General features: G+C 49.1%; 1 protein-coding gene across 1 annotated transcript; it reads left to right on the forward strand.

Moving 5' to 3' along the window:
* Positions 1-26890: 26890 nt before the first annotated feature.
* Positions 26891-59398, forward strand: Adgra1 (adhesion G protein-coupled receptor A1). The gene is made up of 6 exons (XM_038318364.1): positions 26891-26902; positions 31929-32056; positions 33756-33879; positions 37972-38117; positions 56996-57094; positions 58174-59398. Exons 1-6 carry the CDS (start codon positions 26891-26893, stop codon positions 59396-59398), a joined length of 1734 nt encoding a protein of 577 aa, XP_038174292.1.
* Positions 59399-72089: the final 12691 nt, after the last annotated feature.

Raw genomic sequence — 72089 nt, forward strand, 5'->3', positions numbered from 1 at the left:
TGGCAGTGTGGACTGGAACGCCTCAGGGCCAGGGGACTCTCCAGCTCCCGTGCCTATTCCTGGAATCTGGAGACACCTCCACAATGCTCTGCACTCTGGGGTGTGCATCTGTATATGAACCAACATCCCGTCCAAGCATGGTCACAGCTGGACTAGGGAATCTCAACAAACAGGCCGTGGGCCCTCGAGCTTAGCGATCTACCTGCCCACCCACCTGAGTGGCCCCACCTGTTTCGGACAGTAGTTAAATGGCTTTTGCCAAAGTTGGTTCTTTCCCACATCTCCATATTTCTTGTTCTCTACCCGTCTCATTGGCACCTCCCTACTCTTGAGTGCCCTCTTTTCTTGTTGTTTTGGGTTTTTCTTTATCATTTGTTTTATTTTGTTTTGTTTCAAGACAGGCTTTCTCTGTGTAGCCCTAGATGTCCTGGAACTCACTCTATAGACCAGGCTGGCCTTTAACTCAGAGATCTGCCTGCCTCTTCCTCCCGATTGCTGGGATTAAAGGCGTGCGCCACCATGCCCAGCTTGGCATCTTCTTTTTCTAGGGTTCTGTGACCCACTCTGAAGCCAGAGCCCTGCCCTTTGGCTAGACCCAGACTGTATGAAATTGTTACCTGAGGTCAGGGAGGGAAAACAAAGGCAAAGCATCCCCTGCACCCATCCACTGCATGAACATACCCCACGCACCTCACCCCTGACCTTCAGCACAAGGCTGCTGAGACCAACGGTCACCTCCAGCCCCTAGCTCTGGCCCAGACTTAAGTGGAAAGGATAAAAAAATCTGAGGTGTCTGCAGGATTCTTTCAGAAAAGGTCATGGACCTGAGTAGCCTGAGCTTGAGGAGGAGAGCAACAGTCACTTGGGGGTGTGACTAATGTATTCATCAGTCATTTCAGAGGAAAGGAAGCCAAAGGGCTTTACAGTACCTGGGACTCAGGGAAAACCTCTACTTGGAATGGAACCTTCTAGCTGGTACTGCAATCCAGTGATGGGGACTGACTCACGTAAAGCCTTGAAGAAGCTACAGAGAGGAGACCTGCCAGAAAAACCCAAACCCCTGCAGGTGGCTCATCCCCCTCCCCCCAGGTGGCATACGCTTTCCGTGTAGCAAACAGCAATTAGAAGTGACAAGGAGCAAACACGTGACAGAGGCCTCAGTTTAAAATTGATCTCCGGCAGGAAGCCATATGCTATAGAGATCCCACACCACTGCAAGCCTGCAGAAGCTGGCTGGGTGCAGAATGTGTGGAAGAGAAGATATGCCGAAGTGTGGCTCAGGTCCTCTCTGGTCGCCTTGTGGGTCCTGCATGACCTTAGGTGTATGATCTTTGGATGCTAGGGTCCTTACAGGAGAACAATTACAGGACCAGCCTTCAGCACTCCAGACTCCAGCCCATTGGGGATGGTTCTCTCCCCAAAGACCCAGAGATGAGACTTTTCCTGGATCATCAGGGGCCTTAGCTCCATGATGTGTACCCCCCTGCTTGGTACCTCAGTGACACACTATGAGCAACACACTGTAGATTGGAAGGCCATTAGATTTGGACATATCAAAGCTAAACCTGATATTGAGAGGTCACTGTGAAGAGCTAGATCATGTGACCAGAGGGCTGACTGACAGCCCAGAGGTCATGGCAGCTCTGTTCATGGCATCCAAGGACAAAATTTCTTTAGACTCCTGTAGCAGGGAAGGAGGAACAGGAAGGGACTGAAGCCGGTCACAGGTCATGTGGGCCACCAGACTTGGGAAAACCCAGCTGAATCTGGGACAGGCAGGTTCAGGGGCCTCTAGAAGGTATGTGTGTCACTGCTGACCCCAAGCCCAGATGAGGCTGCCTCCATGGCAGTAGGGTATCATGGCCCAGAACTCTGCTTACATGGAGTTGAGCAAGTGGAATACCATGCCAATGACAAGGTCTGAGAAAGGCTGCAGCTCTCCTTCATCCTCACAGGCAGAAGACCTAACTGGCCTCACATGAGTGCAGTTCTCACTGTTTCCCTGGGAACAGCCAATGAGGAGTTTTGATTTGCGTCATGTTAAAGATTGTCAGCCAGGTGATGCTCTGTGTAGACCACAGGGTGACAGGCGGTTCCTGACCTGATCCTCCCCTGGGCACTAGAGATGTTGTCTAGGGACCACTCCAGTGTGACCTAACAGGAAACCCTGGATCCCACTGCACTGTGTAGCCATTGCTACATTCTCCACCCCAGACAACTCCTTCCGATCAGAATGCAGCAGAGCCTCCTCTTTCTGGGCATGGGAGCAAATAACAGCCCTGCGCAGCCCAAGCCTGGGCCTGCATTTCACACCTGCCACTTGCCCGGGTTCTCTGAGGCTCCTGGGAATTCTGGCGCTTTATCCTTTTAATTAACACATGGCTACTATGCCCTTCTGTCACTTAGTGAAGCTGAACGGGTGTTCCCTCAGGAGGCACATGAGAGTGGCTCACCGCTGGCTCGCCACTCCACAGCACTGCAGCCGGGTGGCTGGTTTTCATTATCATAAAACCCTTCAGTGACTTTTCATCATTTCAGACCAAAACCAATAAACAAGTCCACATACATCTAAGGGGCACAATCCAGGGTACAGCACTTTCAGACACAGAAAACCCTAGAGGAGCTCAGCCTTGTCCTTCGTTGCCCTGATCTAGCAATCTGGACTCCATTCCAATCCCTAACCCTGAAGTCTACGACTGAGACATAGTGACATAGTGACCTATGGTTTGTCCTGGGCAGGCCAAGCAGGGCTCACACTAACCATGCTTGACCTAGGCAAGTGAGTAGCGTATTCATTATTTTTCTCATTGGTATGATAAGATACAGAATAGCAATGATTTAGAGTAAGAACGGTTTGTTTGGGTTCACATTTGAAGGGGCTGGTCCTCAAGGAGTGTAAAGCATGGTGGAAGAAACAGCTGCCGGATGTGGTTGCAGGAACATGGGGTTGCTTTCTCACAGTTCAAGGAACTGGGAAGCCGAGAGAAGGGGCTGCTGGTGCTCTCAGCGGGCCTTTTTCCTTTTCCCTCCTTGCTTAGTCTGGACTCCAAGTTCACCGACAACCAAATAGGTCTTCTCATCTAACCCTCCCTGGAACACAGACACACCCAGGAGTGTGTCTCCTAGGTGATTCTCAGTCCAGTCAAGTCGACAGTGACGATTGATTCATCAAAGATGGCTCAAAACATAAAGAAAGGAAACATGTTGGAAGTTTGCTCAAATCACCGAGAGATTATAATGCTTCTAGGTGCCCACTGCAGAGCAGAGAATCTCACTGGTCCTACCAGTGAAGAACCAGGTATTGAAAGGCCAGGCAACTGCCGGTGCAGAGGTCTGGAGATGAGACAGAGTCTGCTTTTCTGGGTCCTTTTTTCGCAGTGGCTGTGTAGTGTAAACAAATATATCCAGCTCGCTTCTTCAAATAGCGCTGGTTGGTGGGAGCAAAGCCCCTCTTAGACTGGACCAGACTGAGGGAGGCCAGGAAGGAAAGACAAAGGAAGATGGAAGAGGGTAGAGGAAAGAGAGAAGGAACAGGGGGGCAAGCAGGATGGAAGGAAGGAAAGAAGAGGGGGGGGATGGGAAGCTGAAAAGGAAAGAGAAGGTAGGGGAAGAAGGAGGAGGAGGAGGAGGAGAAGGAAGAGGAGGAGGAGGAAGGAGAGGAGGAAGAGAAATAGGATGAGGAAGGAAATGGGGAGAGAAGGGAGGAAAAAGAGGGGAAGTGGGAAGGAGGGAGGGAAAAGGAGAAAGAGGGAGAGGAAGAAGAAACAGAGAGAAGAGGACAGGAAGGGGGGGGAGAAGGAGAAGGAAAGGAGAAAATGGAGAGGAAGATGAGGAAGATGAAAAGGATGAGTGGGGGGGGGTGTGGAAGAGGGGGAGAAAAATCAGGTCCTTGATTCATTCTGCACTCTCCAGGTCTAGGCAGAGCCCCTGTATTCATTAGTTCCCTGCCTGCTCCAGAAGGCAGCACTTGCCACAAATGTATCAGCATGGACACCAGTCAAGGGAAAACCCAGGTATATTGACTTTGGTTGTATCTCTCACTGCCCAGGAGTGCGCATCACCAATTCACCCGACCAGCACACACAATGGAGTCACTTGGGAACAGGTAGATTTCTTTTTGCATTTGCAAAAGTACAATATGTTTTTTCTTTTCCTCTCTCTCTCTCTGTCTCTCTCTCTCTGCCTTCCTTCCTGCCTCTCTCTCTTTCCCTCCCTCCCCCTCCTTTCATATTTTATTTATTTATTTATTTATTCATTCATTCATTCATTCCCTTTACATCAGGACTGCAGCTCCCTTCCCTCCTCTTCTCCTGGTCCTTGTCCTCCACCTCCCCTCTGCCCCACCCCCACGCACTCCTCCCATTTCTAGTCAGAAAAGGGCAAGCCTCCTGTGGAAATCAACAAAACACGGCATATCAAGTTGCTGTATCATTAAGCACCTCCCTAGGCTGGGCAAGGAGACCCAGAATGAGAAAAAGGGTTCTAACAGCTGGCCAAAGAGTCAGAGACAGCCCCTGCTCCTACTGCTAGAAGTCCCACAAGAAGACCAAGAGACACAACTGTGACATATATGCAGAGGGCTTATGTCAGTCCCATGCAGGCTCCCTGGTTGTCAGTTGTCTCTGCAGACCCCTGTGAGCCCAGGTTAGTTGGTTCTGGGGGTTTTCGTGTGTCGTCTTTGACCTCTCTGGCCCCTACTATCCTTTCTCCCTCTTGGGAACAGATAGATTTAAGTCCCACCCAAGGACTACAACCACATTTTCTCTCTCTCTTCCAATAGATAAACCACAGGATTTCCATTCTGTGTCTACTTTTCAGGTCCCCTAGGACTTTCAAGCCTGGTTAGCTCCTGCCTCAGGCCTGCAAGCCTAGAGGGACATCATTGAATTAGGTTGTCCAGGCCAGGGCGTATATCTGCTGAGAGAAGACCTCAGCTTTACAGGCCAACTACAGGAAGGTCGTTGATATGATAAACACCACAAGCAAAGCAGTTCGGGGGGGGGGGGGTAAGGTGTTATTTCTCCTCGTTGGTTGCTGTCCATTACTCAGGGAAGTCAGGGCAGGAAGTCAAGACAGGAACCTGGAGGCAGGAACTGAAGCAAAGACCTTAGAGGAACACTCCTAACTAGCTTGCTCCCCATGACTTGCTCAGCTACCATTTTTTTATAATCCATAGGATGTATTTTTTTCTTTTACCTGCCCAGGGGTGGCACCAACTACAGTTGGTGGGTCCTCCCACATCAATCATTAATCAAGAAAATGCCTCATAAGCTTGCCTACCAGCCAATCTGATAGGGACATTTTCTCAGCTGAGAGTCCCTTTTCCCATGTTAAGCTGACCGAAAGCCACAGCAACAGTGGCAAACGTATGGTCCAGGCACTGGTGAGAGCTTCACAAGGGCCATCCAAAGACTAAGGATAGCACATCCTGGTAGCCAAGGACACATCTGAGCCTTCTCCTGGGAGTAAATACAGAGTAGAGTCACTGGGGGAAAAGGGGCCAAAAGGTAGAGGCAGGGCCAGTTTGCTGACTCGGAAGATAACTGGATCTTCACAGTTGTGGCCTTGAGGCAGTGTGGGAATTCCTGCATAGACCTGCCAGGAGCCAAGGCAGAGAGAGGCTGAAGCCTAGAGGGGCTCAGGATTGCCCACAAAGGTGCCCCATTGGCTGCTTCTACCACCTCTTCAACATCTTTAACACCAAGTGCCAGATCTCTGTGTGTTTGTTACACCTGGTTGAGAATGTAAGAATCATCATATCACATTTACAGAGCTGCATGTCTTGCCTTTCACGTTTGTTTCCAGTTGAATACCGTCTACCTGAAAGCACTCTCTCTCACAGTCTGACGTTAAGCAGGGGAGATGGAGAACTCTTTCAGACTTCCTTCCCCTAGTACGCACTGTGCCCATGCTCCGCAGCTACCTGCCCAGACTACAGGGCCCAAGAAGACTGCTCAGAAATGGGCATCTCTACCACCAGAGGCCACAAGCTCACCTGGAGAAATTGCTCCTGGGAACAGCGTCTTTTTAATTGCATCCCGTACTCATTACACACACTCCTACACTCCTCATCCCACCAGTTGGTGACAAATCCTTAAGAAAATGATTCCATGCCAGTCCAGGGCCACTGGGTAGCCAGTGAGCCTCCAAGAGGCAGGCCAAGGGTTTGGTCAGTAAGCTCTCTATGTTAACTCTGGCTGGCAGGATATGGGAGCCACGGTGTTGAAGGTTCCCACAGAGACCAGAGTTCAGGCTGCAGAGCTGGGCCAGTGGCCAGTGGGGACAGCTCTGTCACCTCAGCAAGAGGCCAAGCTACCTCAGGGACGAGAGAGCAACAGCCTATGACACATGCTCAGTTTTGTCATGACATTTTCAGGGATGATGCTCATTGGCAGAGTAAGTAGCACAGGAAACATAGACCCACAGCCACCACAGCGACCCAAATCTCAGTCAAGCCTCCTTCTCTTCACAGGCTATTTTGAAACAAACCCCAGACATTTCCTCACTATCTATAAATACTCTGCATGATAGCAGAAAGGTAATGGCTATTTTGTAAACACAGCCGTGATAGCACTACCCAACACTCAGCCAAGGAAGATCTTTGATAATCAAGCATGAAGCTTGCTAAGGGCTGTCTAGACTGCCATAACCTTTGCCCTTCCACCTGGAGATGGACAGGCTGCCCAATACTCTCTGGCCAAGCCTCTTCAGCTTTCCCTTTCTGCTAGAGATAGGGTAAGCGGTCTTGCCAGTGCCCCATCCTGGCATCGTAGCGGCCTCTCCATCCTGCCCTCCGATCCTGGCTTCACCGTGCCCTTCCATTCCTCTACACCGGTTACAGTTTCTTGAATGCTTTTTTTCCCCCCTGGAAGCATGAGACCTCAAGCACTGGACACTGCAGTGGGGACAAGGAAGGAAGGGATTCAAGGACCTCAGGCAGGGACTCATCAGATTCAGGGATACTTGATGTCTCCTGGGAACACAGCTACTGCAGACCATAAAGTAAGCAGTGGTGAATGCATCCTGGTGCGGTCCTGTTGGAGAAAGACACAGAAGGGTGAGCCCAGGATCGAGAAACTGAGTCCTAGAAGTTAACAGCAATAGGCCCTGAGCTGTCCCATCTAAATTCTTTGCAAACTCTGCGTGAGCTTGGGGCTGAGCTGTCACCCTGGAGCAGGGAACTCCACCAGACATTGAGAGCTTCAGGCTATGGGGGTAGTCATTCATTCATATCAAGCCTTCAAACTTAAAAGTTGTTCAGGGGCTGGTTGGTGGTGGCGCACGCCTTTAATCCCAGCACTCAGGAAGCAGACCCAGGTGGATCTGTAAGTTCAAGGTCAGCCTGATCTAGGTCCAGGACAGCTAAGGCTGTTACACAGAGAAACCCTGTCTGAGAAGTGGGGAGGGGGAGTTGATTAGGGGCATTTTTCCAGTAAGAGACCTTTGTAACGCATTGCTCTATGGCAGAGGAGAGCTCCAGGGTGGGGTGGGCTTGGGCGGAGTGGATCTTCAGAGACCTGTTTGCTACACAGTCAGATCAGGTCAGCTTAAATATACGCGTCAGTCTTCAAATATCTCCACGGCTCCCGGAACTCACCAAATATGCAAGAGTTCCCTTGATTTTCCACCTCTCCCAAGCATGGGATGGGTCTTCAGAACTCTGATTCTGCACTCACCTGGAGGAATGTGGTCAGGGACCTGCTCTTCTTGGAGTCATAGAAGGCCTGCAGCAATAATAGCAGGGAGCAGGCTGGGACCCCTGCCCCCGCCAAGCCTCTCAGCAGAGGCTTCTAGCAGCTGTCCTCTGTGACCAAAGCTTTGTCAAAAGCACTGTGCACTGCCTTGCCCAAACGAGCCAGCTTCATATGTCCTCTTCAGCTAAGGGTAGGGAGCTGGCAGGAGCCATCCACCACAGCATGGCCCTTTGGGATGATGATACCTTAGGTGCTGCAGGAGGAGAGGAAAGGGAAACCCCTTCCCTCCCGCTGCCAATAGCTGGGATGATGACGGTGCGGGACACAGGAGTGCCTGTGACTGTCTTGCCTCTGACTCCTCATCCCCCACCCCTGCCTGTTCATCCCCCACTTCTACTGCCAGCTTCCCTCCCTCCAGCACAACAGTTGCTTCTGGTGTCTGGGTTTCTGGGGATCCTGCTCCTGGGGCACCAGCTCACCAAGCCCTAGGAGGAAAAGAGTACAAGGAGACAGTACCTGCACTGTCTCTCCCAGCAGCTCTGCCACTCACCAAGGTTTCTCGGCGCTCACTGGAAAAACTGCTGAACACATGACCTGACCGGTCAAATATTTGGAGTGTGTGAAACATATTTTTAAATTAATGAGGATTTTAACTTTTATAAACTTCTAAAATTCAAACTATACCACCTTAGGAAAAAAGAGTTCACAGTCACATGAAGCCAGCTTGGACTGACCTGCTTTCTGTCCTGTAGTCCTTGGAATTTCACTGTGCTGCTGTCCGTCGCTGTGATGAGACAGCCTAAGAAATCAGCTGAAAGGAGGAAGAGGCCATTGGGCTCTTGGCTGCAGAGGTGTCGGTTCTTGGCCACTTGATGCCATTGCTTCAGGGACTGTGTGAGATAGATAACAGCAAAGAGAGCATAGGGAAACAGCCCCATAGCAAGGAAGCAGGAGCAGAAGAAAGAGGGAAGGGAGAGAGAAGAATGGAGGAATGGGGGGACTGAGAATAAGTCACAACCACAGGTACCTTCCCTTTTTAATAAAATCCAACCCCAAGTTTCTACTGCCTCCAATGTACCAGTCAAGGATGACCCTATCAATGGATCTGCCCATTAGTACAGTGCCCACCCTTTGACCATGTCCCACCTTTGACCATGGCTGCACACTAGGACTCATGCCCATACACAAGCCCGTGGGGATATTTCATACCCTAATCCTTGCACACACTGTAACTGAAACTAAACTGGTTTAGTTTCATTAGTGCGTTCTACCAGTCCAGTCTCTAGGGTGGGAGTGCCAATGGTTATCCTGATAGCGTGGCCAACAGCAGGGCTCCTAAGAAGGCTGGATCTCTTTGGGAGAGTTTGCTGTTACTCTACCCCACAGGGTGTCCCCATCCAGTGGTACATCCCCCCTCAGTCCTACCTTGCCACCTTCAAGGTTTTTGGGTGCCATCTGTAGACACAGAGGGTGGCAGGTCCCACCATTCTGTCCCCAGAGTCCCACTTCTGGCCACTCCTACTTTCAGGAGCACTAGGAAGCAGTGAGAATGTATATCCCTCTACTGTTAGCACATCCTGCACAAGTCAGGAGCGATGCTTCTGCTTCCATTATGTTCGCTTTCCTCTTACTTCTTGACTTTTTGTCTGAAATTAGTTTAATTTTTTTTCTGTCCCATTTCGTAGCATGGGCAAATACTGGACTGAAACAAGCAACCACAATAAGAAATTAACTGGAGAAAAAATAAACCTAAATGTCTCCACTATACGTTTTGTATTTTTATTGTTTCAACTACTTTTAGTGGATTTTTAACCTGACAGTGAACAGGAAGAAAGTAATGTCTGAAAATACTGCAGTGAGACATGCAGTGACCTTCCACCAGCTGACCAGCCATGGCTGCATGGACATAGTCAGTGCAGAGGACTCCCATGCTGCACAGTTACACACACGTGTGTGTGCACACACACATACACACAAGTACACACATGTGCACACGCATACCTTCAAACCCAAAAGTTCATTTGCATTCACACTCACACACATTCACACCTGTATGCTCGCACATTCATGTACATTAACACCCATATTCATGCACACTCATACACATTCATACCTGTATGCTTGCACACTCATGTACATTAACATCCACATCCATACACACTCACACACATTCACACACACACACACTCATGAATATTAATGTCCACACTCATACCCACATGACTTACACCCACACATGCACACTCACTTATGTTAACACTAACCACACACATTAACACTTGATGACACACACATATGAGCATACTCTCACACCCACATACATTCACATACCCCTATAACACCCAACCACACACAATCTGACCAGCATTTTTATGAATGTTCACACCCATATAATGGTGCACACTCACATTCATGCACTCACACTCACATGTACACATGACTCACATATACACACTCAGATCTGCACTCTTAAGCACATTCACACACACACACACACAAGTATACTCCTGCCCTCACAACCACCCATTTTCACACCTGTGCGTGCAAACACACATAGACACTCAAATCTGCCCTCTTAAGCACATTCACACACACACACACACACACAGTATACTTCTGTCCTCACAACCATCCATATTCATACCTGTGTGTGCAAACACACAAACACACTCACTGTGATGACTAGTTTTATGTCAACTTGGCACAACCTAGGGTCGTTTTGAAAAAAGGAACCTCAATTGAGAAAATGTCCCCACCAGACTGGCCTGTGGACGAGCCTCTGCTGCACTTCCCTGAATGACGATTGATGTGGAAGTTCCCAGGTCACTGTGGGCAGTGCTATCCCTGGGCTGGTGGTATGGAGTGCTGTAAGAAAGCAGACTGAACTAACCACAAAGAGCAAGCCAATAATCGGCACACTTACAGGGCTTCTGCTCAGTTCCTGCCTTTAGGTTCCTGCCCTGAGTTTTTGCCCTGACTTTACTCAGTGATGGACCCATAAGCTATAGATGAAATAAACTCTTTTCTTCCCAATATGCTTTTGGCCATAGTGTTTTATCACAGTCATAGAAGCCTTAATTAAGAAATGAGTACCAGGAGCAGGGTATTGGTGTGACAATATGTTTGGGAGAAGATTGTGGTAGCATCTGAACTTCGAGCTGTAAAAACCATTGAGTCCTGAGCACTCAGTGGGATTTTCTGTGGCATCCTGGAAGAGAAGATTATTGAGACACATGCAGACAGTGGGACCTGGCTTGTGTCATTTCAGAGGGAAGATTTGAGAGCCTCTTAAAGATTCCACAAGGGTCAGTCTTGTATTAAGAATCTGAGTGTCTGGTCAGCAGGAGCTGAAGAATCTGCTGTGATTACCAAGAGACCAGCACTATGGGAGTAAAACCTTAACTTTTCTAGAACAATTGATACTGATTTGCTGAGACATGGGAATTACTATAATTAAGAAGAGATCAGCTTCGTTGAGGTAAAACCTTCTGAAAGTATGTCCTCAGGCTCAGCACACTGAACCTGAGGTAGTGAAAGCAGCATTTCATGCTGGCAGCTGAACGTGGTAGTCACTTGGTACTGGTTTTGAAGGCATGAAGGGCTCATGGAGAAGAGCTGAGGGTTGGCACTGTGTGGCTGGGATAGAGACCCTGGAGACAGCCCAGGAGACATTATTAGTGAAAGTGTATCCCAGTTGCAGTAGGAGACCCCAACACTTTGAAGTTGTCTATAGTACAGAATGACTGCCCAGGACAGAAGCAGCGGCTATGGAGTGGAGCCAGCCTGAGCCTTCAGGGCAAGCTGTGTGTGATCCAGTAGCAGGCTTGAGTAGTGAAGCTAACTGTCCAGACCACTGGAGCCTGGAAGATTCTGAGTGAATCCCAGACACTGGACAGTGGGTTATTTACACTGTCAGGGTCTGGTTTGCTTTGTTCAGATTGAGACTGTTTCCGGGTTCTTCCTTCTTGGAATAAGAATGACTTGTTTTTAATTTGCAGGGGCCCACAGTTGAGAGAACTAGGATGTTTGAAGAGATTTTTGTAGTTTTAGAGACTATGGGTGGTTTATAGTCTTGGGATATCCTGGAGAGGCTTTGAACATCAAAAGTATCTGGTTATTTTAAAGAAACTGGACTTTAAAGAAGGACTTTCACAATCAATTGTGTTTTTTATTGTGATAGTAATATTGGCATGCCATCTTGGAGACAAATGAGAAAGGAAAAGTTCTAGCTGAATAGTGACTTCTCAACTTGACACAACCTACAGTCATTTTGAAAAAGGGAACTTCAACTGAGAATATGACCCCACCAGCCTGAACTGTGGACAAGCCTGTGGTACATTTTCTTGGCTAATGATTGATGTGGAAGGTCCTAGGTCACTGTGGGTAAGGCTACCTCAGGGCTGGTAGTTCTAGGTGCCATAATAAAACAGAGAGAGAAAGCCACAAAGAACAAGCCAATAAGCAGCAGTCCTACAGGCCTTGTGCTTCAGTTCCTGCCTCCACATTCCTGCCCTGAGTTCTTGCCCTGGCTTCACTCGGTGACCAACCCATAGTGATAAGGTGGAATAAGGCCTTTCCTCGCCAAGTTGCTTTTTGACATTGTGTTTTATCACATTCATAGAAACTCTAGCCAAGATACTCACATTCATACTAACGTGTACACGCACGCCAATACACGTTCATATTTACACGTTTGTACACACTGATATCCATTTACACTCCCACTCACACATCATCCACTCCTCTCTGCTCATACACATTCACACCCAGACACTCATACTCACCCTTGTGCTGTTCACACTCTCACTCACACCTTTATTCACATTTGCATGACCGCATGCATTCACACACACACACACACACACACACACTCTCACGCACATTCAAACACATATTTGCGCATGTTCATACTCCCACAACCACACAATTCAAGCTAACATGTTTGAAAAATCCACATTTGCATGTTTACATACATTTACAGTTGCCTCTTCACCCACATTCACACTCTTTTGCAAACGAAGACTGCTTTTTGGTTTCCCGGCCACCCTGACCTGATCAATCACACAGAAACTACATTAATCACAGCACTGCTTAGCCAATGACTTAGGTGTATTCTTAGCTAGCTCTTATATCTTAAATTAACCCATTTCTATTAGTCTATGTATTACCACAAGGCTGTGGTCTACTGGTAAGGTTCCGGCGTCTTTCTCCTTTGGCAGCTACATGGTGTTTCTTTGACTCTGCCTACTCTCAATATGTCTCTGTTCAGATTTCCCACCTGGCTTTACTCTGCTAAGCTGCTGGTCAAAACAGCTTTATTCATCAACCAATAAAAGAAACACGTATACAGAAGGACATCCCATATCACTCATTCATTTGCATACATCCATGTTTACACACATGGTCATACACATTCACACTTATACTCACCTATTCACAACTATATACATCCACATACTCGCACAATCTACCTGAGCTTGCACACTGACACACTCACCTGCTTGTGCATGGTAGCATCTTGACACACCCATATACTGGCTTGTATCCAGGTGCATTTGTACACACTTGGACTCTGAGACTCATTTGCACACACTTTCACACTCAATCATTTGAGCAGGCATTTTCTTAAACGCTTTTACACAGTCTGCCCATACATGCTGTCTTGTACATTTTCTCATGTACTAGCACACATATTCATGCTCACAACACTCATGGTGTCCATGATGAGGGTTTACAGAGCAGCAGTACTGCCCTCCATAGTGTGATTTGCTGCGGCTCCCCAGAGTGGGCATTCAGGTAGCTCCAACCCATCCCTGAGTTGGAGATTTAAAATCTTCCAACTTCTTCTCCCACCAAGAGCTCCAAGCACGAATGACTGGCTGGAAAATTATTAGAAATTTAAAAATATAATGGTATTTTTAGGCTTAAAGATATTTTTGAAACAGAGAAAGAATTATTTCGCAATGTAAAGAAGTAGAAGACTGCCCTGGGTTGTGCCAAAATTGCTAATGCTAGAAAAACCAGTGACTCAGAAACATTAATTTTTAAATAAATAATTACTTTAACAAAATTGCCAGGTGGAGCAACTTGCTTTCCACCACATCTAATTTAGTTAAATCGCTCTGGCCCAACTGCCAGAGGATACAGCAAGAGCCAGACCCCCCCGGGAGGGCAAGAAGCTAGCAAACACATGTCACACTGATGAACAGTCTAGGCAGGGTTTGGTTAGCAGCACCCAGAATACTTAGAGGGTGGAGGCTCCAGGCTGTAGCTATAATCTAGCTGGTAGATGGAAAGTCTCCAACAGGAAGAGGAGCTTGTACATCATAGCATCTGGGCAGCACCATGGACAGTTCTCGAGCAGCCTGGCTCCTAGGGGGAACTATCCACTCACTGCCCCCCAGGCCAGGTGCCCCGTGGACTGCAACTAGACCCGACCTTCATGTTCCTCTCCATGTATGACAATAGTCAGGGAAGAGGATGAATGAACTGGGGAGTCAGGAGGGAGCAGGTGGATGAACTATGCAGGAGAAAGAGGAAGACTGGGAGGAAGGTCCACTGAGATGGTTGGGGAGGCACAAAAAGCCTTCGAGCCACATCCACTCCTGATAGAAGGCTCGCAAAGGTGACTGCTGCCCACGTCACACTACCCCCCAACACCTTCACCCTATGAGGTGGCATCGTCTCATGAAAGCCAGGCTGTTGGTTCATTACTGGGGTCTAGAGACCAGAGCGGTCCCTGAAACTTAAAGCCGTCTGGGTAACTGGATATCTCTGTTGCATCTTTAACTCGCATTTGAGATGAAGACAGCAGTAGGGAGTGTGATTTTGTTGCAGAAAGTCCAAGCCTGTCTGGCTAGAAATGCTGTTTATCAATGTTTCTGAGGAGCAGGTTAACCCCTGAAAATGGAAGATATTAGAGAGTCCCACCTACCGTGCTGCAAATGCCAGGTGTCTGTGTGCCTTGCTAGCTGCCACAGCAGTCACTGCTATCTGTCTAGCCTGTGAGGGAGGGCATTGTGTGCTGCTTATCTCCCCTGTGATTTGCTCTTATTGAAACTCTATGCAGTGCCAGAGGCCTCCGTGGCTCCCGGGAAGCGTCCTCACCCTGTGTGTGGCTACGTGTCTGGGCCACACCTCAGTCCTAGGAAATGAGAGATGCTGGTCCCAGCATGTTTTGATGACCAGTGAGGCTGGTGTTCTCCAACAGGCACCATTGGGTCTCCCCTTAACTTTGGAGACCCAAGTCCATGGACAGGGATGAGGTTTTACCTAGGCCACCCAGGTGCATCAGGGGTCAGCACAAGCAGCTAGGGATCAGACTACAGGTCTGTTTGTGCCTCAAGATCGGGCTGGCAGGTGTGTCTCTATATCAGCAGAGGCAGCTCCATTAACCTCTTACCTTCCTGAAGGAGCTGGGTATGTCACCAGGGGGAAGGGATGCATGGACCCTGGAAAAGGCTGTGGACTCACTCCGTGGTGTGGCCACTTTTGTTCCCTTACTCCGTACTTCTCCAGTGCTGAAGACGTGGGTCATCAGTGTGCCAAGTCATGGCAACGTGTCCCATCAGTGAGGATTTTAGAAGGATATGTTTGAAGCTTATGAGGCCTCGGGGGGATAAAATGAGGGAGCAGAGAGCCACAAAGTTGTATCATATCACCCATCGCCATGACAACTAAGAACAAACCTGCTTCTTACTCTCTCCCTCAGACACATCATTCCATGACTCCCTAGTGCCTGCAGAATAAGCAAAATTTCCATACATGCCCAAGACTCTGCTCCTGGGCCCCGTGTACCAGGCTCTCTGTCTGGAGTGTGGGTGGGCTTGGTGGGCAAAGAAGCCATGTAGCTCTGCTGGAATCTACCATGGTGCTAACAGGAGCAGAGAGAAGCTGTATGTGTTCTGGGATATCCTGCTGCCCCTCTGATCTTGGTAGAATGGCACAGGTTCTCCACAGGGCAGCCTTGTTAGTGGTCCCCTCTCCCTACCAAACCAAACCTCTCCAAAAACCAAAGGGCTCCACAGAGAGACAGTGGCCTTCTGAAGAAAGAAGATGGGTCTGGAGCGTGGGAGGCGGAGCTCAGTGAGGCACCAGTCACTTGGGATCGAGGACCAGATGATAAATAACTCCAAAACCTGCAGTCTCCACGGCTCCAAGACCAACGGGGCCTGAGCTCTCTTCACTGCAACCTGGACAAGCCAGGGCCCCGTGTCTACCCGGGAGGCCTTCTAGGTTCATGTGGAATGCCACAGAGTCTGTTTGTTACCAAGCAGAAACTGCACATTCTCTCCTTGTCCTCCGCGAGGCTAGGATGGAGGCTGGACCAGCCCTGGACTCCTCAAGGGTCCAACCGAGCTTTGTTAAGAACCCAGCAACAGAAGAGGACTGTAAGTTGGTGATTTCCTTATTTGCTTCTCAAACTCGGCTTCCCTCGATGTGAGAATGAGTTCGTTGGCTTGAATCTGTTAGGAATGGTCTGTACAGATTCAGACTGATGCTGTGGCAGGGGGGAGATGACTGGTTTCCACAGCAACCCAAGAGTCCTTTTAATTCTGCTCTGCAGCCCTGATGCTGCACACTGAGAGGAAGGCCACAGACCCACCCCCTCTAGGGCCAGGCTGCATGCCTCAGAGGCTGCCATTTCCACATCTTCGGGTTTCCCATTTCAGTTTTTTGGTCTCCACAAAATGGCTGGGAAGCCCACAGCTTTGAAGACTCAAGTACTCCGAAGAGGTGCATCTATCCAGGGCACTAGCAGTCATCCAAGGCCATCCCTCTTCTAAGATGAAATGTTTCTTACAAGTACCTTGCCATGTCCTCCGTGACCTCAGCCTCTCTGAGAGAGAGAAGATAGTCGGTCAGTCTTGACTCCACTCACCAGGTGCATAACTCAATCTCAACCTCTTTCCTCAGCGGACTGTTTCCTGTTCTCCAGCTAACAGCTTGTGGATCCCTGAAGCCAAGCAATACAGAGAGAAGCCTGGCCTCCTGTGGCCTTGGGTTCTGGATGTTTGGATTTCCTGTTAGCCTCTACAGGGCAGCCAACCTTTCTCATTCTGAGTATAGGGTGGGCTGTGACCCCTCTAGGGTCTGTCCCCATCCAGGCAGTACTCACAAGCCCACTGAAGTTTAACAGGAACTCCCAGCTGCCTGGAGTCAGGTATCCATGTCTCTACAGCATCAATAAGCCAGGTTCAAAGGCTGCTGGGAAGGCCACAGCTTTGATTGAGATCCTAACACTTCAGAGGAGGCCAGAGTCACTAGCTCAGTCCATGAGACTGGCTGGATGGTCTCCTCGCAGTCCAAAAAACTGACCTCTCTAGAAGAGAGGAAGAACCTGAGGGCAGCAGGGGAATTAGAATTGTTCATCTGCTCGAGAGACCTAGGACAGTGCTTTAAACAAGCCATGCAGCCCTAGAGCTCTCGGTACCTTTGCTGTCCACTGACGCTCCTTTGGGAGAGGGTGTCTGTGGTAAGGTTTGCAGTAGGAAGCAGTGAAGTAGCTAGGCGCTACCCCATGCCAACAATGGTGGGAACCTAGGAGATGTGACCAAACCCTGAGGACATGTTTCCTGGGATAATAGCCCCAGAGCCAATGCAGCAGCAGCTCATCACATACAACCCGTAAGAAGGCGTCCTTTCTCACGGGTTTAAAAGGTTGGGGGAAAAAAATAAAAAAATAACTCGTGAGAACTATGTATTTTTCCAGGGTTGGCACCCAGCCAGCCCTTTGCAGGGAACTTGTCTTCACCAGCAGGGTGGAGGGCTATGAAGAGGACGTGGCCCGTGGAGCCTGAGAGAGGGGCTGTCTGGCCCTTTAGGAAAGCGGCAGCCTGGTGGGATGGTCCATGCTGTGTATCCACGGGGGCTGCTGTCCTGTCTCAGCCAAAACACATGGAGCTATTACAGAGAGTGGGTTCTGTAGATGCTGTGAGCACTAGCGTTCCCTTATTGTTTATTCCATGTGAGGAAGACGGCCAGGGATGACCAGGCAGGATGACCTGCCTGTAGTGGACAGACATGAAGACTATAGCTGTGGTCTTCTTGAGATAAAACCCTCAAGGGCAACAGTATCAGCGCGTGCTGGAGACTCCAGTCATTTATATCCCTGTTGTCCTGTGTGACTGTCCCAGAGACAGGAACTCTTATCCCCTGCTGGCATCTCTTTGAGCACTAGCCTTGGGGAACTTTTGTAAGCCGCATGTGCCCTGAGCAAAGAGCCACACCCGTGAGGAAGAAACTGGCACTTCCCTACATTGGGGGATTTTGCTTGTCCTCAGTGAGGGCCTCATTGCCTGCATCCTAGTAGCCTCAGATTGGGGGTTTTTCCAGTTTTTTTGTCCCAACCTTGTCCTTTTCCTGCACTTTCCTCTGTGACCAGTTTGGGGAGTTAGCTGATTTTCTGAGATGACTGTACCCCAGATGCCCAGAAATTAGGCTGTGTCCTATTACAACACTGAATCCACCCAGCTGGCGGTGGCCAGAGGAGCAGCCGAAAGGAGTGGTCAGGCTTCACGGCAACTTGTGCCATGCAGGCATGGACACTTGGGCTCATGGCAAACATCTCCCAAGCCCATCTGGGGCCAGGTTCCTAACTACAGAGTGATTCACCCTATTTCAAGTGTTGAGAGACAAGAGACCCGAAACTTGAGCCACAATGCCAGGCTTCCTTAAGTAGAAAAGGCAACCCTATAACCAAATATGCTTCCAGTAAGAGGCAAATGTGACCTGTCTAGCAAGTAAGGACAGGGTGACTCCCAGAACAACAGCAAAAGCTGTGACCAGAAGCATATCTGACTATGCCGTGCCTCAGTTTCCCCTCCCATAGAACAGTGGTTCTCAATCCGTTGGTTGAAACCCCTTTGGGGGTTGCCTATGCCTGCGCATAACAGATATTTACATTACAATTCATAACGATAGCAAAATTATAGTTATGAAGGAGCAATGACATGATTTTAAGGAAGGGGGTCACCACAGCATGAGGAACCGTATTATAGGGGTGGCAGATTAGGAAGGGTGAGAACCACTGCCATAGAAAAACTATTCTGTGTTGACATAGAACACGGACCACCATGTAGGCCATCATGGCACCTCTACCTCCAGCCCTACCCCACAAATCAGATCTCAAGTGATGCCCTCCTTGGGCAGCTCCAACGCTAGGCTCTGGCAAGCTACAGAGTGGTATATGTGACAGCTATGAGTGTGTGGAAGTCACCATAGTCCAATGCCAGTATTCATGAAGCCAGGTCCTGGGCTTTGATTCTGAAAACTTAAGCTAGAGCCCAACTACTATATAAAAATCATTTCTTGGTTCTGGACCCTCCAGGAAGAGGCTGAGGGACATCACTCAAGTTGTGCATAGAGTCACAGAATAGCCTGAAGTCCTGGACCACCTGTGATGAAGCCGGAGCCTCGAGCAGGAGACAGGTGTCAGAGTCTGCCCTAGTTCAGAGCCCCCCACACCACCCCTACTGCCTATTCTCCCTTCTGCCCCTTCTCTGCCCACTCGACCATGACTGTCAGCCAGGATCTATCAGGAAGGGACCTTGGCTGGCCTCCAGAACCTGGAGAAGCCACTCAGAAAGTTCAGAACACCTGGAGGTCTCCATGACTTACAGGGGGCTGAGCAGGCAGAATCCCCTCTGGGTCTTGAGTCCATTTCTGAAGTTCAGGGCTCATCTCCATGTTCACACTGAGTTCTGGGACAGAGGACAGTTGACCACGCCCTACGCAGAAGTTACACACCACAGGACCTACAAAACCAAGAATTATAATGTCTCTGGCTCTAATTCTGCTATCATGATTCTTAACAACCTCTCTGCAGGACCTCTAGCTTCTACCCTTCAAACTCTAGGGTAGCAAGAACCTGGGGACCCTTTGGAGTAGGCATTAACTTTGAGAGCCCTTGGAAGAGCAGGGTAGATGGGTGGGGCTGAGTCAGGTGGCGAGGAAGTAAAGTAACCCCAAACAGGTGTCTCTCAATCAAAATGCCATGCCAACATTTCCCAAAAAAGGTTAACTTTGTGAAAAATTTAGACCTGACCCTGGCCCTCCCCTCAGGCAGCCAGCGGTGGGGCGGGCCATCCCACCACAGTTGAGACCCTGTGCTCTGGTCTCCGACACACTCTGTACACTTTCTTTCTCTGTGCTCAGTTCCTTTGGCCCAGGCTGGGAGAAGGGGTTCAACATTGGGGTAAGGAAAACACTATTTGCTCAGCCAGGCTCTGTCCACAGGCAGGACCAGCCCTGCTGACTCATGCTCAGATAGACTTCACCTCAGTTTTGGCAGATTTGGATTTGAGAAATATTTTAATACCAAGATTGTGAAGATTCTTCCAAAATCAATTTCCGTTTTCTCCTTCCTGTTCCTGAAGCCCTCAACAGACAGGGATCTCTTTTAAAAAATGAAATAACATCATCCTGTCCTCCTTTCGGGGGAGATGCTTTAATGTGAGTTGTCTGAATCTGTTGGAAGCAAGCAGCAAACCCTAGTCGGTTGTCTCTTTAAATCGACTCTGCAGTGTGACGGGCAGCGGGCCGCCGGGCTGGGAAGAACCATTCCCGCTCTGCCGCAGGGAGCCAGGGTACGGCGGCGCTGCCGCGGTCCGCGCCTCCCCCAGTCCCCATGGTTACAGCTCCTGCTTCCCGGCCGGTCCTTCATTCCCCTGGCTGCTACTGCAGAAATCAGGCGCGCGCAGGCGGCTGGCGTCCCCCAACCCAGAGCTGGAAACTGCCTGCAGAGAGCGCATTGGATGCCTGCTCTTCTGGGTTCTGACTCACTCCCTCCGGGTGCAGAGCTCCGTCCCCAGCGCAGTGCTCTGGCCAGGCTGCAGCCCTGCAATCTGTTGATAACTCCACTCACAAGCTCCAGTCGGATGCCTTTCGTCATAGAAAGCTGTTCCCTAGCACGAGGGACATGCCACATCTCGCCTATGAGAAGCGTGAGACCTGTGCCTCTTCAGCAGCCTTTACCAAAATAGGTGAGAAGTTGGGTGGCTTCCTCCTGGTGTCTGTGAAGGGAAGGGGAGGGGTGGTGCTTCTGGTCAAGCCACCGTCCGGCCACAGGGTCCACTCATGAGGGCCATTTCTGGAGCAGAAATGCTGTGAGGGGTTCGGTCACTCTTGTTGTTGGAAGGTGGATTCTGAATAACTTTGGGTAAGTCTAGGGCTTGGAGCCCTAGCAAGACCACATGGTTCCAGCACAGGCAAGAATGTCCATGTGGGAGATGCTAGCCCTGAAGGTCTAGCCACATCAAGCAGCAGAAGCTTCTGCCTGCCAGGTCTGCCCGGGGACTGAGAGATTTATTCAGGTTTATTTGATTCTCTTGATTTAAATTGATAATGTTGGTCTGGCTTGTGTAGCCTGAAATAACCAAGTAGCATTCTTACATTGGGATGGGGAGTAGGGACTACTCAAGGGATGGTTTCTGGCTGCCAGAAGGGGGGTTTCCTCCAGTCCCTAAGCTATGATTATCGCAACCTCTCTGAATGCCTCAGATGGAGCCTGAGCCAGGGACTCCAACAGGCTGGCCAGGTTGATAGGAGCCAGAAAGGGGCACACTTTGAAAGGAACTAGATGCTCCCTGAGTATACCCGGGCACTGGCCTGCAACATGCACTGTCTTTGCAGGTGGGTCAGCCTTCAGCTCCTCGGCCATCCTGCCACAGTCACCCTGAGGTAGCCTTCCTAGGATCTCCACTGTGACTGCTGTTTGGGACTTGACCTTCCAGATGGCCATGGAGGCTAGAGGGGAGACGGGGGCTACATAGTAGTCACTGCCAGCGACCCCACCGGTGTTCTTGCCTTCCTAACCCTGCAGGGCTCATGGTGAGTACACAGCCCAAGGGGCTAATGGCTCAGGGCCCCCTGCATTCATGCTGGATCAAGTGCTACCACCCTCGGTTAGATGCAGGAGGCCTGGGCAGGAAAGTAACTTATGGGGTGGTTAGGTAGTTAGCAACTGTCCAGCATGTGCTCTTTCCTGGGGTGGGAGAACTCGATGGGGTTGGTGCTGAGGGCAGCAGGGTCTGGCTGCCCTGGGTCTCTGGCTGCCTGCCAGGGTCTGTCTGCTCACTGGCTCACTTGGTGCTGTTCATACTAATTAGCTGAAGGCACACAGCAATGTCGAATCATTTAATCAGCGGAGTGGCATCCATCCGCGGGGCTCTTGTCCATGCCCTGGGGAACCTTGTCTAGTCCCAGACAAGGTTCCCTCCCACTTAGGGGGCCCTCAGTCAGGTCAGCCAGGCCTTTCCAACTGTCCCTGCTTCTCAGAAAGCCCAAGGGCTTTGGCAGCTACGGCTACAACAGGAGCATGGAAGGTGCTTTCTCTCACTAGAAGGGAGTAAGAACCGTGTGGTCAGCGGGTTGGAACAGTATCCAAGACATGGTGGGGCCCTTCCTGAAGGCTCCCACAAGCTTTTATTGTGGTCGCTGTCTATCGGTCTCCAGGAAGGCTGACAGCCGAGTAAATAATGTATTGTGTACGCTCCCAGGGGACAGCTGACAGGGCAGCTTGGGCTGGGGTGCGTGCTGAGAATGTCAATGACCACCAGGAGAACGTGTCTGTAGCCCAGACATGGGCATGGATGCTCAGTGCAGACCCGTGTGTCTGCCTTGTAAGGAACCTTCTGTCTGAGTCACTGCCTCACTCGCTTCTTGCTCCATTCAAAAATGCCCAAGGAGAGAAATCCCTGATGTCCAAAGCCACCCCACTTTAGCATTGTTGGCTGAGACGAAGCTCCTGGCCATGCTCTCTCCTGACCCCAGCAAGGTTACCTGTTCGAGGCACTGGCAGCTCTCAAAGGAGAGCAGCGTGGGCTCAAGGGTCCCTTGGCTTCTGACACTCTCCCTGATGCCCCTGGGTGCCACACCCAACATGGCTGTCAGCCCTAGGTTGGAATGGTTTGTGGCTTCCCTTCTCCAACTCATGATGTTTGCAAAATGGAAACCTACCCTTGGCAGTTGATAGATAAGCTGACTGGAGCTTCGGGAGGCAGGGGTGGCTACAGTGTCTGCCCTGTGGGACCCACTGGGCAGAATTAGCTGCTAGTTTGGCCCCGCCCTCCCCTACTCCCTACAAGTCCTGACCCTTGCCTACACTCATCTCCCTGTGCAAGGAGTGCCCATCCTCTGCTCACCCTGCTTCTATGTGCAGCGCTCACAGCAGCTACCAGCAGCCCTGTGGGGATCTCTGTTCTACACAAGGGCCATGCCAGACTTCAACCGCCCAGGGCTGTCCATTTAAGAGCCCATACTGTAAATGCCTCCCTGACAGCTTGGCCCAGAGTCTGGGACTTTCGGGGGGTTTTATTACTATCACCTGATAGTTGGCAGATGAGAGTATCTCAGGGACACAGAAAGTGGACCGCCCGAGGTGCCACCCCTTCTGTCTGTCTACAGTCAGTGGTGCAGGTGCTGGGCAGTCCACCTGGGACCTAGAGAAAGAACAATCCATGGTCCTGAGACTATGTGACCTTAGATGATCTTCCACGGCTGTACCTTCACCTTGCCTATCGGAGCTTCTCCAACACACACATCTGGCAACGCAACACCACCTTCCTGCTCTCAGGTTTAGGACACAACATACCCTGGTCTTCTGAACCACATACCAGGGCTTAAACGAGCACTGGATTCAAGCCTCCTTCACTTAGGCCATGCCATACTCCTCCTTCTAAAACATTATCTTTGTCTGATTCTCCCTATGGCCATGTACAATGTGTGAAGCCAAGGGCTCCTGTCACAGCAGGTGACAGACTCAGAATCAATCCAGCTCATCCCCACAATAGGCACTGCTGTTTAATCCCAGCAGACACCCAGACATGGTTGACTTTGCTCTCTGTCACCTGCAATTCTCACAGTTAGCACCAAAAAGGCCCACTCTCACAGGGAACAAAGCGGTACCTGCCAATGACAGGGGGAGCTGTTCAGCACCTGCCTTCTTTCTGCTGTTCCCTGAGAGCATCCAGATTTAGTGGGATAAGAACCACGTGCCTGGCTCTTGTTTTCTGGCAACTAGAGGTGAGGGACTAAACAGCATAGACTGACGTGGCAGACACATTCTGTCATGGTGTGGGATATGTGGTAGAGAATAACGTGGTACGGAGCATGCCATGTAGAACGGAGTGGGTTGGGTATGGGATGTGAACTGGTGTGGCCCAGAGCAGGGGTCTAAAGTGTATGGAAGAAGATGGTGTAGTGTGGGGTCCATGGGATACAATGTGCGGCATGTATGGTACGGAATGTGTGGAGCGGGACATGTGTTGTAGGTGTGTGGGGTGGGATGGATAGAGTAGGCCGTGTGGCATAGAGCACGTGGTGTCAGAAGTGTGTGATAGACGTGTGGCATAGAGTTGTGAGGCTGGGTGTGTGCCACAGACGTGTGGTGTAGATATGTAGGATGAAATGTGTAGCGTGGGATATGCGTTGTGGATGTGTGGTGTGGAATTACGGTGTAGGCTACCTGGTACATGGCGTGTTGCGTGGGATGGATGGTGTAGCTTCATGGTGAGGGTTGGGCAGTGTTAGATAAGCTGGTGTGAGGTGCGTGGTGGAGATGTCTAGTATGGGGCCTGGGTGTAGAATTGTGGTGTGGACTGTGGTGTGGGATGTGGTGTGGGGTGTGTGGTGTGGGGTGTGGTGTGGGATGTGGTGTGGGGTGTGGTGTGGGGTGTGGTGTGGGGTGTGGTGTGGGGTGTGGTGTGGGGTGTGTGGTGTGGGGTGTGGTGTGGTGTGGGGTGTGGTGTGGACTGTTGTGTGGGGTGTGGTGTGGGGTGTGTGGTGTGGGGTGTGTGGTGGGGATGTCGCTGTGGGACTGAGGTGCTGTGCAGTATGATATCAGATGTGTGGTGTATGCTGTCTGATGGGAAGCGGAGTGGTATCGTGTGGGTTGTATGGTGTAATATAGAGCAGCACCAAATGCTGTGGGAGTGTGGTATGGGATGTTCGGGACAGGCTAGTGGGGTGTGGAGTGTGTGGTGTCAGGGTCGTACGTTATGAGATGTATGGTAAAGTATGGTGTAGCATGAAATGATGTATGGGCTGGGTGTATAAAATGGACTGCTTGGTGTGAGAGGCATGATATACAACGTGTAAACCAGAGTGGTGGGTCATATCTATCTTCTCAAAATTCAGGAGGCTGAGGCATGCATCTAAGGCCAGCCTGGGCTACATAGAGAGACCCTGTCTGAAAAACAAAATAATGATGTGGCAGAGTGGTATTGAGTGAGACAGGACCAATGTGGATGGCATGGAGAATTACGTGGAGTGGGTGGCCAGGAATGAGACAGCAAGAGATGAGGTAGCCTGGTGCTGTGGGGCATTGCAGCGTCACATGGTGGGATAGCCTAGGACAGAAGGGCGTGGTGGGGAGCTGCACGATGTGGACCTGTGTGGTATGGGATGAAATGGTGTGGTTTATTGACACGGCGTGACGCAGGATGGTCTGGAATAAAACAGGATAAAGTGGGGTGGGAAGGGTTAAGGTGGCCTTATGTAATGGGGTGCTCCCATGGGTGGGATCTAATGATTAATTGGTGCTGTGGGAACATACGGCACTGGGTAGCGTAATGTGGGGTGGCACGGTGTGGGGTGACAGGGTGCGGAGCGCTGGGATGTGGGGTTGATCCCCGGCTCCCTGTCATTGTAATATTTGAGTCTGGCAATCAGGTGCTACTCCTGTCTGTTGGTTGTGACAATGCTGTGGCTTTGCATTGTTCTAAGCACTATTAATAGCAGTAGCGGCCACGGAAGCTGGCACTCCACAGAGAACTCAGTTGGTCCTCACTTGCTGTGGCCCAGAGCTTACCTCACTGCCATTGGACGGTCCTTAGCCACATTTAACAGGGACGCAAGGCCTCACCTACTCCCTACTTGGGGTCAAGGATCCCAATACATGACATATTCACAACAACCTTTATGTCTTCAATTTTTACATTCAGAAAAGACAAGAGAGGGCACTAAGACCAACAGAAGCCTAAAAACCTGAGTTCAATACCCAGAACCCGCATTAAAATGAAAGGAGAGGAGAGAACCATTCCTTGAAGTTATCCTCTGGCCTCCACACAGGACCCACGGCATGCACACACACACACACACACACACACACACAAACACACACACCGATAATAGTCAATTAAATCAATAAATATATAATAAGACAGGCATGACTTAAAATATCAAAGGCACTGGAAAGGTATATAGAGGGCAAGACCTCAAGCCCTGGCTCTGTAATCTACAGAACACAAACAAGCCCTAAGGCATTGCCTTCCTCCCCACAGTGCTGGAGGGGTCACAAAGGCTGACGGTGGACACTTTTCAGATGCACAGGGAAGCTTTGCCTGTGTGAGGTCAGCTCGGGGATAACAGGTGAGGGGACACCTGCAGCTCTAAGCTATGAAGAGTATATGAACCCAAATGTGATGGGTTCATTTCGGCCTAGCCTGGCTGTGCTGCTTAGGAGTCAGCAGACGGTCTGGCCCCGCCTCCCCTTACAGGCAGGTGAAAGAGGCCTGTGTTTAGAGCAGCTCAGAACTTTGCTTACAGGGTTTGGTGGGGTTTGGTTTTTCTGCTTTCACTTTTTGTTTAATTTGGGTTGGTTTGGTTCTTGGTTCTCCTCTTTCTTTTTGTTCATTCCAAGTTCCGAATGACTAGAAACATCTCAGAGCTACCTTCTGTCAGGTAGAGCTGTTGCCATTGACTCAGCATTCCCCTTAAACTATCTATCTGCACCAAGAAAGCTACCATTAGGCCAGAAGGAAGTTCCCATAATACTCTTCAAAATGTCTTTCTCATGATTTTAACATCCCCTGTATCCCTCTAAAAAGAAAATGACAGCAAACTATATTCGTGTAATATCCAGTTGGTGTTTTGAGCGAATGAGTGACTTACCTTCTGCTTTTCCCATGGAAGGCTGACCGATCGATAAGACCCAGTTATCACTGAAAAGACAGGCAAAGACATGCATCAGGCTCTAGCAAGACCAATCTGGGTTGGCACAGAACCAAGAAGAAGAAGAAGCAAAGTAACCAAGTCAAGTGAGCACAGTGACTCACACGGGTGATTCCGGCACTTGAGAAGCTGAGGCAGCTGCAGAGTGAGACCCTGTCACAAAACAAAGTCAAACAAAGCCACAGATGGAGATGAGGAAGACTACCCAAGAAAACTAAGTAGGACGAAGAACCAAGGCTGAGGAGATGACTCAGTGGGTAAGATAATTGGGCTGTGCAAAACACAAGAGCCTGAGTTCAGACCCCACCACCCATGTAAAAAGTCAGGCTTGGCCATGTGCTTTGCCCCAGTGCCGTGTGGGGCAAAGACAGGAGGATTGTCTAACTGGCCGCAAGGCTAGCTCCAGGTTCAGTGAGAGACTGTTTCCAAGGAATACGGCAGACAGTGATAAAGCAGGACACTTGGCCGATTCCTCTGGCTTCTGCACGCAGGCAGAGCCACATGCTTCTGCACATACGTGTATGCACACATCACACTCACATACAGACACATACATGCACACACACTGACACAGAAACCCACAAAAAATTTACAGGAGGGAAGGAAGGAGGAGAGGGAAGAAGAAAGGAGGAGGGAATAAAACCAGAAGAGGAACCAGAAAGATCCAGTTGCTCCCTCTATATTCAAAGCTCCCAGGTCAGAAAGCAATGTGACCAGACCTGGCATTCCCACTTTCAAGAGATTCCTTTTCTGCTTATCACTGTCACCAAGAGCTGTCATGTTACTTAGCTGAATACTCTACTTCCTCCCCTCCTGTCTTTGGTCCTGTGTAGCTTCCTTGCTCATTCCATTGGCAGAACAAGCCTAAAGGATCCATCAACTAAAACAAAATAACAATGTGAGAGGAAGCCATGACTTATGACAGGATACCTGTTGTTGTATGTTGAGACATGGGTCTTAGTCACTGTTCTGTTGCTGTGAAAAGACATCATGACCCAGGCAAAACTTATAAAAGAAAACATTTTCCTGGGGGCTGACTTACAGTTTCAGAGGTTTAGTCCATTATCATTATGGCAAGGGACCCGACAACAGGCGAGCATGGCTAAGAGCTACATCCTGATCCATAGGTGACACTGGGCTTGGCAGAGGATTTTGAAACCTCAAAGCCTAGCCCCAGTGACACATTTCCTCCAATAAGGCCACACCTCCTAATCCTTCTAATCTTTTCAAATATGCCACTTGTTGATGACTACACATTCACGAGCCTATGGGGCCATTCTTATTCAAACCACCGTGGTTGAGATATTCATGAGTCTGTTGAAGGGACTCTGGAATTTCCCAGAGAGCAGAGACATACCACAGTGGTTTTTGGAACAATCAGTCCATCCTACAGGCAATGCAAACAGTATGTCACCTGGACCTAGATGACCTGTCTGAGGGTTCTCTGGGATGGCCCTTCTTCGCCCTGTTACTGAATCTCCCAGTTATTTTCTTACTTAGTGCTGATAGCATCACTCAACAGTTCTGGGGAGTAGGAAGGGAGTGTTACCTCATGGTCAATAAACAGAAAAGGGAAGCTAGACTCTGGAGGCCCCCAGTCTGCTCTAGGGTGTGGGTGTTTACTAGGCCCCACACTCTGACAGTACAATCTTCATTCTGCCATGGGAGAAGGGAGGAGACTTCCAGGAATCAGGGTGCTGCCTCTTTTCTCCCCTGACTTGGTATTATTCAGCTCTGTGACAGCAGGGTGGGTGGATCTGTATCACTATAATGAGATTATAACGAGCTCAGCATCCTCTGGAGTATCAACATGACCTCCACACCAGACCTCATGGATGCAGAGTTCCTGCAGAATGTGAGTGGTAGCTGAGTAGCCGGCAGTCAGGAGCGTGTGGTGACCAGCATGCTAGCTGCAGTATGTGGGAGCAAGCGACACAGCTGGCTGAGTGACAGATTGTGGTCCTTTGAAAGCTCTTATGTGGTGACCTGGGAGCCAAGCTCGGCTCACCATCCATGCTCCAAAGAACGTTCTGGCTTCACAATGGCAGAGGGACTCTTTGTCCTCAAGCCAGAAAGCTTCTTCCTGACCCCATGTCAGATCCCTGGAATCTTGCCCAAGGAACATTTGCACAGTAGACTCCTTGAGAGGAACTTGCCCATGTGTGAACTTTAAAATATGAAATGCATCTCCATTTTGCCTTGCCTACTTTGAATTTTAAATGTCACCTCTAAAAATGCAGAAAGGCACTGCCGATCATTCCGATACAAACAAGCAGGAAGCCGAATCAAACCTCACTTCTTCCCAAGCTTATTGGTCAATCCCTGGGTCAGCCTGTCCTTAGTCTCTGAGGTCTGTCTTCACATAGGTGACCCCACCCCCTCAGGTCTGCTCTCCCAAGCTTAAAAGCCACTAAAGAGTTAGAGGCCACCCTTGTAGAATATCAAGCTGAGACTGAGCCCCTCAGCCCAAGGCTGTGTGACCCCGTCTGGACAGCATCCTTCAAAACACATCATTGTGTAGCAAGCTAACTCTCTGAATATCCTGTCAGGTAACTGGAGACAGTTCCAGTTTTTCCATTTGGCCTCCCATGAATCTTTGTTGTGTGAATTCAAGCCATAGAGAGGAGTATCCAAGTGCAGATGTTCCTGTAGGGCCTAGAGATGAGAACGCGGAACACCGCTACCAACTCAGAGCATCAGGGACACCGCAAGCACTGCTTTGGTCAGAACTGAGCCCTCTTCCTTCCTTGGCTATCCCCAGATCCTTCCCATCACAAGAGTCTGATACTGTCAGGAAGGCAAGCCCCTGTGACACCCCCACACCCCATATACACAGTGACAATGACCCTGAAGAGGCCATGGGAGACTTGCAAGATCATTGTAGAGTTTTACTTCCAGGATGGGACCTAGATGCAAGGAAGCAAGGAAAGGACTGTACTAGGAAGCTCACTTGCACTTGCACTTTTTCTCTATCTCTTTCTCTCTCTCTCTCTCTCTCTCTCTCTCTCTCTCTCTCTCTCTCTCTGTGTGTGTGTGTGTGTGTGTGTGTGTGTGTGTGTGTCCCTCCCTCACTAGTAACAATGGCCAAATTGGGTCAAAACCCTAAACTCCCCATGAAAAGACCTACGTGCACAAAAACCTGGAAATGTCACTTGGGCCCAGTTGAACCAGAGCTCTTAGGGCCCCAGGGGGCACCCCACCTCCCAGCAGCACAAACTCATCAGGTGTGTGGGCACCCTGATCTCATCAGCAAGCGTGCTTTCCATGACTCAAGAGTTGGCTTCTGTCTGACAGGAAGCAGCTGAGCCGAGCAGACTGAATAATAGCCTTGGTGCTCATAACACTATAATTCATAGCAAATGCAAATACCCTGCAGACAGACCATAAGGAAGGACATGTGAGCTCCCAAAGAGACCAAATGTCATAGAGGAGGAAGCACTACACTGGGTCTAGGACCCTCTGCTCAGCATAATACAGGAAGCATTTAGAATTTGAAGTCAGGGTCACTCAGGCAGTCTTAATGGAGACTCTTGGTGCTTGGAGGGTGAGGTAGTCTCTAGTCATGGCCCTAAAGATACCCATGGGCAAATGTCCTAAGAATGCCATATAACTGAGCTGAGCTATCAGACGAGATGTGGGATGTCCAGGAAGAAAGGGCCAGTTGGAGACACACTCCTCGGGGAAACAGACTCAACCCCTTCAGAAACTGCCATCCCGTGGCAGGTGCCTTGTCCTCACTCGGACACAGGCTCCTGCAGTTGTTGCCTGGTCAGCACTTCTAGGGGCTTCCCAGGGCAGAGACACATGGTCCTATGGGGCATCCTTCCTTAGCTGGGCCATCCTGTAGCTATCCTGACTGCTGAGTTCCCTTCCCCGGACCCAGTGTGGAAAGTTTCCTAGTCAGGAGGCGAGGACACGGTGGTGGCCAAGGGAGAGAACACGGTGTGCCTGCACTGGGGATAGCTCTCCAGTGTGCTGTGTTATGTTCATTCCAGCACCTGCACTTTGAACTACCAGCAGCCCATAGCCTGGTGGGGGGGCGAGTTCTGCTCCCCCAGACAATGAGATTCAAAGGCTAAGGTGAAAATGTGTGAGCTCAGAGATTTAGAATAGCAACTGACTAACTTCCTTTGCGGCCTTCCACACAGCTGGAACTAAAAGAAAAAAAAAAAAAAAGAAGCATCCACACTAAGCTCCTCCCTGCTACTTCCTGTCAACCAGTTGCTAACCCCGCCTCTCTGAGTCCAGGTTGCTTTTATTTAAACAACGCAAATGCAACACATCTTTACACAGTTAACAAACACAGCAGGAACAATTGTAACACCTCTTTGCCTGGTTTAAAGAAATATTCAACAACATAATGCCTCGTTAGGAAATCATCATCTGGGAGGGACTCAGGGTACATGGCATCCTAATCCTTGAGCCCCATGTCTTACAGAGAATTGTTCATGTGCCAACCATGCCCACACCTACCCCTCAGACTTTCTGCCCTGCATCAGCTACGGCCCAGAAGCGTGAGAGTTATGAGAACACTGTGGGCATTAGCCCTGGCTGCCCACTGACCAGCTGTCCCTTCAAAGTCAGAGACTTGACCCTCTTGCCCAAACATATTGGCCAGGACACTGACCCCAGGGCCCCAAGGATTTCTGAGCATTTCCATCCCAGACATTCATTCCTCTGTGTTTCCCTACCACAAGGAAGCCATGCTTTCCTCTGAACTGTAACCTTGAACCTTTTTGCTCAGTTCTGATACACAGTAGAGCGGATGAAGGTAGAAAAGGTCCCTAGGCCATACCTACTGTTCATGACAACTCCTCTTTCTCCGTCTGCTCAGGTCAATGCCACTGTCTTAGGGCTGCTGGAACATGATGCAGAACTCCCCAGGGAGCTGTGTAAAAGCAGAATGTCAAGGAGTGTGGGGTGTAGGAAGTGGGCTGAGTGTTCTATACCATCTCCGGGGGCAGCAGTGGCACACGCAATGGAAGCTGGCGTCTGCCTGTCCTCTGCCAGGGACATGGATAGAAAGAAGGCTCAAGGCAGGTGTGGGCACTGTGGAAGTGGTCCCTCTGGGAGCTGCTCTCGGAGTCGTGGGAAGATGCTCTCAGCTGAGCAGCCCTGGGAAGACACCAATCCCAGGTGGGCTCCCGGGATACTACGCCCTACACCCTGCATGAGTAGCCATTGAGCAGAGTCCCTCTCAGCCTCACCCCTCCTGAGACACCTGAGAAATCACGTAGGGAATCCCAGCCATATCGGTCACTCGAGTCTTTGCTTCCTTTCCAGGATTTGAAGACTGTCCTTTCCCTACCCCAGTACCCAGGGGAGTTCCTGCACCCCGTGGTGTATGCCTGCACCGCGGTTATGCTCCTGTGCCTCCTTGCCTCGGTCATCACCTATATACTGCATCAGAGGTAAGGGAGCCCACTTCACCCTCCCTGGAACAGTGGCCACTAGGGCATAGTACTGGAGAAAACCCAATCCTTCCATCCTGGGTCTCTGTCTTCTTTTTGTTGTTGCTGTTGTTGCTAATTTATTTTTATTTTATGTGTGTAAGTGTTTTGCCTATATGTATATATGTGTTCTGTGTGTGTGCTTGGTGCCCAAGGAGGCCAGTAGAGAGTGCCCGATCCCCCAGAACTGGAGTTAAGAATGGTTATAAGCCACCATGTGGGTGCTGAAAACCAAACCAGAGTCCTCTGAAGAACAGCAAGTGTTCTTAACTGCTGAGCCATCTCTGCAGCCCCCACTGAGCCTTCTTGACATCAACCCCTATGTTTTTGTAACACTGTGAAATAAGTCCATCCTGAAATGGACGCATGTTGGCTCAAGCATCCTAAGAGGCACGGGTAGGCTTTTGCAGAACCTTGAAGTTCTTCTCTACTGTCCATTTTTATTTAGGGAGGGCCTTCTAGACAGAGGTCTCCTTCTGAGTTCTTTTCTGGCTGCCTATGTCTGGGGATGTATGTGACTGCTGTCTTGCCTGAATCCCTAGAAGACGCACTGAGACATAGAAGTAGGGGATCACAGCCACAGTCAAAGCCATAACCAAAATTATGGGTGATGCCTAGGTCTCAGTCATAGCCAGTCACCAGCGAAGGCTTGGTATGACAAGGTCCTGTTGTGGGAGGGGCTTGGATGGGTTCAAAAGTGTTCTTAGTCTATTTTGGCAGCTCTAACAAGTTACCACAGAGTTGATAACAATGGATAAAATAGAAATTGGGTTTTTTTGTTTTTGTTTTTTTGGTTTTTCAAGACAGGGTTTCTCTGCAGCTTTAGAGCCTGTCCTGGAGATAGCTCTTGTAGACCAGGCTGGTCTCGAACTCACAGAGATCCGTCTGCCTCTGCCTCTGCCTCCCAAGTGCTGGGATTAAAGGTGTGCACCACCACCGCCTGGCTTAGAAATTGTTTTTTAATAGTTCTAGAAATTGTAAGTCAAGAGTGAGGAGGGTACCGAGCTGGTTTGGTGTCTGATAAGAACCCATATCTTGGTCCATGGACGGCACTCTCTTTCTGAGCCCTCCAATGGTATAAAGAGAAAGGCAGCCCCTAGGGGGTCTCTTTAATAAGGACGCTAAATTTGTTCATGAGAACTCTGCCCCAACAACCGTTCTCTAATACCAGCATACTGACATCAGCATACTGAGAAGCACGCTCAGACCAGAGGAGCATGCACTTAGACACGTACGTGCACAGCCATGGTGGAGTCAAGTTATAAGGAGAACAATACTGGCCCTGCCCTCACTGGCTAGGCAGAGCTTTAGCCGTGCTGGTGACCATAGATATTATCAGAACCAAACAGTCACATAGTCTGGCCCTCTGTGTGCATCAGACATCTGCTCAGAGATGAAGCTGTCCTGGGAATCAAGAGCATGGCTTCTCCCTCTGAGATCCTAGACAAGGCAGACTGTCAGACAAGCAGAGGGGCGGAAACTCTATGCACCAGTGAGAACCTGCTGAGGTGGAGGGCCCAGTTTCCCATGGTCCTGTACTTTGGATGGGTCGCCTCCAGCCCTGCTGAGGTCCTGCTCTTCCTACTGTGGACAAGGTGTGGTATTTCCAGGTTCTTCTCTGAACCACCGGTTTTTAATGTGAAATCCCTGTTTCCCACAGTGCCATCCGGATCAGCCGGAAAGGCCGGCACGCGCTCCTCAACTTCTGCTTCCACGCGGCTCTGACCTTCACGGTGTTTGCTGGTGGCATCAATCGCACCAAGCACCCCATCCTCTGCCAAGCGGTGAGTGCTGCCTTCCCTGTGCTAAAACACAAAAGCGTGCATGCCAGCTTTCGTATCAAGGTGGAAACGAATGTTCATTTATAAATAACACCTTAGTGTTTGTTCAGATGGTGCCCCTGAAGGGGAGATTGAGGTTTCTTTAGTGGGTACGTATTCTAATCCCACTCCATCTGAAGCAGGTTGTTTGGCTCAGCACTTGGCCATATGAAACCATTTTATTCTTTATTACTACATCAATTTGTCTGAGGACTCGGGGGCCATATACCTAGACATACACTGTCCAGCAAATGGTGACCTTCACAAGAAAGGGGACAGGATGCCTCTCCTGAAGATCAGTGAGGCAGGACCCAAGGGTGGGCTGCATGAGACCTTCCAGCTGCTAACCTCACGTTGCCAGCAGGTCTGCTAGCCATAGGTACCGGTGGCAGCGGAGGCTCCATCCCCACATGAGCCTGGCAGAGCAGCCCCAGGCATCTCTGCTCTCTCTTAGGGAAAGGGGAGCTTTGAAATAGCCAACATGGTAAAGACTATCTCAAATCACAAGGCACATCATCGTCACACATGTGACCTGGTTTGACTGGCTTAAACTGGGAAACAGAAATAACCTGTGAGCCCCGACTAAGGTGAGGCTAGGGAGCATCCTTTCCAAATCAAGCCCAGGACTGTCCTGCTGGGTTGTGACTCAGGGCCAAGGAAGAGAGCCCTCTGCGCCTGCAGCAGGGAGTCTGTATTTGCCCTGCCCCCAGACCTGCTCCACACCTAGGCTCCATGAGTGAGGTCAGGCAGGGACTCAGAGACCCAGAGTAACTTACCAACAACATTGGTGGTTTCTGTCATTCATCTTCCTTGCACCGTGGTTCCTCAGGTATCCCTCACTGTTGCGAATTCAGCCAATAGCTATTGGCCACTGCAGAAATCACCTCCAGCCAATACCTGAAGACCACATGACCCACATTAATGACAATAGCCACACTAACTGGTTCCCTCTGCCTTTCCTGTGACCTGTAATATACATGGGTAGCTAGCTGAAAGTGAGGTTTATTCTGTGGATCAGTGGGTTAGCGGCTGTTCCTAGAACGGACTGGCTAAGAGAACACACCCTCCTAACTGCCTGGTTCCCACTAGACCCACCTAGCTCAGGCAGGCTCCAACTGAGTCAAGCACTGCTACTTTGCTTCCCCACACTGATGCCATTTGAGGCTCAGAGTGGTCTGTGAGCATGACACCTACACCTGAAAGACAACCAGTGCTCTAGTCCCCTGGGCATCAAATGTGTGACTATGTGACACATTCAACCCTGAAAAGCCAGGCCACTACCCAGGCCTGGGCCAGACAAGCGGAAGAGACAGTACCACATGCCTGAATGGAAGGAAGAGAAGACCCCTTCCTCCATGGCTGCCTCCGCTAAGCTGGACACAGCCACAGCAAGGGCTAGGAAACCCCACTCGCTACTGTTATAAAAGCCTGTCCAGAAGCCATAGACAAGGCAATTGAGTGGGTCATTATCTTTATGTCTTTACTCTGCCACCAAGTGCTGCACAGCTGGGGCCTGCTGGCCACACAGTCCATTGCAATAATCTTAGTGCCTCCATGAGGTCCAGCACTGGCCCAAGGCTCAGGCCAGCCCCATGAAGTCCTGGAAGGTGGGCATCTATGGAATTCCAGAATTCTACAGGTGCAGGACCTGAAAGAGAGCTTTGGTCGGTGGGGATAAACCAGCCTGGAAACATCCTCCCAGCTAAGATCTGAAAGGGTCATGCTCAGGTGAGAAGTCCTTAGTAACAACGCTGGGACTCCAGATGATGGGCGGGTCCCTGTGTGCTAGAGCAGGATGGACTGTAGGAAGCAGCCACCTTCTGGTCTCCTGTGGCTTTTCCTGGAGTGACCAGCCTCTATCCACCCCTCACTTGGCAACACACCTTCCAGGCCCAGGCAGTGTTAGGGATGTGGGACAAATGGAAGGAAACACGTCTGCCGGGCTATGTTGGGAGAAGCTGTGGACAACAGACTAAGGAGAGAAAGAAGGAGCCACAGGCAGGTGAGCTTTGGGGGACAGAGAACTGCTGTAAAGGCAATGGGGAAGTGGGGAGAACTTTCTCAGGTAAAGAAGAGCTAAAGGGTGAGGACCTCAGTTCCCACAAAGCACTCTAGGTGAAAATCTCCACCACACCAGGACACTTAATTCCCCAAGCCTATATGCAGAAGTGGGGTTATTATCTATTGCTTCTGAGGCCTCCCTGAGCCAGAGGCCAGGCTGGCTTTAATCTGCAGCCTGCTAGGTTAGGAGCTGACCCAGCTCACCCAGCACAACTGCTCCCTCGCCTGCTAAGAGGGAAATGCCTGAGAAGGAGCAGGCTAAAAGCAAGCTCACTGAGAGCTAGACGTGGGCCCAAGTTGATTAGCAACCAGGTGACTGAGAACAGGAGTCCCAGCCCCTCCGCATCCAAGCTCAGCATCACCACAAAACAACCAGGAGAAGTGGTCCAGAGCTCTGGATGGCTAGCAAGAACAGACAGTTGTCATAGCAACAGGAAGATGACCGTGAGTCTCATTAAAGTACTAAGTGACATCATAAACAAAGCAGACGGCTGCTGTTAGTCCCACATAATGAATGTGCGTCAGTGCTGGCCCTGGGTCCGGAAGCAAGGGAGGGTGCCCTGCTTGCTTCTTCCTTTCAATAGCACAAGCTGTCTGGAAGCCAAGCGGCGGCTCCCTTGACCTCCCTGTGTGTTCTGCCTCAAGCTGGTGTTTAAGAGACAGAGCCTGCCCTTTGTACATCTTCTCCCACTTCCTGATCATACAGCCTGGATGAGACTCAGCTTAAGGAAGGATGCAGCCAGGCCTCCTCTCTCTCCCTCCTCCCAGCTGGGCCACCCACCTCAAGGCCCTGGGCCAATGTCTCAAGGCCAAAGTCTGGAGCCCTTCTGAGGAAGAGTCTGCCATTTCTGTTTGTATATGACAATGACAGCCACACGACAGACCTTCCTTCAAGCCATGGCTGCCCACCCCTCTTCTGGGTGCCCTTGCCCTAAATTCCTAAATGATGGATGGCTCTTGACACCCAGGTCCAGGACCTCCTCCTCTCATCCAGGAGGGGTGGGCCCAGTGTGCCTGGGATGTCCATAAGGCTCAGCTCAGCTCACCTGGGCAGCAGCAAGGCCGAGGGAAGGCTGAACTCATAGGAAAAGTTACGCTGTACCTAGGCAGCCATCTGAAACCACAAACAGTTCTTCAATCTTTCTACCCCCAACCCCGTCCCAAATCCTCATCAATTATTGTAACATTTACTCATAAGTAAAAACTGAACTCTGGATTGAATAAATCATTATAATGGCGCGATGTTAGCTTTATTCAGGAAATCTCCGTATTCCTTAAACATTTATGTCCTTTCCGATTATAGCAATATTTTACTTGTCATTTCAAAATGTCAGGTTATTACCTCAAAGGTAGCCTTATTTTATGGAATCAGATGGAATGAAGCAGTGCAGAATGCGTAATTAGCTAGCGTAAAAGTGCCGGATGGGACTGGCTCCAGCGGCTGTTTCCATAGCAATGAGTCCCTCTGACGTGCAAGGGCAGGTTATCAGAGCCTCGTCCCTGAGGCGCCTTTCCTTAAAATTCAATGCCATAGTGAATACACGTTGGGAGTCCGCTGTACAATTGTGCCTGCCTTCCACTTGGGGACCCTAGAGAGGGGCCAGAGTTCACAGGCAGGTGTGTATACCAGGACCCATACTTAAGGATGGCATAGACGTCCTGCAGAGGGGGAACCAGTTTGCAAGACCACAAGCTTCCCACTGGTTCACATACACAGCAAGCAGCGGAACAATTTAAAAGTCTTGACTGCCCCTGACACATCCCTTACCTTTCCTCCTGTTGGCCTCTTTTTTTAATTGTCCCTAAAGAGTTTCAGAGTAGCTGTCAGGGTTCAGGACACTTCCAGCACAGAAAGTCTGGGCGGCACGTGCACAGGGACTCTGCTGTGCTGTGCTGGGGCAGGTGGCTGGAGGAGGTGGCTGGGGCAGGTGGCTGGGGCAGGTGGCTGGGGCAGGTGGCTGGAGGAGGAGGCTGGCTGACATTCTCCCCTCCCAGGTGGGCATTGCACTGCACTATGCTACGCTTTCTACCATGCTGTGGATCGGAGTGACTGCCAGGAACATCTACAAACAGGTGACCAAGAAGGCCCTGCCATGCCCAGGTGCAGACCAGCCACCGTACCCCAAGCAGCCCTTGCTCAGGTATCCAAGAATGTTCATGGGCCCCTCCACCACCTGAGCCCAAGAAACCCATGACCCTGGACATACTGGTTATGTGTCCTGCAAACCTTCACCAGATTCCAGGCTGGAGATGGTCTGGCCTGCAGAAGTGACCTGAGGGTTGGACAGAGCTAGGAGGTGGCACAGTCAATGAGGGAAAGAGTCTGGGGGCAGGAATTGGGAGGCACTGTGATGAATATGGGGACCAGGGGTAACATGGGATAGTAGAGCAAAGTTCTGAAGTTGTAGACGGAGACTTCTTGTTTGTGCCTAGCTGCCCAGACCCAAAATAATAGCACAGAAACTATATTAATTACAACACATTTTGGCCAATAGCTTATGCATATTTCTAGCTAACTCTTACATCTTAAATTAACCCATTTCTATTATTCTGTGTATTGCCACAAGGCTGTGCCTTACCAGGTAATATTCTGTCTGGTGTCTGTCTCTTTGGGCTGCTACATGGCATCTCTCTGACTCCACCTTCTTTCTCCCAGCATTCAGTTTAGTTTTTCCACCTAGCTCTATTCTGTCCTACCATGGGTCAAAGCAGTTTATTTATGAATAAAAACTCATTCACAGCATACAGAGGGGACTCCTACATCATGAAGTAAGATGGGTTCAGCCATGGGGATGAAGCTAATACAGGGACAGAGACCCAAGGTAGGCCTGGGGCAAATTGAAGGTCAGGGCACTGACCATAGTATCTCTGGCTGGAGCTTGGCTGGTCTGAGGACTTATGTCCCTATAAATGCATGGGACACTGAACTGCCCAGTTGCTGGTAGAAGGCCCTCCATACTCGTGGAGTGACCACACATAGTGACTGGGCATTTGTGACTTTGGTTTGCTTCTTGGTCTCAGTGACACTAAGACATATGTAGGTAGGTATGTACCTTCTGTACACACATAGGAACACACATCCACAAATATATAGCCCTGTAGATACATGTTATCCATGTATACATGCATATGCATGCCCTCCAACTGGTTCACACTCTCAGAGGGTTTGTATCATGTGGAGGTGCAGGTTCAGGGACTTGAGGGGTGTCAGCCTCATTCTCCACTCAAGGCCTGCTTCCCTCTGCTGACTTCTGACCCGGCCTGGTGCTGGTAAGGGAACTGTTGCACCTGGCCCTTCTCAGAGAAACCAGAGGCTAAGAAGGAAGGAGGGAGTCTTTCGTCTCAGACCCCACAATGGGCCTTCTGATCCTGGATCTTTATTGTTAACTTTACTGAATGGAGACATGTTTGGGACCAGAAGACTACATCTGGGTATGTCTGTGAGAACATTTCCAGAGATGACTGATACTCCACGCAGTAGATGACAAGGAAAGGCCCACGGTGAATGTGGGCAGTGGCACCCAACTAGACCGGGGCCCAAATGGAGCACAATGAGCAAGGGAGGGCACCAGCCACACTTCCTGAGAGGGTACATTTATTTTGGCTGCCATGGCCCATGGACACCAGACTCCATCTTCTTCAGCCTTTGAATGTAATCACAGCCATGACTCTGCAGGGGGCTTCCAGGTTTTCAGCCTCAGATGGGGGCCTCATTGGTCCCTCTTGTTCTAAAGCTTCCTGCCCCTTGAACTAAGCAGCTGGGGATCCTCTGTCTCTCTGGCAGGCAGACAGCCATTGTTGGACTGCCTAGACCCTATCATGTGAGTCAGTGTAACAAATCTTTTTATATTCTTATCAAATACAATAATTTAAATATATTCATAAAGGCATTCATCCTATTGGTTCTGTTACTCTAGAGAACACTGGCTGATGCATCCTCCATCTCTGGGCCAGAAGCCTCTAACATGCCTTCCGTGATCCAAAATCCCATTCAGGTGTCTCTATAAGGGACACCAAAATGAACATCTCTCTGGATTTGCATCCTGCTCTGGTCCCCAAACTCATAAGTGCATAGCAACATTCACTGAAATTTGTTTCTAGAGTCCCAAGAACTGCACAGTCCCAGGAAAGAACCCCCAAAGTGCCCACTAGGTGCATGTCATGCTGAACTGACTGCTGGACAGAACACCTGTACCCCTCCTTACTGAACCTTGGGCCACCATCAGCAGAACAGTCAAATCCCATGGGTACAGCCAGTGAGCTCTGTCTCCCATGAGCCAAGGCCATGCCAGCATAGCCCACAGGTTTCCAAGATGTAGTACTAAGGGAGCTGCCCCTGTGGGCTTCCAGGAGAGCCCAGGACACACTGTTGGAACTTTCCACGTTGCTAGCCTGCTAGAAGTGGTGCCACAATCTCGGTATTCTAAATACACTCCCTGATCAACTTGGTAAAGACACACCCACCTCAGGGAGACTCTGAAGGAAACTCCAGTCTAGAAGATGCATAGGACTTAGGCAACGAGGCCTGTCTGTGTGAGTCCTGGGTACAATTCAGACTGTGTCGTTGGGTGACAGCATGAGGACAGAGGGTTCTGACTCCTTAGAGCCCCCACGTGTGTGTTAGTGCCATTTCAAGGAGAGGGAAGGATCCACAGAGTTCTAGACGAGAGAAGCTGAGCAGGCCTCATTGCCAAGGTTGACCCAAAATTTGCTCTTTGACCATGATCGACGTTGGTAGTTTCCATGACAACAAAAAAGACTAGACTCTCAGTGGGGATTCTATGACTTTAGATAGTGATTCACCTGGTCTCATCTCCCCTCACTCTCCCGATGTGCATGTGACCACGCACACACACTTGCGCATGTGCGCACACACACACATACAAGATTAAGGGGCACACTGAGAAACCTGTGGCCAGCCAAGCTCTCAGAGAATGGCCGTTGGGTATGTAGAGAAGCAGCAACCCAGGTCTCTTCCTCAACAGTGGGGTGCCTTGAAGAAGGCGTAACCAGCCCTGCTGCCTACAGGATCCTGGCTGGGGCTGGGCAAGTGGACGAAGGGACAGGTCAGGCTCTCACACAAGCTCCTAGCCCTGTGCCAAACATGAAGAGCACTGGCCTTGGGCAGTCTGTCAGATTTTTCAGTTCAGCCTGCAGTGAGGAATGATGCGACCTGCAGACCATGTAAGGAAGCACTGGCATGGTCACAGGAGGGACTGAGGTTTCGATGCCACAGACACAGCCACCTTTCCATGTATGGCAATTTTCCACTTCCCCAGAACCCCCTGTAGTTTACAACACGGAAGCCTTGGGCCTCCTTGTTCACATCTTTCTTTTTTCTTTTTTTCTTTTTGGTTTTTTCGAGACAGGGTTTCTCTGTGGCTTTGGAGCCTGTCCTGGAACTCACTCTTGTAGCCCAGGCTGGTCTCGAACTCACAGAGATCCGTCTGCCTCTGCCTCCCGAGTGCTGGGATTAAAGGCATGCGCCACCACCGCCCGGCTCACATCTTTTTTTCTTAAGTACATTTTTCCCTTTTCAAATGTTACTATAGCTAGGTGTGGTAGCTCATACCTGTACTATCAGAACTCAGGGAGCTAAAGCGGGGGATTATCAAATGTTCAAGACCAGCCTGAGATACGTAGTGCATTCCAAGCCAGCAGGGATGACAGGGTGAGACCTTATCTCAAAAAACAAAAATAGAAAGTCACTATGAATTGAGATTTTCTTAATTTTCACTTCTAATCGCCTCGTGCTTGCCTATGGAGATACAACTGGATTTGAGTGTAGATCTTGTTCCTGTAGCCCTGATGATGAGTTCTCTTATCAGCTTCCAAGGTTTTTTTGGTTAGGTCCTAGGAGTTGTGTGTGTGTGTGATGATTGTGTCATTGGTGCCTAACAACAAAGTTGCTCCTCCCATGCCAGCCTGAGCCGTTCCTTTTCTCCTGCCTGTCTAACTGTTCTGGCCATGACTCTAGGCCAGCATTGGCTTTTTCCCTCCTCTCAGTGAAACACACGTTTGCCAAGTTTGTCGAGCATTCTAGAGAGCCGGCCTTCGGTGGGCCCACCGTTTCCATTTTGCTTTCTGTTCTGTCATCTCTGCTCTGTCCTTTCTTCTGTGAACAGGTTCATTTTGCCCTTCTTCTCAGTTCCTAATCATGTGAAATTGGGGGATTCATCTTTCATTAAAACGGCTCTGTCATAGCTGTAGGGTTTTTGTGTGTGTGTGTGTGTGGCTTTGCCAGGTCCCCAAGGCATAGTGTGTGGTTGCTCATTTATCTCCGAATCATTTCTGGTTTTCCTCAGGATTCCTTCCTTGGTCTTTGGTTACTTAAGAGACTGCAGTTTTATTTTCACAGATTGTTAGATATTAGGAAATGGGGGAGACTGTCTGAAAACTGTGTGGAGACTTTTCTTTTAGTGATGATTGGAATGAAGAAATCCCTGGCTTGGTCACAGGGACTGGTGACGTTTTAGCTGCTCAGACTCTGTGAAGAGATCTTTGCTATGACCAGAGACGAGTCTCATTCCTTTATCATGTTCAGAAAATTGTATGTGTGCCCAGTGGCTCTGCAGCCAGGGAAGGGGCAAAACCAGGCTGAGAGTAGATGTCACATCTCTTCCCTCCCAGCTAAGGCTAGGCTGTGCCCAGACTAGCCACTTCCTGCCCTGTTGCAGTGGGAAGGGGAGAGTGGGGAGTGGAGCTGGGTCGTGTGCTCAGTGGGAACTACAGCCTCTAGAAGGTACCAGGCGTTGAGGACCCTGATCAGAAGTCATCCAGACATCATGCAGCAGAGCCTTGATGGGGGTCCCTGGCACAAACACAAGTGGAGATTTAGTGCATCCCTTCTTTAGTCCTGTCTCAAGCCTCGGTGGGTTAAGAAACCATCAGCAACAAAAAGAAACACCAAGGAAGCCCAGGAGCACAGAGGCTTGGGAAAAAGTCTTAGGACCTCTGCTGGGGAACTGGGGGGGCCTCTGACAAGGATAATCTGGCCTAGCACAGGGGCAGAATGAAGCAGACATGAAGAGAGGTTATGCAGGGAGAAGGGAAGTGAGGGGGATAGAGGGAAGCCTGAGGAAAAGCTGAGTTGCCTGGTTGAGGGGCACAGCAGGATTGGGCATAGCCCACCCACCTGCTGGGAGATGCTGTGCCAGCACCTCCAGCCGTCTATGCATGGCTTCTATGATTTGGAGAGACCTAGCATAGCCAAACGTTCTACCTACGATGCCATCACATGGCTCAAATGGGATTCCATGCGCAGGCCTTTCCCACAATCATCTCCTTTGAAGTCTCCCCTTGTGGAACCAAGACTCCCCACAATGTTCATATGGGACCAGAAATCCATCCCCCAGTGTCCACCCGATAAAGCATTCCTCTGCAGCCTCTCCTCACAGGTCCTTGCGTGCCAACAAAAAAAAAAAAAAAAAAAAAAGCCTTAGAGTTAATTTCCTGGCCCAGATTTCCAAACGAGGAAACTGAGGTTAGAGCTGCCTGGAAGGCTATGCACAGCCACATGGGCTTTCGGGATCCTGGGTCCCACGTTCTCTCTCTCTCTCTCTCTCTCTCTCTCTCTCTCTCTCTCTCTCTCTCTCTCACACACACACACACACACACACACACACACACACACACACACACAAAGACTCTAGCCATATTGTGTCTCCTCACCCAAATATCCCAAGGGCCGCAGAATTGACCTACTCTCATTGTCTTCAAATGGGCAGGAGGAAAGAAAGAGCTATCTATCTGGTGCTTCCAAGAACCCACTCACCATCTCTATGAGAGCCTGCTCAGTGTCCCCCTGGGGACACAGAGGATCCCAGAACCTTAGTGGATGGTCAAGTCATGGCAGGTACCCATATCTAGGAGCAATCCTTGAGTCCGCACATGGGAAATACATCCTCGAGCAGACTTGACCCAACAATATAAGCTCTCCTCATGCAAAAAACGATCCCTAGCCCAATCTGCAGGAAGTCCTAGGGAATGGCGTCTTAACATCTTGGTAGGTCTCATTAGGATAAGATGTCACAGTGCCATTGGCAGGTGACATCTGGTCTCACTCGACCCCTGATCTCCATGTCTTTGTCTCCACCTGTCCTCTCCTTGCCTAAAGCAGCTCCCTCCACCATCACTGGTGTGTCGGATCCACCTGGGGGGTGGGGTGCGTGGAAACCGTGAGTCAGCCTTCTTATGCAAGCAGGTGTGAAAGGATCAGAACCTTAGTTCAAGCTCCCTCTCTGAGTCCTTGCCAAGCAGAAATCCCTCCCAGCATCTCTCCATGGATCCTGTGTCCTAGGGACATGAAGGTCCCAGAGGACAGAGCCAAAACGTGTCGTCATTTCTTTCCCAATAGCTGTGATAAAAATGCCCTGACTACCCTTGGAGAAGAAGGGTTGTTTTGACTCACTGTTTCAGACCAGTCCTTCGCTGTGGGAAAGGCACAGCAGCAGAAGCTGGAGACCTCTGGCCGCATCGCATCCAGAGTTAGAAAGCAGACAGCGAGGGATACTTGTGCTGGCCGGGCTCCCTCTTTCCTTTTCACTCTGTCCAAGGCCTGAGCCATGAGAAAGGGCTCCACCCACATTCCGCTTCAATTAATCCAATTAAGAAAATTCCTCACGGGGACCAGAGAGGTGGTTCATTGGTTAAGGGCACTGGTTAGGTTCAATTCCCAGCTCCCACATGATGGCTAACAACCATCTGTAATTCCAGTCCCAAGGAGTCTAGCGCCCTCTTCTGGTCTCTGAGGGTGTGCACTGCATGTATGTGATTCACAGGCATCCACGTAGGTAGAATGCCCATACACATAAGGTAAAAACAAAGGGACTTTTCTAAAATGAAAGGAAAATCTCTCCCAGGCATTTCTAAGGGTCAACCTGATCCCAGGCTGCCTTCAGCTCCCCCATAGCCACCACAGCCAGCCGCAGCACTGGGCTACATCCCAGGCATGGGCCTGCCTCTTGCTCACTTTCCCCCAGCTCATCTGTTAGCTGGTGTCCTAACGTATTTGTAGCCTGGGATGCTGCCTCTTACAAGTACGCAATCAATGAGTACACAAGAGTTTTAGTTTATAAATCTGTATGTGTTGAAGCTGTATGCGCAAACATAAACAGATACATATATATATATATATGTGGATCTGTGTTTGTATGACATTTGCATGTCAAGTGTGCACTGTGTGCTGTACAAATGCCATTCGTGTCAGTGGTAGGCTCATGTTGAACAGAAAGTGTGGCTGAGTCTGAGCCTATTCCATAGTTTCTCGGGATTGCCGTAGTAAATTTATCCAACAGGTACACCATTTCCAACCGGCAGTAAGGTGGCAGGAAAGGCAGGAACGTGGGCTGTCTTGTTAGAGTTTCTGTGGCTGTGATAATACACCATGACCAAAAGCAGCCTGGGGAGGATAGGGTTGCAGCTTACAGCTTGTAGCCCGTCGTCAGGGAAATCAGGGCAGACACTCAATACATGGAACCTGGAAGCAGGAACTGGTGCAGAGGCCCTGGAGGAGTGCTGCTCACTGCTTTCTTCCTCATGACTTGCTTGGCCTGCTTTCTCTACAGAAGCCAGGGTTGGCACCGCCCATAGCAAGCTACTCCTACCCCATCAATCAGCAATCAAGGAAATGCACCGCAGGCTTGCCCATAGGCCAGTCTAAAGGGGACACTCTCAACTGAGGTTCCTTCCAGAATGACTCCATCTTGTGCTGAGTTGACAGAACCACCAAACTCACCACTGCCTAGGTTCTTCTCCTTCTTCCTCTTTTTCTCCCAAGCATACAAAGGAGCTCTTACAGAGATGAGTGCAGCCCAGGACTGTGGGGTCTGCAGCCGTGAGGAGCTGCTGTGCCTGTCTAGCCCTGAGTCCCCCTGACCTGATTTTAGAATGCCCCATTGTCTGTGGTTTGCCACCCAAGTTTACCTACACTGAACCTGAGCTGGGAACCCTGGGATCATTTTGCTATTTTGTTTTTTCCATGGCTTTCTCCTGCACGCTGTTCTTTATGGTCCATTACGTAACTGCCCACCACACGGCTCACCATTGGGTCTCACTGTGCAAGACAGATCTGCATGGTGCTATGGTTGGTCCAACCCCACTGCTTCCCACACACTCAGGCTTCCTGGTCCCACCTCCCTATCCATGACCCTGAACTGCTATATCTGGAAGTTAGCCTTCTGGGGCTCTCTCCTTCTTTTGATATACTGGGATCTGATTAGGGCTTCATTGAGACTCAGCTTCCTCCTTCCATTCTGGAAGCTGTCACTAGGAAAGGAGATGGTCTGACCCGCTCCCCCCCACCCAGCTAGATAATTCAAGCTGCACCTGCCCTGTGTCTGGTGGGCTGATGATTCCAAAGAAGTTCAGAGTCAGAAGGGGCCCTGGGGCCAGGGCTGAAACACTCAAGATAGACAGACGCCTCCCTACACAGGGAAACTCCATATATCAAAAAGTGGTACTAGCAGGGCACGATACAAGAGAAGGTTCCAGAAGAGAATGCACCTGGAGCCTCCTCATAGAAAGCCAGGAATGAGACCCCAGTGAAGAGAACGTGACTCATGAGCTCTCCTGGCAGTCAGGACAGGTGGGTACCCAGGAAGAGGACAAGACGGGCACTGGTGCAAAGGTCCATGGCCCAGAAGCTAACAGTGAGTAAGGGAGATCTCCACAGTAGTCCAGCGTCTACCCAGGTGATGGAGGCAAAGGCAAGGAAAGCCATGGCTTGGGCCAAAAGGCACTTGCAGCGGGCTCTGACGCCCTCTGCTGGCCAAATCTGGTACTGCAGGCAATCCCGGAAGGAGGTAAAAGACTGAAGTTGTGTCTGTCATAAGTGAGGGCTTGGAGTTGGAACTCTGCAGGGAGGAGCGACCTTCCAAGCCAGCAACTGTAAATAGCACCACCCCTCTGAGCAGATCATGGGGACACAGGAAGAGCCAGTTTCCCAGGATAAGTTCTACAGGCACTGCAAAGGCAGTAGTGGACAGTACTGAGTGACCCTGGTGGGGACCACAGCAGAGTTTCCAATCTCCAAGTAATAACTGGGGCTCTGGGTCACTATTTCTCTCTGGCTCCTCTGGGTCCTGTGTATGCAAAGGAAATGGTAGGTTGCTCTCAAATAGAGCAAACACATCGTTCTTGTGGCATATTGCTGCCAGGAGTCTGTAATAGCAAGGGGGTACCTTGTAGCTGGAACCTGTAGACAACATGGGTAATGTGACCACCTTCCCATTCTAAATGGGCTCCCAGCTTCCATGTTCAGAACCAGGGCTTTCTGTGCCTCACCAGCCATAGAAAGAGCAGAGAGTCCCTGTGCATAGCATCAGGTCCGCTGGCTCCAGACAGCCAGGCAGAGACTGACCTCCAGTACCCAGCAGCGAGCTCTGGGCAGAACCTGTTTTGAGTGGATCTCCATGCACAGTTCACTCAGGAGTTTTCCCACTGCTCTTACGAACAAGGGTCTCCTGTAGCATCAAGTTGCCCACTAATAGGAACCTCTAGATAGTGTGATGCCTCCAACACGTTAGGAGTCCCTCGTGGTCTGGTCATCCTCCCCTTGGCTTTCTGAGATCATTGTCGGGTCCAGCCAACTTGTTCATGTGTGCCTGAAAAGGGGAGTGAGGATTAGAAAATAGACAAGAGACAGGAGATAGAGCCGGGAGGGCTTCCAGTGAACACTGTAGCAGCCGCAGGTTTATTCTCATAGTCCTTATACACCCCAATCAGAAGGAGAGGGCAAAAGCCTTCCTTCCCACAATACAAGAGACAATCAAGTGTAATTATGTAATTACCTCCTTACTTCTCAGAACACCTAGTAACCACGCCCTAAGTCAAACATCCTGTTATCTGGTCTTTAAGTAGCAAGACATCCAGTAGCCACACCTTTGGCCAAACGTCCTGTGGATTTGTCCTTGAGAAGCAAGAATAGGTTTGAACTCTGACCTTTAGTCCAAATGGAACAGGTTGAAAACCGTGGGCTCCCACAGATTATAATCTGGAAGTTTTTGTGTATTTCCCCCCACATCAAGCCAGAACAACATCCCAGCTTTTGGCCTTGCTTTGACCCCTCATTCGGCTGGTGGCCGGACTCACTCTGTGACAGCATCACACAAATTAGGCCGCTCCCTGGCAAACCATCTTCCCTATCCCTGACCTTCTAGCGTGGTGCAGATCCACATTTAGCCACAGAGAAAGCCTTCATAGCCACACCCACTGCACAGTCCCAGCGGCAAGTCTGCACCGATGACGAATTTGACTAAGACGTGTGGATTCCTGTGATAACAGACCCAGCACCCACCCGCCAGCAGCCCCGGCCTGGAGGCACTGTCTCGCTATGGGGTCAGTGAGGCCGTCTCCATCTCTGCAGACCAAACAGTGGTGTGGCCGCGCAGGGTCTCCAGTGGGCATGGGGAGGCTGTAGAGGTGGAGACTCGGCATGGGTGAGGAAAAGCGGCTGGGGAACAGCAGGGACAAGTGCCAGTAGAAAATCTGGAAAGGGTTAGGGGCCGCGCCTTGAGGGGCTACAGACTTCTTAGGCATGCTGCTCAGGGGCCTCTGAGGTCCTCGTCAGTAGGCTGAAAACACCACCTTACCATTTAGGGTTCCCTGTTTCCTAAGAAAAATCCTGACACTTTTTGATGAAGTGAGACACACACACACACACACACACACACACACACACACACACACCTTCTTCCCAGGAAGAGCGGGGCCTTTGTGAGAAGACATTAGCTATTCTGTCTCTAGGCAATGAGGCTAAGCCCGCCCTGTGCAGGCCAGGGGCAGAAGGCGTGTGGAGAGAAAGAGGCCCAGGTGTCCCACTGGTCTCCCGTCTCCCTGGGAGCCACATGAAGCTAAAACACCTGAAGCTTTAAGTGTTACTGACCAGGAAGCCAGGCAGTCCCCAAGTGGGATACCATGGTTAGTGTTGCCTGTGTCTAGTGGCAACTCTTTCAAGAGAAAGGACTTAAGCAAGGTCTGGAGGGTATCCTAGGGGCCTGGGAGGGGGAGGGAAACCCCATGAGAGGGGAACAAAGGCCAGAGTCAGAGCTAGATGGGACCCCCAGCCCAGAATAAGTCTGTGGAACTGAGTCTCGCCTGGACTAGTGGCTAGAGAAAGTGAGTCTAGCCTGGACTAGTGGCTAGAGAAAGTGAGTCTAGACTGGACTAGTGGCTAGAGAAAGTGAGTCTAGCCTGGACTAGTGGCTAGAGGAACTGAGTCTAGCCTGGACTAGTGGCTAGAGGAACTGAGTCTCGCCTGGACTGGTGACTAGAGGAACTGAGTTTTTCTAGATGTACCTTCTGACTGCAGAGACCACATAACCATGTGGACTCCGGTAGGTTCTCTAAACTGCAAAGCCTCAGGGATTTTAATGGGTTCAGAGATGGGACAGGGCCAAGTCAGCCCACCTGCTGCACCTCATACCAGGGTTCAGTGGGAGATCAGTTAGCCCTATTCTGATCAAATTCCCACCTAGTCCCGTGTAACTCCCTCCAGAGGTACCAGCTGGATATGGCTTCAGATGAGTCGCTGTGCTCCTGCTGTCTAGTGGTCTTCTACTTTGCTTTTGGTTGCTGTGATAAAAACACTAACCAAAGCTGGCTTGCAATGATGCACACTTTTAATCTCAGCGTTTGAGAGGCAGAGGTAGGGGGTTCTCTGAGTTTGAGGCCAGCCTGGTCTACAAAGCGAGTTCCAGGGCAATCAGAGATACACAAAGAAATCCTGTCTGGAGAAGGTCGGGGTTGGGGGGGGGGGAGACACTCATCAAAAATAGTACAGAGGAGGTTACAGTCTATAATCAAGAGAAACTAAGGCAGGGACCTGGGGGCGAGAAATGAAGCAGAGACCACAGAAGAGCTGTTTACTGACTTGCTCAATCTGCTTTACTCAGCTACATTTCTAAAGTATTCCAGGCCCCCCTGCCTAGACACAACATTGAGCCCAGTGGTCCGAGCCTTCTACGTCAATTAGCATTTTTAAAAAAATGCCTCTGACCTGGTGCCGCACACCTTTGATCCCAGTACTCAGAAGGCAGAAGCAGGCAGATTTCTGTGAGTTCAAGGCTAGGCAGAGACACCTACAGGGTTTGTTTCAGGCCAGCCAGCGCCACACAGAGAAATCCTGTCTCAAAACAAACAAACAAGCCTCAAAGACATGGCCGCAGGCCAATCTGATCAAAGCAAGTCTTCAATTGAGGCTTCCTCTTCCTGTTGACTCGAGGTTTGTGTTAGATTGACAGCTGAAGCTAACTACGATAGGCAGGTTCCGAAACACTCTCTTAGGGAATTCCACTGCAGAGGCATTTCCTGCTAGGACTGTGGCCTTCTTCCACCTCTCCCAACAGTTCATGAGAGCCTGCACGAGTGTACAAAGCTGAAAGTCAGCTGCCCCATCCTACCCTACCCCAGCCCTGTGCTGTGCTGCCCTGCACAGTCCACTCATTCTTCAGAGGCTGTTGCCCTCCCCCTGTGCATCCATCCGCTCTCTATAGACCATCCTCCCTCCCTCCATTCCACCCTCCTTCCACGTCTAGCTATACCCCCAGCAATCCAGCTCCCCCACCCCCCACACACACCTGTCCATCCATTGTCTGCCTTATTTCTGTGCTCTCCCAACCGTGTACAAAACTGTCCGGCGGTGTCTGCTTGCAGGCCTTCCCCACTGTGTAGAACTTGCCTACGGGGAAGTGAGTAGCGCTCACACATGCTCAGTGAGCTGAAGCCGATGTAGGCAAAGAACTTGACCATCCACCTACGTGGATGCCCAATCTATGAAGACTAAGTTTACAGGAGGCTATGCCCACCATGGTAAACCATGAGTGTATTCAAGGAGGAGGCAACCAAGAAAAGGAAGGGGGTTGTATCCAAGGGGCATAATAAATGACCTTCAGCCATCAGTCCACAGGGGATTGCTGCTTGAGTCTGAGGGGCCTCTGGGGACATCCCCACCAGAGTGTGTTCTCCTGGAGGCGGGTGGCAAGCTGTGCTTCTAGCGGTCTGCTGTGGTGGCTGTTCACATCAGGCACATGGTGAGCCCTTCCTAATCACCCGTCACTTTATGATTTATCTACTTGCTCGTCTGTACTCATTCTGCTTCGGGTTTGACAACTTTCACAGCCAAGTCCCGAAAGCGATCTCATGTCTGGCCCTAGGCATCTCTATGGGGCAGACGGCTCTGTCACACATTGACTCTGCCTGCTTTGGTGCCTGGGAGGACTAAGACCACTCAAGGCTGGAGTGCTGCTCTGTGGTAGGACTTGTGTGTAACATGATCACTGCCATCCGAGCAGCACAAAGAAAAAGGAAAACAAAAGAAATCCACTGCAGGGGGCATGCTTGGCTCAGACCGGTTTGTATTCATGTCCAGTGGGGACGGATACACAAATCCAGCTTGTCAGGAATCTGGGAGGACCAGGGAGTCTTCTGGGTCCTTCAGATGAATCTGAATAGTCTAATCATTTACACACCCAGATAATTGTAGAATCAATTTTTCAACTTTTTTTTTTTTTTTGGTTTTTCTAGACAGGGTTACTCTGTGTAGCCTTGGCTGCCCTGGAACTTGCTCTGTAGACCAGGCTAGCCTCAAACTCACAGAGATCCACCTCCTTCTGCCTCTTGAGTACTAGGATTAAAGGCATTTTTTCCATTGTTTTTCAACTTTTCACTTTTACAAGAAGAAAATCTTCTGGGGCTATGTATGACTCGGATGCATTTATGCCATTTAATGACATCTTTATTTTACTTCTCAGCGGCTTCCTGTTTTCACTCAAATATAAAAATGTGTGTCTCTGTGACCCCTGCACCGTCGTAAACGTACACACATCCTGTAGATCCTGCATCTCATCATCTACAAACAGAGACATCGCTCTTCAGCCTCATCTGGTGCTAGCTTTTCCCAGGTGACTTTTAAAGACGGGAAAACCGCCTTCTTCTGCTGATTGGCTGAGTGTGGGAATGAACACACACGATTTCCACTGGATGCTTTCCTAGAATCCAGGGAATGAACTCCGTGTTGTCCACCTGCTGATAAGTCGAACTACTTTGTGTATGAACAATAACCCAGCCCAGAGTTTTGAGATCAGTCTTACTTCCATAAAGTGCTAAGACTTCATTTAGAGAGAAGTTACAAAGTACTTAGCTGACCTCTTCGATGTCTGTGTCTGGTTTTGACATCGGGTCCCCACTGGCCTCAAATCCGAGGAAAAGTTTCCTGCCCTTCTCCCCCACTTTGCCATCTAAACAATCTCGTATTATACTCTACAAGCAAACCCATTGAGTGTACAGATGCTAAAACCCATTTTGGTTTATTATTAGACAGAGCACAATTAAGTTTGTTTTGGTTTGGTTTAGTTTGGTTGGTTGGTTGATTAGTTGGTTAGTTGGTTAGTTGATTGGTTAATTGGTTGGTTGGTTAGTTAATTGACTGGTTACTTGGTTGGTTAATTAGTTGGGAAATTGGTTAGTTGGTTGGTTGATTGGTTGGTTGGTTGATTGGTTGGTTGGTTGATTGGTTGGTTGAAAGAGTTGTATTTTGGCTTCTTGAGACAAAGTCTTGCTATGTCATCCAGGCTAACCTTGAACTTTCAGAGATTTTCCTGTCTCTGCTTCCCAGAAGAGATTGTACCATCAGGTCCAGCAAGACTTTCTTTTCTTTCTCCGTGAAATACATTTTGATAATAATTTTCCCCTCCCCAACTTCTCACAGATTCTCTCTCTCCCTACCTCCCTACATACCAAACTTTGTGTTCTCTCTCTCTCTCTCTCTCTCTCTCTCTCTCTCTCTCTCTCTCTCTCTCCTCTCTCTCTCTCTCTCTCTCTCTCTCTTTCTTTCTCAGAAAAAAAGACACAAAATGAAAATCAAAACAACAGTGAAAAAACAATAAGACTAGGGAGGGAATGCCAAAACAAAACCAAACAAAAAGTTCACCACAAAAAAAAGAGTTTTGCCGGGCGGTGGTGGCGCACGTCTTTAATCCCAGCACTTGGGAGGCAGAGGCAGACGGATTTCTGTGAGTTTGAGACCAGCCTGGTCTACAAGAGCTAGCTCCAGAACAGGCTCCAAAGCCACAGAGAAACCCTGTCTCGAAAAACCAAAAAAAAAAAGAGTTTTATGTTGGCCAACAATATATTCTTGGGGAAGGGACCTACCTGGAGTGTGGCTGATAACCCCGTGACACTCTGTTGGAGAGAACTGGTTTTCCATTTGCCTTCAGGTATCAACTCCAACAAGTTTTTCTTTTTTTTTTTCTTTTTTTTTTGACCTTTATTTTTTTTAAAATATTTATTTATTATGTACACAATGTTCTGTTTGTGTGGATGCCTGCAGGCCAGAAGAGGGCGCCAGACCTCATTACAGATGGTTGTGAGCCACCATGTGGTTGCTGGGAATTGAACTCAGGACCTTTGGAAGAGCAGACAATGCTCTTAACCACTGAGCCATCTCTCCAGCCCTCCAACAAGTTTTTCTAATGTTGTTTTTTTTGTTTTTTTTCCCAAGGAATATATCCATTTCCTCAAAGTTACTAAATCTGTTGGCATACAGTCATTCACTATATACCCCTTTGATTCTTGCAGTGCATCTGCAGGATACAGAACAATAACTGTTCCTTAAGATTGGGAATTAATATTCTCAAACAATCTTTGTAATTAGTTTATCACTATTGTGTGTTCACAGTGTGTGAGAGGGATATACAAGCCGTGGTATGTGTGCGGAGGTCAGAGGAATTGGTTCTCTCCGTCCACCTTTATTTGGGTTCTAGAGATCAAACTTGTGCTTGCAAGGCAAGGTCCTTTGACAAACTGTGCCATCCTGTCTTCTTTACTCAGTCTGAGAGTTTGTAGCTTCACTGATTTTTGCTGTGGAGGAGCAAGTTTCCAACTTTTTCTCTGATCTTTATCATCTTCATCACGTGACTACCCCAGGCCTGTCTTAAGCTTTTGTTTTTCTAACTTGTTGGTTTAGATCACTAAGTTTCAGACCTTTCTCTTCTTCCTAATGGAAGATTGGAAACTAGAAATTTTCTGTTCAGCCCTGCTGTATCTGCTGCCAAGAAATTTCGGTATGTTGTATTTTCTTTGGTATTATTAATTTCTGATTTCTTCCCTGCTCCATGAATGATTTATGAGTGTACTGTTAAGTCCACAGTGTCTGTGGTGTCTTGGTTATAATATTGTTATAAACGTCTCTTCTAATTTTTATGTGGTACTAGAATATGCTCTGCATGATCTCAAATCTTCTGAATGTTTGAGTCTTTCATGGCATAGACATATTGAAAGGCCGAAACACACTGAAGAATGTCATTGTTGGCACATGCAATGAAGGAGTGCATATAGGGTCCCAATGTTGTCATGGTGAAGAAGCCACACACAGGGAAGAAGGATGTATAGATACCACAGTTGCCATGGTGAACAGGCCACATACACAGTGAAGGAGGGTATATGAATGCCATTATTAACAAGATGAACAGACCACATACAATGGAACAGGATGCCACTGTTGTCATGGTGATCATCAGTACATGCACAGTTGGAAAACGGATGCTGTAGATGCCAGTTTTCATGGTGAACATGCTGCGGGCTCTGGAGGAGGATGCAGGGATACCGTGGTTGACAGGTCACGCACAGCAGAGGAGAATGCAAAGATGCCATGGTTAGCATGGTGAAACACACACACACTGGGAGGAGATGTGTGAGTGCTTGGATTGCCATGGTGCAGGGGCTACATGCACTGAACGAAGATGTGTGAGTGCCATTCGCCTCTAGCCTGAACAAGTCACACATTCTGGAGAATAATGTGTAAATGTCACTGATGTCATAGTGAACAAGCTACATCACCAGAGCTGGTTACACTAGTAACACTGTAGGGTGAGATGTGTTACAAGGAGCCTTGGGTCAACTTCCTCAAATGCTGTGCTCATGGCCTCTGTTTCCTCATTGATTTTTGGCTAGTTGTTCTATCTCGTGCTGAGAGAGGGAACTTAAATACCACCTGTAATTTGGGAACTTCTACTTCTCCCTTCAGCCTGACAACATTCATTCTGGTGTCTTGAACCCTCTATTGCCCTCAGCTGTGCTGCCTCCCTGGCAAATGCAAATGCCATGCCTTACCTTAGCCTGTGTTACTTCTGTCTTGCCTGAGCCTGTTTTCCCTCCCGCTGCTGGCCTGGCTTCCTTGGCTTACAGCAGTGGTTCTCAACCTTCCTAATGCCATGACCCTTTACCACAGTTCCCCACATAGCATAAAATTATTTTTGCTCAGAGCTGTAATTCTGCTACTGTTATGAATCATAATGTAAATATCTGATATGCAACCCCTGAGAAAGGTTCATTAAACCCCAAATGCATCCCAACCCACAGATTGAGAACCCATGACTTAAAGGCAGCAGCTGACTGAGGGTCGACTCCTCCTCTAGGTCCACTTCCAGGCCCACCCCATCTCCCCTACTCTATACTATAGCCAGCTGGGTCATTCTTTTTTTCTCTATTCTGACAATCTCTGCCTTGAAGTAGAATATTTAGATTGTTAAAAATGTAACTGACTTTTTTTTCTCTTGGTTAGATTGTCTCCAATTTTATTCTCTCTTTCTGCCTCTTTTGGGATGTGTGGCTTCTGTTCTTCCATTCCTCCTTTTCTTCCTGCTTTTGTGTTGTTATAATATTTTTTATTTCAAATTAATATATTAATTAGCTTTTCTCTCTCAGCATCTTGCAGCCTCCTCAGAGATCAAAATGCCCAATCTATTCACAATCCAAGTAAATAAAGTTGTACCACATCACATAAAACATGGAGAGATAAACTCAGGACTCCTCCATCTCATCCTTTATATCACAGATGCCACATGCACCACCCCCCTGTGCTATTCACAAACGCACAACGTGTCAGACTTCTCTGTTTTAACACTCATCTGTATTTTGAAGAAGTTAGAGAGAAAGCAAGTCTCTTCTAGCTACCCTCATCTCAGCCTTCCTTGTATTCTTCCTTCCTGGTGACCAGCTTCCTTCCGTGCAGCATCCCGCCACCCTGAGGACCATCATGTGACCTTCCTTCAAGTGTGGTTCACCCGAGCACAAACTGTTTTTATTCCTTTCTGAGAGAGCATCCCCGCTACACCTGTTCTGTTTTGTCTGTTTTCAGATACGGTATCTCCATGTAGCGCTAGCCTACCTGGGACCTACCTGCTAGGCCACCCAGGCTGTCCTCAAACTTGTGCCACACTGTCTGCTGAGGGTGTCTGTCATAGCCACCACTTTCTCATGGGAATCCTCTCTGAGCTGCCCCTGAGGTGGCCTCACCATGGCTCAACACAGTAGGAAGTGTGCTCAGTCATGCCTGGTATGTCAGATTCGGTGTGTGCACAGGCCAAACCTAGGACACACACGCTCAGTGGGGTGGGACTCAGATAGGAAGTATCCAGGGGGCTGAGCACTGAATCACGCTCAGTGAAGCTATCATCTGAGGCCCATGGAGGGGAGGTCAATCCATGATCAGCTGTCTCTCCAGGGATAGCTCAAAGGTGAGCAACTCTCCCAACTGCCACAGAGGTCTAGGTGATCTAGGCTCCTCACCCTAAAACTATGTCTAACAATACACTGGCCCGCTGATCGCTGGGCACTGCTGACAGGGGGGAGGGGTATGAGCAGGGCTCCCACTAAAGACAGATCCGAAGGGAATCTAGCTAGGTCACCACTCAGGATACCACTTTAGGATAGCGATGCCACAATCAACACCCTCCTTCCCCTGCGGATATACTGGATGTATCTCTTCATATCTATCCTGCTCCCAGTCCAGGCTCCACAAGGTCCCACTGAGTCTGAAAATTCACCGTGAGCCCCTGCCAGCCAGAGCCAAGTGGGAGGAGAGCAGGCTCCCTTGCAGCACATGTGTTTGTCTGTACCAAAGGGTGGCATGGCCTTGGAATCCAGCTACCTCCCTTTTGCATCAGGGAAGGGGGAGGATAGCCTCATTTCTCTAGAAGGCTTTGGGCCATTCCTGGAAAGTCAGCCTTCTGATCTCTGGCAGGTTCTACCTCATCAGCGGAGGGGTCCCTTTCATCATCTGTGGGGTCACAGCTGCCACAAACATCAGAAATTATGGGACCGAGGATGAGGACGTGGCATAGTGAGTACTTTCCACTTGTGAGCCCTTGAAAAGTTGGGGGCGCTGCCCAGCTCCTCCTGGGGTTGTCTCAGACACTTGAGGAATTTGCCGACTTTTCATCCAGGCCTGGGGAGGGCAGGGAAGGTGCTCCACAGACATCTGTGATAATCAACCTCTGTTAGTGACTCTCCTCCAAGGTACCTGTAATAAGGCAAGCCCTTGAGAGAAACAGAAAGCCTTGGGCCCCAGAAGATCACTCAGGATTGTGTCTCCCCAGACTCTGTGTAAGCAGAGCCCCCCCCCCTTCTCCCAACACACTCAGTTTCCCACTGACTATTTCCTTAGACACCAAAGGTCTGCCTTTTTTATAGTCCGGGACCAGATAACAGAAGGTCAGCTAAACACGACACACCCCTCCAGCAAAGACAGACCCAGTCGCAACCCCTCAGGTGCCCAAGCCCTAGTGGGACCTTCATCATTCTCAGTACCTCAGAACCTCAGAACCCCACGACGTCCGACCCTCACTCAAACTACGCTTGCCTTGTACGCTGCCTATCAGAACCTGCCTCTGCCCACTCGCTCCTTACCCAGGACAATTTCCTGACCCCTCAGCCGACCTCCTAGCCCCATCCACTCCAGGCCTGCCCCGTCCCGTGCCCATCCACCTCCTGAGGACTGGCACACAGAGCTAACCAACCAGCTGGCTCTGAACACTCATCTAGACTGCAGTTCTGTCCCTATCAACCCAAACCTCAGGACTGATCAGTCTCCGGTGTCATCTGTTTCCTTACCACAATTAAAATTCTCCCTTAGCCGGGCGGTGGTGGCGCACGCCTTTAATCCCAGCACTCGGGAGGCAGAGGCAGGCGGATCTCTGTGAGTTCGAGACCAGCCCGGTCTACAAGAGCTAGTTCCAGGACAGGCTCCAAAAGCCACTGAGAAACCCTGTCTTGAAAAATACAAATAAAATAAAATAAAATAATAAAATAAAATTCTCCCTTGTAGGAAACCCCATTTAGTCCTGATGAGTGGGGCGGGGCACGTGGGGGCGGGGCAAGCACTCGAGCTACATACCCACACTTACCTGCTTCTCCCTGCAGCTGCTGGATGGCCTGGGAGCCCAGCTTAGGTGCGTTCTATGGACCGGCTGCCTTCATCGCCCTGGTCACCTGTGTGTACTTCCTCTGCACCTATGTGCAACTGCGGCGTCACCCAGAGCGCAGGTATGAGCTCAGAGAGCGCACCGAGGAGCAGCAGCGGCTGGCAGTCCCAGAGAGCGGCCACCGCCATGGGGTGCGTCCCGGCACGCCACCCGCCTGCGATGCCCTGGCTGCCTCACAGCTGCAGAACGAGCATTCCTTCAAAGCCCAGCTGCGTGCTGCCGCCTTCACACTGTTCCTGTTCACAGCCACGTGGACCTTTGGGGCCCTGGCCGTGTCTCAGGGCCACTTCCTGGACATGATCTTCAGCTGTCTGTACGGCGCCTTCTGTGTGACCCTGGGACTCTTTGTCCTTATCCATCACTGCGCCAAGCGGGAGGATGTGTGGCAGTGCTGGTGGTCATGTTGCCCCTCTCGGGGAGATACCTCCACCACCAAGCCCAATGCCCACCCTGCACTCGATGCCAACGGGGATGCACTGGGGCATACAGCCTGCCTGCAGGACTCACCGTGCCCTGGAAAACTCAGAGGCTTTGGCCATCCACCAGCCGGCCACTGCAAGATGACAAACCTGCAGGCTGCCCAGGGTCATGTCAGCTGTCTGTCACCTGCCACCCCTTGCTGCGCTAAGATGCACTGTGAGCAGCTGATGGAGGAGGAGGCCCACATGCACATGGCCGAGGAGGACACCTTCCCGCACGACCCTCACCTGCACGCCCCTCACCTGCACAGGTGCCTCAAGGGCAGAACTAAGCCCCACTACTTCAGCAGGCACCAGGCAGCCGCAGCTGAGAGGGAGTATGCCTACCACATCCCCTCCAGCCTGGATGGCAGCCCCCACAGTTCACGCACAGACAGCCCTCCCAGCTCTCTTGAGGGCCCAATGGGGATGCATACACTGGCCTGCTGTGCCCAGGCCGACCCTTTCCCCATGGTCAGTCAGCCTGAGGGTGGAGACACGAGTCCTGGGCTCTATGGCTGTCCCCCACGACTCTCCCCGGGCCCTGCCCACTTGGAGATGCTACGAAGGACACAGTCCCTGCCTTTTGGGGGCCCCAGTCAGAATGGGCTGCTCCAGGGTGACGTCCGAGAAGGCCTGCCATTTGGTACTGATGGGACAGGGAACATCAGAACAGGACCCTGGAAAAATGAAACTACAGTGTAACCAGGTTGGGAACACAAGTCCCTCACCAGTGCCACCATGTGTCCCTTGGAGGAGCTTCAAAGCAGAGAGTGGCACTCTGCTATGTGAGGTTAATGGGCTGGGAGGGTCAAGTGGCCAAGCGGTTCAGAAGTGGTTCACACCCCTCAGCCATGATCTCTTTGATTGTGACAGAACCCATCTGGAGAACACTGGGCCACAGCCACCTCCGCTGGTTCCAGGGTGGGAGGTGGCTCTCCATAAGCTTGTCACCTGCTCTCTGTTCATAGCACCTTCCCTTCCTGCCGGGAGGGAAGCTGGGAGACCTCTGCAGAGACTCCACCTGATGTTCCTGCCTTTGGTACATGTGTGTTAGGTTTTACTCTAGGGACCACAGCAGTGGTGCTCCAGAGCACACTCACACTGGGCGGTTTCCTGCCCCCTGCTATCCTAGTGTTACCTCACATCTGCATCTTTACCGGGAACCACCTAGCACTTCTGCCTGCCCACGCCTGCACCCATATGGGACGTGGCCCTGGACTGATAGCCGGAGGGCATTCTGGGTGCTAAGAATGGGCCTGCTGTGGAGCTATGGGGAGAGGAAACAGCCAATGGCTGTGGTCCTCAGAGAGCTGGCCTCAGTCTCTCTGAGCCTATGCTTTTGAAAGATGCCCACTTTTTGATGGAGACCTAGCTTTGAGAGTCAGCAGCCACCAGACTGGATTCTGTTCCAATGAGAGCAAGTAGTAATTAAGTTCTCTGTCCCACAAGGAAGGGTCAACCAGGCTGTGACGGTCATCACAGATGAAAGCTGCCTTTTCGTTTTTGTCATTTTTCACGAACATTTGGGTACATAGCCCCACCTCAAAGAATAGACATCAACAATGACCCTTTTGTAAAATCAGAAGTCTCATCCTAGGGGAGGCCTTCACAGAGGTGAGAGCCCATATGTCCAGAGATACCAACCTATGAAACTGTACACCTTTCCTTTCTATCTTTCTCTTCCCAGTTTGTGGTCCATATGCATACACATGTACACATGCATACACACACAGCACATATGTCCACACATATATGTACACCACACATGTGTAAACATGCACGCTTATACACATTTACAGTTACACAATGCACACCACAGACATGTGCATCCACACACCTGCTCACCACATACATGCATGTGCACATGCCGGCACACCACCACACTCATGCATACATACTCAATGCCCACATATAGACATACTGGTGTTCATATGCACCCACAAATAATTAGTGCATTTCGTAGCCCTGAGCCCTGGGTTCCTTTGCAGATGTGAATGAGTCTCTATGACTTGCATCACAGAGCATAGCCTTGCTGACAACCTCCTCAGAGAACAGGGCCCGGGTAAGTTCCTAGAGCATTGGAGCACATTCTGCAGCCTGTGGTGGGCAGTGCCACCTAGAGGCAGACACTCAGTATCTGAGTAAGGAGACTGGCAGGCAGATAGGACATTTACAAGCTCCTCTGTATTCTGCACCCATCCTTCAGGTGGGGAGCCGGGGACCACCAGGCTGTTTCAGCTCCTTTCACTCCCAGACTTCTTCACGTGCTTGCATAGCTGAAGCGTGCAGAACCCACCATGCTGTGTGTGTACTGTAGATTCAGACCATCCAGAGGAAAATACAGTGTTTTACATTGTTTGTCCTTGGTCAGGCTGGTCAATAGCATTTGTGTGTGTTTCTCAGTCTTAACAGGGATGAACAGCGCGGGGGAGGCTGGGATGCCGTCCAGGCTGATCCCCTGGGCTTGCCCCTCACATCTTTTCTTCCATAGTGCCTCTGGGAAAACAGAGACACCTCTTCATTCAATCAAAGAAATTCAGCATTAAATATTGAACCTTACTCTGCTTCAACATTGACTTAGAGTCATGAGTCCACTTGGACCAATGCTGCAGCAAACTCCAGTTATGTCCTGCTGGGGGAGTGTAGTGATTTGTAGCACTGCTGCCTCTTAGAGCCCTCAACTCCTCAGCAACCTCCCTTAGACTGTAAAACTTGTCTATGCCAGCCTCACGGGCTTCCTCTGTCATAACCCTTCCTTCTTTCATAAGAATGCACATGGCCAATGTGTAGGTGGCTGTGCTGTGAGTGTGCACACTAGTGTGTGGGTGCACATCTGTGTGTGGAGTGTGTGAGTTGTGAGTGGGTGTTTGTCAGAGTCATGCTGCATGTCCATCTGTACCAAGTGCGCATGTGTGTATCTGCCCGTGCGCTCTTCACAAACGTAGCATGAGACACCCCTCACCCCTCACCCCAGCCTCCCTGCACTGCTAAGTATTTCATGAGGTTAAAAGCTCAGCACTCGGAGATGTTAAGGCAACTTTAATCACCTCTGTGGTGATTCTAGCTACGGAGGCTCTGCATGCCTGGAGGCCAGCAGTGTTGCTGTGTCTCCCAGGGGTGTACTCCACAGCCAGACAATCTCACATCTGCCTAGGCAGATAGAGAACACCTCTCACATCTAGGAATGAGTCACCTTCTGCGGGGGCTTTTGGCAGCTGAGAGGCCCCTCAAGCTACCAGAAAGAAGATGAGATGATATCCACCTTCCAGCTGCCTAAAACAAGCAGACGAAACTGAAACATGGGGAAACAAGGAAGACTCTGGACTCTGTCTTCAAAGGAAAGTCAGCTCAGAGGATACAACGAGGCTGTTAGGGATGTGGAGTCTGGGAGCAGCCTTGGGTGGGGACCTATGGATGAACCCTTCTACAGGAGCAGGTAGTCCCAGGTATTTCTTAGTAGTGTCTGGCAAAGGTTTCCCTAACATTGGCTGCACACTATAGGCAATCTTCCAAGTACAACCCCCCCTCCCCCGTCCCCTGACTCTCAGTGTTTCTGGGTAGGCTCTGAGATCAGCAGAGCCCTCTGCAAGGAACACAGCCCTCAGGGAAGCTCCCCAACCCCAAGTACACTTACTCCTCCATGGCATTGTTAGAATTTACATTTGAGGTCAGCGGCATGGGAAATACCTTCATTGTGTGATTTGCTATCCAACAAAACGTCACCTGTTATTATTACAACTGGGACCAAAGACTGAAGCCAATAAAGCTGTGTATTTGGAATCCTGTGAGCACAATGGAGCCAAGCTGTGCATCCACAGCACAGGGCGTGCCCAGGAAGGTAGAGACAGAGGCTAGAGAGAGAAGAGACGGGAGCAACACTGAACACATAGCTTAGGCAGAGGCTGGACCTGGTGAAGCTTGAGAAACCAAGTGAATGAGTGATCACCTGTGTGCTTCAGTGAGCCATGAGAATGGATAGAGCAGGAAGGTCCTGAGATCCAGGCAACGGAGAGAAGTGAATCCCTGGGGCCACCACTCGGAAATGATGTTTTCCCAGTGGGTCAGTAAGGCTACAGTGAGAGCCATTCTTAATCTCATGCCTCTTTGACTTGGCTTCTATGGTCCCAGATAGGGGGTTTAAACAGAGTTAGCACCCAGACAGCCTGTTCCCACTACTCTGGGATTACTGTCCGGGCCTCCTATGGCTGCCCACCACATTCTTTCCACTCAAAGGCCCAGAGAGGCGCTGGATGCCTCCATCCTGGGGCATCCCAGCAGATCATCTGGAACCATGGGCCCCTGGTTGACTACTCACCCACTACTGATATGGGTGCTTAAGGCAATGACATTAAGTTCCTTCTAAACCTGGCCTACATGATTTGATTCTGCATAAATATCAACACAGCTGTGATACCACATTCTTGTCCCCACAAACCAAACTCCAGTCATAACCAGTCATGACCCCTTTGGTTTGGGGTGGGGAGCAGGGACACTGCAGTCAGGCCTGTGAATAAGTCCCCATGGCTGCTCCAAAAAGACAGTGACTCGTAAGACAACTGATTGAGAGAGCAAAGGCTCAGTTTGACATGCGGTTTGAAGGATCTGCTTCAGGACCAAGAGATCATGGCTTTGGATCCTTGCGGGGGGTGGGGTGTACTAGACAGCATCAACAGACTTGTTGGGGAACATGTGGAAAAGCAAACAGTACAGATCACACCAGGAAGAAGGACCAGAACCCCACAATCCCTCTTAAAAGCCTGTCCAATGACTTAAGGGCTTCTCATCCCACAAGGACCCCTCCTAAAGGTGCATAGCCACCCCCCAATGGAGCACCACCTGGGGAAACAAGCCTTTGACGCTTGGGCTTTTAAGCATAACTATCCAGATCACAGCAAGGACACAGCAGCAGGATACCCGGAAGGCAGGCCCTTCCCTGATGGTAGATGTCCTTGGCCTGTCCTCAGACCAGATCCACCTGCCAAGGGAAGGCAGGGGTGGGGGTGGGGGTGGGGGTGGGGTGGGAGGGTGGGCGGTGAAATGAGCTGACTCACCAGGGAAAGCAGGAGGAGTCCTCACGCCTGTGACTCCATTTAGAGAGTACTCCTGGCCCTGTCCCAGGAACATAGCCCTGTGTACCAAGACTCCCAGAAAGAGAGGTCATCTAGTGGGTTGTTGTGGGAAGGTGTTCAGAGAGGATTCCAGCAAGACAAGGGACATGGCCTGAACATGGCAGGATGAGTGTCACTATCAGAATTCACCTTTCTGGTATCCCAGGATGGCGAGTGTTCCCCACTGGTGCATTCAGGGAAGCCCCCAAGAACTATTGGATAGGTAAATACCTTGTGGTCTTTGTATTGTGAGAAAGAGCGGATGCAGTCAAGGCTTTGGTAAGCTGATCCTGGAGTCTCTGAACTGTCTTCATCTTCATCACCATGAGAAGTGTGCTGGGAGAGGACCTAGGGCAGAGGTTATTGCAGGTGACCCAGGATGGGAGATGAGAAAGCGGGCTTCTAGACAAGGACATAATGCCATTACGGTTTTGGCAATTCAATTACGCAAGGACAGTAAACCTGCATGAGACGGTCAGTGTCCCTTACTACAGCCTGGGAGGAAAGATGGCGGTCAGGACTAAGACAAGGGTAGAAAGAAACAAGTCAACTCTGAACACTCAGAGCGAGGGGAAAGTGGGGTTCCAGAGCAGGTGACCAGAAGCAGCGGAATGTCCCCTCCATGTTAGTCACCAGGATTAGAAGTGGAAAGGCTCGGACTTAACCAAGTCCAAACTTCCTCCAGCAAGGTGGATAGAAATTGGGTTCTGTGGCAGGGGCGTCTTAGTGACCTGAGTCATTTGGTGGCACATGACCACAGGTGCCCTCAGCAGTTCCCCTGTGCTGGGCGGAGACAGAGGCTGCACAGATGAGACTAACGAGAGGAACCCTCTTGAGGGCAGGTGGAGCCAGCAAAGACAGGTAGCCAAACTCACCCCGTCTTCTGCTCTCACTGCCCCCAAGGTCCCACATTCACCCGACTCGCACTCCACACCCCTCCATCTAGGAGCATCAGCTCCATCCCCACTCACTGTTCCCCACAGGGGATGGGAAATAAAAAGCTTCTGTGTAGAGGAGAAGAAGAAGCAGAGGGTGGGGAGGAATGAGCAAAGGACCACACCTTGGCTCAGGCATTCAGAGTCAGCCTTCAAAACCTACTGAGACACTGGGGGTCACCACAGGACTATGTCACCACAGGACTATGGGTATGTCTTGGTCTAATGATCACTGTGGAAGCAGAATCAAGACCATGAGTAGTTTCTGAGATCCGGGCCTCGGTTTCGCTCAGGGTGTCTGGTCTCATAATGACACCTAAGCTTCTAGCCTGCTGAATCCTCTCCTCTCCACTGCTGTACCGGTTAACAAGCCACTCACCCCACATGTCCTCAGACACAGCATCTTCTGCCCTGCAGGGCAGAGACATACACATACACAGAGATACATGGAGAGAGACAGAGAGACAGAGAGAGAGACAGAGAGAGAGACAGAGAGAGAGACAGACAGACAGAGAGAGAGAGAGAGAGAGAGAGAGAGCAGTCAGACTCCACTGAAATGCCTTGGATCCTACATGAAGCTGGCCATTTGGACACTAACTGATACACTATACTGGAAGAGTCTAGGAGACTGTGTGAATGTCATGTGGCCACCCCAGTTTTAGAAAGCAAGGAGCTGGTAAAGGCTAAGGTTTTACCTGGGGGTACCACTGAGAAAACAGTGCACCCTGGAGTCCCAGCTTCGCCTGGAAAGACAGATGATGTGTTGGGATTCACCCATGTCCAGAGAGAGCCCAGGACAACCTAGCCATGAGTTTCTCACCAGAAGGCCAAGGAGACACCCAAAAAAGCCACAGAGTCAGAGAATGACTCTAACTCCAACTTGTAGGCACTTTGGGCTAGCTGCCAGAGACCGTCCTTGTGGCAAAAAGAATCAACTGAGACATAGGCCTTAGGGGGAGATGGCACGTCCCTGTGCCTCTGGCCAGCTGGGACAAGGATGCATTGTCTGGTCTTCTTCAAGCCTGGTCCGAGAGCTACCCACAGTGACAACTGGGGACATCTACAGAGGGCAGTGTCAGCTTGAATGGGGAAAAGGACTAAGTGACTCATGCTTTTTCAGAGTATGTTTTAGTCTCTCCAGTGTTCAGTGGAAGCCCCAGGATCGGTCAGGGTGGCATCAGACTGTTACGCATCAGTAGTCCAGGATAAATGTATTCATGACTAGAATACATATTTAATACAGATGGAGAAAATACTGCATGCAGCTGAAGTGCAGAAAGAAATGGCCATGCAGAGCCATACTTACATCTTTGTCAACATCTACATACCCTGTGGTGTTATATTGCTGAGAAGAAACAACATGACCACGGCAATTCTAATAACAGAAATCATTTAATTGGGGCTGACTTAAAGTTTCAGAGGCTTAGTCCAGTATCATCAAGGCAGGAAGCATGGTGGCATGCAGACAGGCCTGGTCCTGGAGTAGGAGTTGAGAGTTCTACATCTAGATCCACAGGCATCAGGAAGAGAGAGACATTGGGGCTGGCTTGGGTTTCTGAAACCTCAAATCCCACCCCCAGTGACACACTTCCTCCAACAGGGCCACATCTAATCCAATCAGGCCACACCTACTAATTCCTCTCAAGTAGTGCCACCGCCTGATGGCCAAGCATTCAAATAGAGAGCCTATGGTGACATTCTTATTCAAATCACCATGTCTATCAATGAGAAATATAAATTGGAGGATGTAGAAGAATTTTTTTTTTTTTTTGGTTTTTCGAGACAGGGTTTCTCAGTGGCTTTTGGAGCCTGTCCTGGAACTAGCTCTTGTAGACCGGGCTGGTCTCGAACTCACAGAGATCCGCCTGCCTCTGCCTCCCGAGTGCTGGGATTAAAGGCGTGCGCCACCACCGCCCGGCGTAGAAGAATTTTTTTAAAAAAAGCAAAAGCATGATAAGGCTGGAGAAATGGCTCATGGTTAAGAGCACTTGCTACTCTAGCAGAGAACCCATGCTCAATTCCCAGCATACATATGGCAGCTCATAACTGCAATAACCCCAGTTCCAGGGGATCTGACACCCTCTTCTGAACTACAGAGGCACCAGACACACATATTGTACATGTACATACATGCAGGCAAAATGCTCATACCCATAAAGTAGTATTTTTTTAAAAAGTGAAAAAAGATTGCCTACAAAACAAGTGTTTTATTAAATTAATTAAAATGTAATATTAATATTAAAAACATGAGGTGTTTCCTCAAATTCATGAAGAAATGTGCTTCATAAGGATAAGAGGATAATCCCAGCACTTGGGAGGCAGAGGCAGGTAGACTTGCGTGAGTTCGAGGCCAGCCTGGTCTACCAAGTGAGCTCCAGGACAACCAGGACTGTTATACAGAGAAACCCTGTCTTGAAAAACAAACAAAAACATGAAAAAAAAAGAAAAATATAGATGAAAACTTCAATAGGGAAATACTATAGTTGAAAATTGCACATTTATAACTAATGCATCATGGTAGACTGTCTGATTCTCATCACAGTGAATGGTTTTTGCATACCCCTCTCAGCACTAAAAGACAAGCAGACTAACCATTCACCGTGGTGCATGCTTGTAATCCCAGCACATGAAAGACTAAGGCAAGGAGATTGTGGGTTTGAATCCAGTCTGGGCTGTATGAACTGATCTTACCTCAGAGAGAGAGAGAGCACAGCTATCAAGAGCACTGGCTGCTTTTACAAAGGCCCTGAGTTCAATTTCCATCATTCACATAGTGGCTCACAACCATCTGTAACTCCAATTCCAGAGGCTCAGACACCCTCTTCTGGCCTCCTTGGCACTAGGCACACACATGGTACACAGACATAGGTGCAGGCAAACAAATACTCATACATAAGAAATCTCAAAACTTAATCATTTTTTTGAAAAAACATAAAGAGAAGAGGGGAAGAGAGAGGAGAGGAGGGGAGGGGAGAAAAAGAGGGGGAGTGAGGAGGAAGAGGGAGGATTAAAGGGGAAGAGAGAGGGAGAGGAGGGGAGGAGGGGAAGGGAGGAAAGAGGAGAAGGAGTAAAGTCAAGACATAGAAGCTCAAAACTATTATCAGCTAAGTTTGAACTACTAATGTACAAAAACTCAGATCATAGGCTGGAGAGATGGCTCAGAGGTTAAAAGCACTGGCTGCTCTTCCAGAGGTCCTGAGTTCAATTCCCAGCAACTACATGGTGGCTCACAACCATCCATAATGAGATCTGGTGCTCTCTTCTGGCATGCAGGCATACATGTAGGTAGAACTCTGTATATATAATAAATTTAAAATTTAAGAAAAAGAAAACTCAGATCATATACCACAGAAGAGCATATTTTGTTCCGAATGATGAACTTCTTAATGGCCTTGTCCTTGGGCACACAGCAGGCAAAGTTAGTGCAGCGAATTGGCTGCACATGGCCGCGGCTCTTTCTGGCATGACTGTTGTTTCTCCTTTTTTTGGTCATCTTGGAGCAAAGTCCGGAAAGAGCCCTTATGAGGTTTTCTTACCACCTGTATGGTTTTCACCTCTGTGGATGAGGTGTCATTTCTCTTTCTCAAGAGGTTTCTCTTTTTCAAACCGAATCTTTATTAATTTTGATAGTATCCATAGTTTTTCTTCTCCTGTGGAAACAAGAGCAAAACCCCTTTCCCAATGTAACACATCTGCTGGTTTCCATTATGAGGTCAACACATCCTTGAAATATACTGGCTCATTTAATTCAGAAGTTTTTTTTAATTACCCAATGACTTTCCACTGCCATTGTTCCTTTCTCATTAGTGTTAAGAAAATTCAAGGTTAATAAAGCATTATGCAATCTGTTTCTGGGGGTATTTTCCATCCCTTTCTGTTTGTTTAGCGTATCCTTTATAGTTTGATTTGATCTTTCTATAACTATAGGATATAGAAACAAACCTGTAGGGTTGTTTTGTATACCTGCAATATTCTTTATATTATAATAAGCAAAAAACTGTTTCATTTTCTTAGACACATATACTGGACCATTGTCTGTCTTTATTTGTGCAGGTATACCCATGATGGCCATAACTTCTAGTAAATGCATGATTACTGAATCAGCCTTTTCTGAGCTCAAAGCAGTAGCTCATTGAAAACCTGAATAAGTATTAATGATGTGGTGTACATATTTTAATTTTCCAAATTCTATAAAGTGAAACACATACATCTGCCAGATCTCATTCCTTTGAGTAACCTTTGGGTTACTCCCTGCTGGTAATGGTGTTTGGTTATAGAAAGAGCAAGTAGGATATTTCTTTATAATCTCCTTAGCTTGTTGCCATGTAATAGAAAAGTCTTTCTTCAAAACTTTGTTATTGACATGATGTTTCTTATGAAATTCTGAGGCCTTCAGCACACTTCCAATCAATAATTGATCAATTTCTTCATTACCTTCTGCTAAAGGACCTCGCAGACCTGTATGGGATTGGATGTGTGTTATGTATATAGGACAAAGCCTATTCCTGATTATATCTTGAACCTGTATGAATAATCCTAATAAATGACTCAGTCCTCTTTCCTAGTTCCTGAATCCTGTCTTAAGCATTTAAAGCTGCTGTGCTACATAGGGACAAAGTGTGTTCATCATAGTGAGCTTGTTCTTGAGGATCAGAGTAATGACCCTTGTTAAGAATTTGATCTTGGGAAGTCTCAAATCCTTCTGTTTTCCCCTGTTGTTCTAAAATGTTTGTCTCTTCTCTCCAATAACACTTCCAAGTAAGTAAGCTGAGGTCCATTTTCTAGGATCGCCAAGATTAACTGAAGCCAATAGAGTGGGGTAGCCTTAGTGCTTGAAGCCCAAGTTTTCACCATTTCTCTGACAAAAGGTGAATGTAGCCTATAAGAAACTATTGCTTGCTTTATTTCTTTTAGATTGCTCATATGTATTGATTCCCATGCATATTCTTTGACTACCTTAGGGTACTTTGTGTGCCAGATGATCTTTCTGAGAAAATTACCAGATAAGCAGTTGAAACTCTGTGCAAGTCATCCTGAGATCTGGCACGTACTAATGATTGAATGGGATAATAGGTAACTTAGTGTGAACTTATTCCCACTAATAATAGTGAGTAATAGAATATTTGTGAGCTTCAATTTATGGACAATTTACACTGATATAGTTTCTTGTATATTAATACAAGTTTAAATTATTTTGTTATTTCTGTTTACAACATTTGTACACCTATGCAAAGTTATTTTGTCATATTGTATGTATGACAAAACATGTTATATACATGTATGTTTCTGTCTCTGTTTAAGACATTTTTATATTGATACAATTTTAGGATATATTTATTATATTGCATTATATATTTCTACCTCATTATAATATTTATACATTGTTTCATTTTGAGTTCATTGTCCTCCTTTACTGCACAGTTGTTTAAAGATTGTTTAATATTCTGATATGAAATCTTAATCTTTAAGTTATAAAGGTATTAAGTATTATAGGTCAATAGTCATTCATGTTTGTTATACTTTTAGTCAGACTAATTAGGTTCTTTAGATACATAGAGATTTTATTCTACATAGATAGGTAACCTTCAACCACTTCAAAGATCTGGAGAACGTGGTATTTAAATAACTTAGGATTCTATTGACATGAGACACAATTGCTCCTGTCAGCACTGATCTATTTCTGAGAGTGTTGAGCACCAAAGACACTCCACTTGGAGTTTGTCTTCTTCTTGGCACATCTGGTATTTGGGCTAGAAACTGCCCATATCTTGACCATTGACAAAGTGCACAATGTCCAGACTGGACAAGCAGGATACAAGAAAAAAGACTGTCAAATCTTGCCAAGACAGGTTAAGATGGTTTTAAAAAATTTCTGCCTCTGAAAATGGTCTGTCAGTTACTCTTCTAGGCCTTAGCCAAAGTTGGTTGTTTCAACATTGCAAATGAGACTTTGGATGATTGATCAGGCAGCCAGTTGTCTTTGTCATCTACTACACATTTTGGAAGCTGCTTGATTGCACTTCCTGCCTACTCAAGTGATATTATCTCCCTTCTCAGACCTGCAATGGGGTAAAAATTAGATAGTCGTAGTTACCGTCCTCTTACGATCTAGCCAAGCCATTTTCAATACAAGACTTAGACTCCTTAAGATAGAATGTTTATTAAAACATTTAGAATGCATTCCTTGCTTAATATTGTTTATGATGGTTGTAATTCTAATCTTATACTTGATATCTGTTCCTAGTGTATATAGTTTTGTATTGGATTTGGAACTCTCTTATTTAAACAAAAGGGGGAGGTGCTGTGGGAGCTCCTTCTAGTTCTTCAGCCAATAGCCTTTAAGATACCAGCACACTTGGGCATGGTCTCTTATACTATAAATGCAGCTGTAAAGCGTGCTCTCTCTCTCTCTCTCTCTCTCTCTCTCTCTCTCTCTCTCTCTCTTGCTTCTGACTGCTAGACTTTGTTCTTGTTCTCCATTAGTGTAGAGGACTGTTATCTAGAACAGTGATCTGTAAGTCTCCCCTAAATAAATAACCCTTTATTATACAAAATTCTGAACTAGTGTGGGATTACTTTGTAACTTCCACCATCAAGAAATGGGTGGAGCCAGGCGGTGGTGGCGCACGCCTTTAATCCCAGCACTTGGGAGGCAGAGGCAGGTGGATCTCTATGAGTTTGAGACCAGCCTGGTCTACAAGAGCTAGCTCCAGGAAAAGCTCTAAAGCTGCAGAGAAACCCTGTCTCGAAAAACCAAAAAAAAAAAAAATGGGTAGAGAAGGGAGAAGAGGAGGAAAGAAGCTGTCAATATGTAAGTTATGCACTCACCTCCAGAATTTGTAAAAGTAGAGTGATTAAGAGCATTTGCTGCTCTTGCAGAAAACAGGGTTTGGACCCCACACTGGGTGGCTCCCAACACTGCCTATAACTCCAGTTCTATGCTTTTCTGGCTTCCACAGGCACCTATGCACACATGGTTCACATATAATCAAGCATACATACATGCATAAATAAAAATTACTTTTTAACTTTTAAAGAATTTCTAAAATAAAAATTAACCAAAATTAGAAGAAATTAAATAATAAAGAAGAACATAAAATATATATAAATACATGTTAAATAGTCTTTAAAAATATTAATAAAGCTGGGTCTGGTGGCACACACCTTTAAACACAGTGCTCAGGAGACAGAGGCAGGCAGATCTCATTGAGAATGAAGTTAACCTGGTCTACATAGTGAGTTCCAGAACATCCAGATCTACTTAATGAGACTCTGCCTTGAAAAAAATAATTAATTAAAATAACTCTGGCAAATCTGATCAAGAAAGAAAGAAGCACCAGGCAGTGGTGG

The sequence above is a fragment of the Arvicola amphibius genome, chromosome 1 (genome assembly GCF_903992535.2).
Source record: "Arvicola amphibius chromosome 1, mArvAmp1.2, whole genome shotgun sequence".
Lineage (NCBI taxonomy): Eukaryota > Metazoa > Chordata > Mammalia > Rodentia > Cricetidae > Arvicola > Arvicola amphibius.

Coding starts and splice junctions, on each gene's coding strand:
- Adgra1 (XM_038318364.1), top strand. Junction 33,880..37,971: donor ACCCCATCCTCTGCCAAGCG/GTGAGTGCTGCC, acceptor CTCCCCTCCCAG/GTGGGCATTGCACTGCACTA. Junction 57,095..58,173: donor GAGGATGAGGACGTGGCATA/GTGAGTACTTTC, acceptor TTCTCCCTGCAG/CTGCTGGATGGCCTGGGAGC.